This window comes from Procambarus clarkii, chromosome 45 (assembly GCF_040958095.1).
Source record: "Procambarus clarkii isolate CNS0578487 chromosome 45, FALCON_Pclarkii_2.0, whole genome shotgun sequence".
In the NCBI taxonomy this organism is placed as follows: Eukaryota; Metazoa; Arthropoda; class Malacostraca; order Decapoda; family Cambaridae; genus Procambarus; species Procambarus clarkii.
Genome location: NC_091194.1, coordinates 3,681,744 through 3,734,243, shown reverse-complemented (window position 1 = coordinate 3,734,243; position 52,500 = coordinate 3,681,744). Strand labels below are relative to the sequence as shown.

Here is a 52,500-nt window from a genome sequence, read left to right as displayed (position 1 = left end):
CTGGATTACCCAATATGTCCCCATACCCATCCTCGGCCAGACTGCACCACTAGGAGCCAGTAAGTCTACAAAAGGTGTTAATAGTTCCTTACTTCACACAAGGAGAACCAAGAGTTATCTTGCAACAGCTACAAGATAACCATAAGGAGTTTATCATTTATTTACACACAAACAACAAACTACAAACACTCAAAATGGCTCCGTCTAGTGAGAGTTTTTTTGTCGTTTTTGTCTAGTCAAAAACATGGAATTAACAAGCAGTTACTGACCGTGTTAGTTAATGCTAATCTAATTCTAAACTAACAAGAAATTAGACTTTACAATTGTTTAGATATCTAGTACCATAACCATCAATGAATACCCATGAATACCCTGGTTTAAGTACCCCTAGTTTACAGTAATAATGAGTACCCAACAAAATGAATATATAACATAAATCTTGATATTATCCATTAGGCTACAAAATTATCATAAAAATTTAAATACATTTCTAAAAATTACTAAGTACAGGCGTCTCAGTTTACCATATTTCTAACCTGTATGTATTCCATGTGTGTAACCTTCAATGTATACCTTATGTATAACCTGGAATGAGCACCATATGTATGATATCGAAGCCATAAACCAGAAAATAATGGAACGACAATTTTTGGAGAGTTGAAACAGAATGATAAAGATTGATAATATGAGGAAACAGAGTGAATTGGAAGAAAAATGTATGTATAACCTTCAATATGGACATATGTATAACCTTCAATAATACATTATTATGTATAACCGAATAATACACTATTGTGTATAATCGAATTATATATTATAAAGTATAATAGAATGATATATTATGAATAATCAAATATATTATTATGTATAACCGAATAATACACTATTATGTATAACCAAATAATACATTGTTATGTATAACCTAACAATACGTAACTTGTTATCTATAAACAAACTTTATATTTAATCTTAAATGAATAATTTAATACTTAAGAATTAAGTAAACTCAGTATACATTCGGTAAAATAGTATACATCTCAGTGTATGTTCCTGTATACTAGTTTACGAGCCAATGTTTTTAGTCAGGCCTTAGGCTCAATTAGACATGAGGGTAGACAGCTGTACCTGGTTAACCGCTTGACAAGATTATAAAGCTAGTTATTAGATGTTTAACAAGCACTTCAGCTAGTTAACTGTTTAACTACCACTGTAGCTAGTTAACTGTTTAACTACCACTGTAGCTAGTTAACTGTTTAACTACCACTGTAGCTAGTTAACTGTTTAACTACCACTGTAGCTAGTTAACTGTTTAACTACCACTGTAGCTAGTTAACTGTTTAACTACCACAGTAGCTAGTTAACTGTTTAATTGCCACTGTAGCTAGTTAACTGTTTAATTGCCACTGTAGCTAGTTAACTGTTTAACTACCACAACAGTCTACTCGTCTACTGTTTAAGGAACAAGTCTGCAACTACTTTAGGTTTGGTGCTGGGATTAGGCCTATCAACCTCTGGAGGGTTATTAAGGCCTATCAACCTCTGGAGGGTTATTAAGGCCTATCAACCTCTGGAGGGTTATTAAGACCTTTCAACCTCTGGAGGGTTATTAAGGCCTATCAACCTCTGGAGGGTTATTAAGGCCTATCAACCTCTGGAGGGTTATTAAGGCCTATCAACCTCTGGAGGGTTATTAAGACCTTTCAACCTCTGGAGGGTTATTAAGACCTTTCAACCTCTGGAGGGTTATTAAGGCCTATCAACCTCTGGAGGGTTATTAAGGCCTATCAACCTCTGGAGGGTTATTAAGGCCTATCAACCTCTGGAGGGTTATTAAGGCCTATCAACCTCTGGAGGGTTATTAAGGCCTATCAACCTCTGGAGGGTTATTAAGACTGACCAAACAGCAGTATACTTTAGTCTTGAACATTGTCCAGGACTAAAGTATACTCTCAGTATACACCAAGAAGCAGGGTACACCTCTCAGTGTATATACACCAAGAAGCAGGGTACACCTCTCAGTGTATATACACCAAGAAGCTAGGTACACCTCTCAGTGTATATACACCAAGAAGCAGGGTACACCTCTCAGTGTATATACACCAAGAAGTTGGGTACACCTCTCAGTGTATATACACCAAGAAGCAGGGTACATCTCTCAGTGTATATACACCAAGAAGCTGGGTACACCTCTCAGTGTATATACACCAAGAAGCAGGGTACACCTCTCAGTGTATATACACCATGAAGCAGGGTACACCTCTCAGTGTATATACACCAAGAAGCTGGGTACACCTCTCAGTGTATATACACCAAGAAGCAGGGTACACCTCTCAGTGTATATACACCAAGAAGTTGGGTACACCTCTCAGTGTATATACACCAAGAAGCAGGGTACACCTCTCAGTGTATATACACCAAGAAGTGGGGTACACCTCTCAGTGTATATACACCAAGAAGCAGGGTACACCTCTCAGTGTATATACACCAAGAAGCTGGGTACACCTCTCAGTGTATATACACCAAGAAGCTGGGTACACCTCTCAGTGTATATACACCAAGAAGCTGGGTACACCTCTCAGTGTATATACACCAAGAAGCTGGGTACACCTCTCAGTGTATATACACCAAGAAGCTGGGTACACCTCTCAGTGTATATACACCAAGAAGCTGGGTACACCTCTCAGTGTATATACACCAAGAAACTGGGTACACCTCTCAGTGTATATACACCAAGAAGCAGGGTACACCTCTCAGTGTATATACACCAAGAAGCAGGGTACACCTCTCAGTGTATATACACCAAGAAGCTGGGTACACCTCTCAGTGTATATACACCAAGAAGCTGGGTACACCTCTCAGTGTATATACACCAAGAAGCTGGGTACACCTCTCAGTGTATATACACCAAGAAGCAGGGTACACCTCTCAGTGTATATACACCAAGAAGCAGGGTACACCTCTCAGTGTATATACACCATGAAGCAGGGTACACCTCTCAGTGTATATACACCAAGAAGCTGGGTACACCTCTCAGTGTATATACACCAAGAAGCTGGGTACACCTCTCAGTGTATATACACCAAGAACCATGGAGTTTCATGCCCTGTTCCCTAGCCTACATTAAACACAGTAGTTAGGAGTAGTTAGGAGCCTGAGACCCATCCTCTAATCACGTTCCTGAAGTTCGATTCAGTTAAGTTTAGGTTGGAATAAGAAATCAGTTCTTTCTTCACGTATGCCAACAGGAAGCACTGCTTCTCCCTATAGACTCATCAACGTAAGATAAAGCCATAAGGTAATTGATAACAACAGAATCAACGTATTAAATGCCCCAAATTCCACTCAATAATGCCAGAGTTCTCGCCGCCTGTCACGTCCAGTAATAAGGACCTAGGACCAGATTCACGAAAGCACTTACGCAAGCACTTACGAACCTGTACGTCTTTTCTCAATCTTTGGCGACTTTGTTTGCAATTTTTAGACAGTTAATGACCTCCGAAGCACCAGGAGGCTGTTTATAACAATAACAACAGTTGATTGGGAAGTTTTCATGCTTGTAAACTGTTTAATAAATGTAACTAAAGAATATCAAAGATTGAGGAAAGATGTGCACTTTCGTAAGTGCTTGCGTAAGTGCTTTCGTGAATCTGGCCCCTCGTCTGTCCCAAAAAATTCCTGTCTGCCACAACCGTCTCTTAAAGGTAGGCATGTTATCTCTGTTTTCCTATAGTCTTGTCATGGGAAATTGCTCATCGGTACGAAAGATCTTTCTGTCTCCCAACGTGTATGTTCCAAGACCCAAAAACAGATCTTGTGTGGGATCGAACGCCATATTTAGGTGTATAGAGAAGCTGTCTGGCCCAACCCTCTCATTCCTGTAGTCCACTCACACAAAACATACATAAATATGATGTGAATGATCTAGTTTGATAGTTACCCTGGTTGTCTGATGTAATGCTGTTTTACCAATATATTCTATGAATTTAATTTGTATTACTTTTTGTAGTGAGTTAACTTTCCCTCTGAACAATGATTCTTGTCTGTAGCCTAATGCATTATCTCCTTCGTCCTCTTCATAACGTGGGTATATATATATATTCACGTTTGTCTAAATTTCCTGTTAATTGATTTATAGATTTTGTTGTTTATACATTTCCTGTTTGCACAGATGTGTGGGGAAATATTCCGTAGTGAGTTGGTAAATCGACATAATTATTTAGTTGCAAATTGGAAAATATTCTATAGTGGATTACTAAGCTTGTGTTTACATTCCTTTAGTACCCAAGTTCAAACTCTATCTGGTCGTACTGCCATCTTCCTGAGTAAGCTCTGAACTCTTTCTTTGTTTAGGCTTAAGAAACATCTTTGTATAGGATCTAGAAATATCCACATGCTTAAATCTGGTGTGTGAGACCCGTAGAGTTTCATGCCTTGAGAAAACCTCCCAATCCTGAGCACTCCAGGTGCAAACACTGTGAGCAGGAACTGCGGCATGATCTCCCACACTACATCACCGAATGCCCAGTTATCAGACCAGTTGGCATGAGGTACCTGGAGCTTTGCAATTACTTTATTCACTCTCGTGTTCTTGAAGATATCCTCATAGTGCACCCAAAATTTGCCAGTGCAGGCTACTGAACACATGGCCCTGTATGACTAACCATCCTGCGAGATAGGGACGTTCAGTATCACTGCTACCTTATTCACTCTTGTTCATGATATCCTCATAATGCACCCAGAGTCTGTCAGTGCAAACTACTTATCACATGACTGTATAACTAACCATCCTGTGTGATGGGGATTTTTTAGCATCACGTAGCTAGCTTTTTGACACATTGTACTCCCCTACATATAGTCTAGGGCAGCTGCACAAATGCAGATGTACCTAATGTATTAATAAAAAATAAACTCATAAATCTCATAGAGGATTGTTTAGGCTGTTGGTGAAGAGGTTCGCATATTTCCTTCTCCTTGAAACTCTTGTCCCGTTCTTAAACGCTATCACAGGTAATTTTACGTTAATTATTTTAAAGAATAGGCTGTGTTCCTGTTTCAGAATAAAAATAACTGAAACTGCAAAAGGTCTATTGGTCTTAACGAGGCAGCTACTATTTATATCCACCCAAATTCAGTTATATATATGTCTAACCTTCGCTTGAAATTAGCTCGTATGGTCTTATTTATTGATACAAGACCAATTCTGTTTACCAAACCTTCACTCGTTTTAGTATAATTTTTTTTTATGAATTCGTTATAAATTTCATGAAATTTCCCTTATATTTTGTATACATTTTGTAACAAGAAGTTTTTGTTATTTAAAAAACTGTTATAATTCTCTCTATTGTTGTCGAATACCTGTGATACCTGTGTGTGTGTGTGTGTGTGTGTGTGTGTGTGTGTGTGTGTGTGTGTGTGTGTGTGTGTGTGTGTGTGTGTGTATGTGAGTGTGTGTTTGTGTGTGTATGTGTGTATGTGTGTGTGTGTGTGTGTGTGTGTGTGTGTGTGTGTGTGTGTGTGTGTGTGTGTGTGTGTGTGTGTGTGTGTGTGTGTGTGTGTGTGTGTGACTTTCAACTAGCATTGAAAACCTCTCTCTCTCTCTCTCTCTCTCTCTCTATATATATATATATATATATATATATATATATATATATATATATATATATATATATATATTCTCTAATATTCTAATGTGTCAATTTCAATTTACTCTAGGCCTTATTTTTATTTTTAATTAATTCTTTAACTGCAGCGTTACTCATCCTCAAAATAGTATTGAATTTTGATGGTTATATAATGATTTTAATAACGCTGAGTGTATGATAATGAATTTAGATGTTAGTGATAACATATCTTATACTGATAGTGACCTGAGCTCACCAGATAGTGAAACCCATATATTAAAGAGACATTATTATTTGAAAATTTTATGTCAATATTGAAATTATTGCTAATATAATTATAGCTTTAATAATAATAATGAAAAAACCATAGTTGCCGTGATGAGGATTCGAAAAATGCTCTGGGTACTCCAAAGCACATGCCTTAGACCACTACGCCACGATATGGGAAAATGATTTCAATCTTGGATTCTACTGAATCCAGTAGAGTTCCTGAGGCTTCCACTGAAGATCCAGGGCTTGATTCACTCCTTCCCTGCACTCTGGCTCTGACATCCAGGAGTTCCTCCTCAAACACTTCCCTTGTAACACTCACAGACATCACATCAACTTGAATATCAATGATAACAATCTCGTTGATATTTCTCATTGATACATTTAGCTAATGTGATTTCTCTGTGAATAATAAGAATATGAATATCCTGATGTATGTGTACTCTACAGCACTGTATACTTGACCCAATACTGTACACACAGACTCTACAACACAGAAGAGGTGTATCTGTGTACTCTACAGCACTGTATACTTGACCCAATACTGTACACACAGACTCTACAACACAGAAGAGGTGTATCTGTGTACTCTACAGCACTGTATACTTGACCCAATACTGTACACACAGACTCTACAACACAGAAGAGGTGTATCTGTGTACTCTACAAAGTACACAAATCACAAGCCCCCCATTTAGCTTGTGTACAAGTGCTTGCCTCAAGCACAAACTACCCAACAAGAGGCGAGATGTGTAACAACCAGACGGATCTTCCCTTCCCACCAACACAACCATTCCCACCTTTCTACCACCGGAAATTCACCAAATCATGGAAGACATTTTGTCAAGAAGCTGGCGACTGCTGCTTCAACACACGATACACCTTGTTTCTGAGTACTGAGTTGACTATTATGTACCCAGTATATTATGTACTGAGTACATAATAGCTACATATTGGTACACATAACTGTGTACAACATTGAACTTCAATATATATATATATTATATATATATATATATATATATATATATATATATATATATATATATATATATATATATATATATATATATATAAATGCCTGCAATACGGCCATATTTAACCAAACTGTAACAATGCTACATATTTTGTATATAATAATATTGCTGTATTATCTATGTTTAGCACGTATTCATAAATAACATGTATGCATCAGATTAAGCGAGCATGTATTGATTATGCATGCATGTATTGAATTCAATGTTCTTAGGTACTTTGTATGTAGGGATCAGTGCTTCTATGTAATGTTATGATTTCAACGTTAGAAATGTTATGAAGTAGCTTGAACTACATTCACAGTGAACATACATCCTGTAACAGGGGTCTGACTTTGAACATTCAGTTCATGTAACAGGGGTCTGACTTTGAACATTCAGTTCATGTAACAGAGGTCTGACTTTGAACATTCAGTTCATGTAACAGAGGTCTGACTTTGAACATTCAGTTCATGTAACAGAGGTCTGACTTTGAACATTCAGTTCATGTAACAGAGGTCTGACTTTGAACATTCAGTTCATGTAACAGAGGTCTGACTTTGAACATTCAGTTCATGTAACAGAGGTCTGACTTTGAACATTCAGTTCATGTAACAGAGGTCTGACTTTGAACATTCAGTTCATGTAACAGAGGTCTGACTTTGAACATTCAGTTCATGTAACAGAGGTCTGACTTTGAACATTCAGTTCATGTAACAGAGGTCTGACTTTGAACATTCAGTTCATGTAACAGAGGTCTGACTTTGAACATTCAGTTCATGTAACAGAGGTCTGACTTTGAACATTCAGTTCATGTAACAGAGGTCTGACTTTGAACATTCAGTTCATGTAACAGAGGTCTGACTTTGAACATTCAGTTCATGTAACAGAGGTCTGACTTTGAACATTCAGTTCATGTAACAGAGGTCTGACTTTGAACATTCAGTTCATGTAACAGAGGTCTGACTTTGAACATTCAGTTCATGTAACAGAGGTCTGACTTTGAACATTCAGTTCATGTAACAGAGGTCTGACTTTGAACATTCAGTTCATGTAACAGAGGTCTGACTTTGAACATTCAGTTCATGTAACAGAGGTCTGACTTTGAACATTCAGTTCATGTAACAGGGCTCTGACTTTGAACATTTGGTTCATTTAACAGATCACTGACTTTGTATTCTACTAAATTTACTCTCTTAATGCTATTATCTACTTCAAATAGTCTACTATGAAAGTAGGCTATGAATGTAGGCTATGAAAGTAGGCTATTTCTGCTCTCTCTCTCTCCTAGGGCATTCTTCATATTCATCTAGGATCATTGCCTGCCTTAAATAAACATTTAAGGTACGTTTTTGACCATTTCTTCTCTACACAACTGAGCCTTTTTAGTGATCCCAGAATTTACTTCACATACGAGGAGACATTGGCTGCAAAATAACTTTAATTTATTGATGTATTATCTAATTTGTTCTGATTTACAGGTTAAGGCAGGCGCCTCGAACGATTGACAAGAATAAGGATATACATCCATATACTTTTAAGGATATACATCCTGATGTTTATTCCTGGGTATTATACTGAAGTATATCATCAAATTATCCTTGAATATTTCCACCAATCATACAGGGATATCTATTCAAATTATTCAGGAATATCTCTAAACAATTATAAAATAATATCTCTATCAATGATACTACAATATGTCTACCAATTAATCCAGAGAAATCTATCAATTATATTGGCGAGTGGCTTCCAAATTACACTGATATACCTGTGTCAATTATACAGAAACTACTCTAACAATTATAATAGAATATATCTACCAGTTATATTCTAGTAACTTGCATTTAATCGAGAGTAAATCTATCAATTATATTTCAGAATCTCTGCCAATTTCATTGCGATATCTAAACCAGTTATGTAGCAATATCTTTAATAATTTTAATAGAATATCAGTTTTAATTATAGAGGAGTACCTCTATTAATTAAACTAGAATAAATATACCAATTATATTATAGAATCCCAATCAGTTATACTGGAATATGTCTACCAATTTTAGAGGAATATCTGTAACAATTATAATATAATAAAACTACCAATTATAATGGAGTATCTTTACCAGTTAAACTAAAGTAAATATACTAATTATACTGGAGAATCTATACAGTTACACCGGGTCTAAATTTGAAACAATCAACATAGTAAAAAGAATTGTTTTTAATTCCGAACACATTAGCCCTAAATTCCGAACATATTTACCCTAAACTACGAACACATCTGCCCTTTCTAATTGCCCTTAATATTGCTCACAGACAGCTAAGTCTGTTGGTTCTTATTAACAGAGAAATTAGATTAAAAAAAATATGGGAATAAGACAGCTCTTTTTTTTAAATTATATCTTGTAGTGACAAATGCTAATTGAGAGGACATTAATCGGTCTCATAGCTAATTTGCATACCAATTGAGATCTGAAACGTTTTTTTTTTGTTTGTGTTGGGTTTAAGCCTAACCAATCTATAAGGGGATAATAGGGCCTAACAGCCTCTTTAGGCTTACTAAGACCACTCAGCTTCCTGATGGTGAACTTGGTCACCACAACAGTTTACTGAATCTACAGCAAGTATAATTTGGCCTTGAATATAAGCCAGGACTAAGCTAAACTCTCAGTGTATATATATACACCGAGAAACACAATATACCTCCCGGGCTATACAGCCCTTATATAAAAATGTATATTATTGCTAAACTTTTGACAAGAAAGCTAATCCTATGAAATTGTCAAGAGCTTTCATGTAACTACAGAACTGAATGGTTTTCATGGCCTACATAGAATCTACATACAATCTTCTACATAGAATCCACATACAATTTTATACATAGAAACTACACATAATCTTATACATAGAATCTACATATAATTTTATACACAGAAATTCGTTTACCAAGTTTACTAGATATAAATTAACAAAGTTCAAAGTTGATTAGATGTAAAGTTTTTTAAGGTTTTTAATATGTAACTTCGGATTTGATTCTACTCCCATACGTCACCTCTGGCTGTTTGAGTAACTTTTTAATTTTGTTTACCTTATTTTTAAGGGTTTTAATTTTTATTATTTTGTTTTATAAGGAATATGAGTCTATGCCACTGTTAAAGTATTTGGAAATTAGCTCTCAGCCAATCAGCCAGAAATTTCTCAGCCAGAAACTATATACAATCTTCTACATAGAATCTACATACAATTTTATACATAGAATTTACATAGAATTTTATACATAGAATTTACATAGAATTTTATACATAGAATCTAAATACAATCTTCTACATAGAATCTACATACAATCTTCTACATAGGACCTACATACAATCTACACAGAATCTAAATACAATCTTCTACATAGAATCTACATACAATCTTCTACATAGAACCTACATACAATCTTCTACATAGAATCTACTACATAGAATCAACATAGTGTTATGGGGCAGTATATATATATATATTTTGGGGATTTTTGAAACCCAAGACTTGAATTATTATAGACATGAAACAATATTTAGCATACAGCCCCAGGTGTATGACGAATTCCTAGCAGTTGTACGATGTAACTGCTGATGTATGAAGGAGTTGTATGATGTAACTGCTGATGTATGAAGGAGTTGTATGATGTAACTGCTGATGTATGAAGGAGTTGTATGATGTAACTGCTGATGTATGAAGGAGTTGTATGATGTAGGTGTATTTGAAGGAGTGGGGGTTTCCCTTTGCACATTTTGAGTGCAATTATTTATGTGGAGAATTTAGATACAAACTTCCTCACTACTAGAACATAATGCTACCAGTGCTAGCAGTGTTGGGACTTGTGCTAGCAGTGTTGGGACTTGTGCTAGCAGTGTTGGGACTTGTGCTAGCAGTGCTAGTAGTGTTGGGACTTGTGCTAGCAGTGCTAGTAGTGTTGGGACTTGTGCTAGCAGTGTTGGGACTTGTGCTAGCAGTGCTAGTAGTGTTGGGACTTGTGCTAGCAGTGCTAGTAGTGTTGGGACTTGTGCTAGCAGTCCTAGTAGTGTTGGGACTTGTGCTAGCAGTGCTAGTAGTGTTGGGACTTGTGCTAGTAGTGTTGGGACTTGTGCTAGTAGTGTTGGGACTTGTGCTAGCAGTGCTAGTAGTGTTGGGACTTGTGCTAGCAGTGCTAGCAGTGTTGGGACTTATGCTAGCAGTGTTGGGACTTGTGCTAGCAGTGCTAGTAGTGTTGGGACTTGTGCTAGCAGTGCTAGTAGTGTTGGGACTTGTGCTAGCAGTGCTAGTAGTGTTGGGACTTGTGCTAGTAGTGTTGGGACTTGTGCTAGTAGTGTTGGGACTTGTGCTAGCAGTGCTAGTAGTGTTGGGACTTGTGCTAGCAGTGCTAGCAGTGTTGGGACTTGTGCTAGCAGTGTTGGGACTTATGCTAGCAGTGCTAGCAGTGTTGGGACTTATGCTAGCAGTGTTGGGACTTGTGCTAGCAGTGCTAGCAGTGTTGGGACTTATGCTAGCAGTGCTAGTAGTGTTGGGACTTGTGCTAGCAGTGCTAGCAGTGTTGGGACTTGTGCTAGCAGTGCTAGCAGTGTTGGGACTTGTGCTAGCAGTGCTAGCAGTGTTGGGACTTGTGCTAGCAGTGTTGGGACTTATGCTAGCAGTGCTAGCAGTGTTGGGACTTGTGCTAGCAGTGCTAGCAGTGTTGGGACTTATGCTAGCAGTGTTGGGACTTATGCTAGCAGTGCTAGCAGTGTTGGGACTTGTGCTAGCAGTGTTGGGACTTATGCTAGCAGTGCTAGCAGTGTTGGGACTTGTGCTAGCAGTGCTAGCAGTGTTGGGACTTGTGCTAACAGTGCTAGTAGTGTTGGGACTTGTGCTAGCAGTGCTAGCAGTGTTGGGACTTGTGCTAGCAGTGCTAGCAGTGTTGGGACTTGTGCTAGCAGTGCTAGTAGTGTTGGGACTTGTGCTAGCAGTGCTAGTAGTGTTGGGACTTGTGCTAGCAGTGTTGGGACTTGTGCTAGCAGTGCTAGCAGTGTTGGGACTTGTGCTAACAGTGCTAGTAGTGTTGGGACTTGTGCTAGCAGTGCTAGCAGTGTTGGGACTTGTGCTAGCAGTGCTAGCAGTGTTGGGACTTGTGCTAGCAGTGCTAGTAGTGTTGGGACTTGTGCTAGCAGTGCTAGTAGTGTTGGGACTTGTGCTAGCAGTGTTGGGACTTGTGCTAGCAGTGTTGGGACTTGTGCTAGCAGTGCTAGCAGTGTTGGGACTTATGCTAGCAGTGCTAGCAGTGTTGGGACTTATGCTAGCAGTGTTGGGACTTGTGCTAGCAGTGTTGGGACTTATGCTAGCAGTGCTAGCAGTGTTGGGACTTGTGCTAGCAGTGCTAGTAGTGTTGGGACTTGTGCTAGCAGTGCTAGCAGTGTTGGGACTTGTGCTAGCAGTGCTAGCAGTGTTGGGACTTGTGCTAGCAGTGCTAGTAGTGTTGGGACTTGTGCTAGCAGTGTTGGGACTTGTGCTAGCAGTGTTGGGACTTGTGCTAGCAGTGCTAGCAGTGTTGGGAATTGTGCTAGCAGTGCTAGTAGTGTTGGGACTTGTGCTAGCAGTGCTAGCAGTGTTGGGACTTATGCTAGCAGTGCTAGCAGTGTTGGGACTTGTGCTAGCAGTGTTGGAACTTGTGCTAGCAGTGTTGGGACTTGTGCTAGCAGTGCTAGTAGTGTTGGGACTTGTGCTAGCAGTGTTGGGACTTATGCTAGCAGTGCTAGCAGTGTTGGGACTTGTGCTAGCAGTGTTGGGACTTGTGCTAGCAGTGTTGGAACTTGTGCTTGCAGTCTTGGGACTTGTGCTAGCAGTGTTGGAACTTGTGCAAGCAGTGTTGGAACTTGTGCTTGCAGTGTTGGGACTTGTGCTTGCAGTGTTGGGACTTGTGCTAGCAGTGTTAGGAAATATGCTAGCAGTGCTAGCAGTGTTGGAACTTGTGCTTGCAGTGCTAGTAGTGTTGGGATTTGTGCTAGCAGTGTTGGAACTTGTGCTAGCAGTGTTGGAACTTGTGCTTGCAGTGCTAGCAGTGTTGGGACTTGTGCTAGCAGTGTTGGGACTTATGCTAGCAGTGTTGGAACTTGTGCTTGCAGTGCTAGTAGTGTTGGGACTTGTGCTAGTAGTGTTGGGACTTGTGCTAGCAGTGTTGGGACTTGTGCTAGCAGTGTTGGGACTTGTGCTAGCAGTGTTGGGACTTGTGCTAGCAGTGTTGGGACTTGTGCTAGCAGTGTTGGGACTTGTGCTAGCAGTGTTGGGACTTGTGCTAGCAGTGCTAGTAGTATTGGGACTTGTGCTAGCATTTTTAATAGTGTTGCTGTATTGTTTTAGCAAGAATGTTTCTTTTACAAACCAATATTGTTAAAAAATTCGTGAGAATTTACAAGATTTATCCTGGTATGTTTTATGAGATTTCTCCCAAGTTTACTAGATATAAATTAACAAAGTTCAAAGTTGATTAGATGTAAAGTTTTTTAAGGTTTTTAGTATGTAACTTTAGATTTTATTCTACTCCCATACGTCACCTCTGGCTGTTTGAGTAACTTTTTAATTTTGTTTACCATTATTTTTAAGGTTTTTAATTTTTATTATTTTGTTTTATAAGGAATATGAGTCTATGCCACTGTTAAAGTATTTGGAAATTAGCTCTCAGCCAATTAACTATTTTTCGACATGTAATTTGTATTCCTAACAGTCACTATTCTGGCCAACTTTATCTTATTTTGATATTAATTATTTTGTCAGTCAGAAAATGTCAGCAAAGTGAAAATTTCTCCCTAAATCTCGACCTCAACGTAACTTGAGAAATTGATGTACTCATGTATCTGAAAGTGTTGACCCTAATGAGTTTTTTTTTCAATTCAAGTGACATATTTTTGAGGACGAGGCAAAGCATATTTTTTTTAGTTTCGATTTTGACCAACCTATCACTGGGATAAATTACAAATAAATTATATGTATTTGGCAGTGAGTTGGACGCATGTTCCTGGCCCCACCATGAACCCAATATGTATTATAATTACACACACACAAAATCATATATTCTACCCTACATAACAACCTAAGAGTTACTTTCAATAAATATATTATGCAACATACAAACATATGCATAAAATATTGCAAATTAGGTTCGTTGCTAGGCCTGTAAATACGGCATATGTAACAATTGGTGTTCTAAAGGTTTTCATTCAATCTTATCATCAAATTCCTGTTGCTGTTATGGAATCTTTTATACCGACAAGAGTATAGCTTTCATTTTGTTCATTTATTATGCATCCCATACCCATCTTGTGGGTGGAAGTGGACCCCATACCCATCCTGTGGGTGGAAGTGGACCCCATACCCATCTTGTGGGTGGAAGTGGACCCCATACCCATCTTGTGGGTGGAAGTGGACCCCATACCCATCTTGTGGGTGGAAGTGGACCCCATACCCATCCTGTGGGTGGAAGTGGACCCCATACCCATCTTGTGGGTGGAAGTGGACCCCATACCCATCTTGTGGGTGGAAGTGGACCCCATACCCATCCTGTGGGTGGAAGTGGACCCCATACCCATCTTGTGGGTGGAAGTGGACCCCATACCCATCCTGTGGGTGGAAGTGGATCCCATACCCATCTTGTGGGTGGAAGTGGACCCCATACCCATCTTGTGGGTGGAAGTGGACCCCATACCCATCTTGTGGGTGGAAGTGGACCCCATACCCATCTTGTGGGTGGAAGTGGACCCCATACCCATCTTGTGGGTGGAAGTGGACCCCATACCCATTCTGTGGGTGGAAGTGGAACCCATACCCATCCCCCTGGAAGGTAGTGGACCCCATACCAATTTTCTGGGTGGAAGTGGACCCCATACCCATTTTGTGGGTGGAAGTGGACCCTATACCCATCTTGTGGGTGGAAGTGGACCCCATACCCATTTTGTGGGTGGAAGTGGAACCCATACCCATTTTGTGGGTGGAAGTGGACCCCATACCCATTCTGTGGGTGGCAGTGGACCCCATACCCATCTTGTGGGTGGCAGTGGACCCCATACCCATCTTGTGGGTGGAAGTGGAACCCATACCCATCCCCCTGGAAGGTAGTGGACCCCATACCCATTTTGTGGGTGGAAGTGGACCCCATACCCATTTTGTGGGTGGAAGTGGACCCCATACCCATTTTGTGGGTGGAAGTGGACCCCATACCCATCTTGTGGGTGGCAGTGGACCCCATACCCATCTTGTGGGTGGAAGTGGACCCCATACCCATTTTGTGGGTGGAAGTGGACCCCATACCCATTCTGTGGGTGGCAGTGGACCCCATACCCATCTTGTGGGTGGTAGTGGACCCCCATACCCATTTTATGGGTGGTAGTGGACCCCATACCCATCTTGTGGGTGGTAGTGGACCCCATACCCATCTTGTGGGTGGTAGTGGACCCCATACCCATCTTGTGGGTGGAAGTGGAACCCATACCCATCCCCCTGGAAGGTAGTGGACCCCCCTACCCATTGTGTGGGTGGCAGTGGACCCCATACCCATCTTGTGGGTGGTAGTGGACCCCCATACCCATTTTGTGGGTGGAAGTGGACCCCATACCCATCCCCCTGGAAGGTAGTGGACCCCCCTACCCATTGTGTGGGTGGCAGTGGACCCCATACCCATCCCCCTGGAAGGTAGTGGACCCCCCTACCCATTGTGTGGGTGGCAGTGGACCCCATACCCATCTTGTGGGTGGTAGTGGACCCCCATACCCATTTTGTGGGTGGAAGTGGACCCCATACCCATCTTGTGGGTGGTAGTGGACCCCATACCCATTTTGTGGGTGGAAGTGGACCCCATACCCATTCTGTGGGTGGCAGTGGACCCCATACCCATCTTGTGGGTGGTAGTGGACCCCCATACCCATTTTATGGGTGGTAGTGGACCCCATACCCATCTTGTGGGTGGTAGTGGACCCCATACCCATCTTGTGGGTGGTAGTGGACCCCATACCCATCTTGTGGGTGGAAGTGGACCCCATTCCCATCCCCCTGGAAGGTAGTGGACCCCCTACCCATTCTGTGGGTGGCAGTGGACCCCATACCCATTCTGTGGGTGGCAGTGGACTCCATTCCCATCCCCTGGAAGGTAGTGGACCACGTACCCATTCTGTGGGTGGCAGTGGACCCCATACCCATACTGTGGATGGCAGTGGACCCCATACCCATTCTGTGGGTGGCAGTGGACCCCATTCCCATCCCCTGGAAGGTAGTGAAATGCTACAAATGCTCAGACTGGACTCAAGAGCTAAACCCCAACATTCCTTCAGACGAGCAAGTACACTGGAGAATTCTTGAGATTTATGTATTTTGCAAGAATTTAAAGATGATGATTTAATAATAGCCAGAGGAGATAAGAGTGGTTGAGTAGTGCCACTTAAACTACTAGTTTTGTAAAGTTAATACAATCTTGATAGCTATTTCTAAATGTGCAAATTTAGACTTAAATGTGGATATGTCTTCACTTATTTTGGAACTAAAATAAATGATATTGATTCTTTTGTCTTATTAAAAGTCAATTGGAGATGAGATTTATGATCAGATGGCTGTAAGAACTTCTGAAAATCCATAAATAGCCTGTGTCCAAATTAGGCAAATAATTTGTTCTATTGGTAGTTTTAATTATATTTTTGTTAAATATTGTGAACTAATAATAACAACTTTTTACTAAGAATACGATATTATTGATATTAATCACAATTTGTTACAAAAAATCCGCTTGTAAACTTTAATGGTAGTGTAGTTATGACCAATATCAACATTTATAGCCAATTTAGTTTACAAGGTCCACTGAAAATATTCACAGTTGATTTTAAACGCTCCAACTCAAGGAAAATGTTGTCAATTGTACCTGAATAGGAAGCAGCTTGGTAAACTCTTGATCAAAACTATAAAGGTTAGTGTGGAGTCCCTTTGATGGTAAACTGGACTCATAAACAGTACATTTTTGTACTCACAATGTTTCCCTCTGATGCTGATGCCTTGTTTCTTCGTCATTGGCAGGAATTAGGTTAAATTATTTTAAATTTCACAAACTCAGACTTCAAGACAATTTTAGAACATTCTTTTCAGGAATTATTTTAAATTTCCACAAACTCAGACTTCAGGATTATTTTAGATAATCCTTTTCAGAAATTATTTTAAATTTCCACAAACTCAGACTTCAGGATTATTTTAGATAATCCTTTTCAGGAATTATTTTAAATTTCCACAAACTCAGACTTCAGGATTATTTTAGATAATCCTTTTCAGGAATTATTTTATATTTCCACAAACTCAGACTTCAGGATTATTTTAGATAATTCTTTTCAGGAATTATGTTAAATTATTTCAAATTTCCACAAACTCAGGACTATTTTAGATAATTTTTTTCGGGAATTATGTTAAATTATTTTAAATTTTCACCAACTCAGGATTATTTTAGATAATTCTTTTCACATTTGAATTGATCGATCATATGTGGAAATGTGTTTCCTTTTTATTTCTAATTATTTAAATTTGACATTTCCATATGAAATTATTTCCCTATTCCAAAACAGTGTTTTTTTAATTCATTAATTACAAATATCTGTGGTTAATTCACTTCATCTTCTTATTGTAAATGAACAGTTACGAGACTCTGGTTGCTTGGATTGTCTCCTAAATTATTAAAGATGAATATAATTACAATCTTAATAGATTTTACTCTGACAACTCCTTATTTAATAAGGAAATTATTTTTAGAGATTTTTATGTAGCCTAAAGTTTTCCTAGCAATTTTTTGTTTAAGAATTTTGAGCAAATTTGTAGATGCAAAATGTTCACCAATTGTTATAATTTATTCAGAGCCTAATACATTGGATATATATAATGACATTGGTCGGGTGTTGTGTTGACAGGTGAGTGACGAGCATCATAACTACTCCAAGCTGAACAAGCCACAGTGACTGAGAACAGGAGGTCCGTGTTCACCCCTCAGTGTTATAAACCCATGGAACCGCCTACCCGCTCAACCCCTCAATGCCAAAACGGTTGACATTCAAAATCCAGCCGGATAAAATCATCAGGATAAATAGAGGGACGTTTAACAAGCCGGCGGCTTTCTGTCCTAGCCGAGGCCACTCGCGAGATAATGGCCCCCCCTCAGGTAAATTCAGGTAATATTCTCAGACACATTTACCGCCAACCTAATTGCCTTTCCGTAAAAAATGCAACTGTCAGTTTACATTTATCAAGACTCACTCTATGGGAGTTTATTGAAAACATGGACAGCCTTTATCCTTGAAATTCAGATCTGGTGTTGTGGATGTAATGTTCGAAACGTGGGAGATACCTCACTATATAAATTAACCCCGTGGCTCTGTACATGTCTCATTCCCTACATGTTCACCCCTCAGAGACGTCCTCTGCTCCTACAGATATATTATATATATATATATATATATATATATATATATATATATATATATATATATATATATATATATATATATATATATATATATAAATATATATATATATATATATATATATATATATATATACATATATATATATTACTATCATTTATAAATCCTGGACGTTATAATTTATATTAGACAAATTTTGTACAAAGCAATTTTATTCTATTTATTCTATTATATATTTTAGCAGTGATGAAGGAGTATGGAGAATGTATTTAATATACACTATACACACCAAGTCAGTATTATTTTAGTAATTGTATGACCAAACTTTCTTTCTTTCTTCAATCAATAGTTTTTCTTAATTTTGTAACAGAGTTGGTGCTGTTATAGGTAAGTAGTTTAGGTAAGTAGTTTTGGTAAGTGGCTTAGGTAAGTGGTGTAGGTAAGTAATGTTCTCATGGTGGATTACTTTGGGTACTTTCTCGCAGGTGAGTACTGTTCTTACAAGTGGATACTGTCTTGAAGGAAAGTACTGTTGATGGAAAGTACTTTTTTGCAAGTGAGTACTTTCATCCAGGTCAGTACTGTTCTTACGTTCATGTACTATACAACACAGACTTCACTGTAGCTGTTTGTATACTAAATTGCACAACGAATACAGTTATCTAAATATATTTATGCAAATACAGGGAGTCATGTGTACAACTGTATGTACTCAAGTCATGTGTTTACAACTGTATGTACTCTAGCCATGTGTGTACAACTGTATGTACTCTAGCCATGTGTGTACAACTGTATGTACTCTAGCCATGTGTTTACAACTGTATGTACTCTAGCCATGTGTGTACAACTGTATGTACTCTAGCCATGTGTTTACAACTGTATGTACTCTAGCCATGTGTGTACAACTGTATGTACTCAAGTCATGTGTTTACAACTGTATGTACTCTAGCCATGTGTGTACAACTGTATGTACTCTAGCCATGTGTTTACAACTGTATGTACTCAACCCATGTGTACAACTGTATTTACTCGAGCCATACGTACGGATATATTTAATTGCAAAATAATTATATTAATTTCAATTCTCCATGAACTGTGTATAATATTTCATTATCATACTGGTCTAATGCACAAAAGTACATACGTATTTCTTTGACACTCATTCAATAAAAATCAATAAAAATCAATAATTGATTGATTTGAATTTTGAATTAATTTTCAGCAATGATTCTTCCAATAAAATTATTTTTCCTAATATAGGCCTATTTAGGTCTATTCAATCTTGGTCATACATTATCATTTATAATAACCCGCTTGAATCAACAAATATAATTCACTTTTATGGGTTACCATTATTATTATATATTATAAAAATTCACTATATTAATTATCCTTGATAATTTATATTTAATATTATCGAATATATATGTGCATATGTTGCATAAATATGATTATATATTCAAAGTTCTTTAGATAATAAATCTCGTAATAAATTTATATATCGTAAATTTATATTACAAAAAAATTGCAAATGTAAATAAAAAAAATCGTAAATAAAATTTGTACTGAATCTATTTTATTGATAATTCATAAAATATATTCAATAAAATTATATATATATATATATATATATATATATATATATATATATATATATATATATATATATATATATATATACATATATATATATATATATATATATACCTGCCTCCTCCCCCCCCCCTAGTATTATTTAATATGGCCCAGCCTATAAATATTCTCTAATGTTTCTTGACCTTCCCCAATAATATTATATATATATATATATCCTGGCAGTTCCCACTGGTATATTATATTACTTACCCTCCTAGCTCCTTCCCCCCCCCTGATATTTAGTAATATTACCTGGCCCCCTAGTTACTTCCCCCCCCCCCTCTCCCCTTAGTATTATATGCCCTGGACTCCTGGCTGCTCCCTATAGTGTTATATAATCTTCCAGCTTCCCTCCACAAGTATTATATAGCTAGCGTCCACTGGTATTACCTCCCACTAGTATTACCTCATAATATTACCCTACGATCATTTGAGTTAATAATCTGGCTGAAGATAATTTCTTTATTTTATTTTCTCTTTATTTTGTCCATTAATTTGTTTCGTTTACGTAATATTTTCTTCTTTTTATTATTGTTTATTTCTCGTTATTCCTTAATTATTTTTATTTCTCATTGTTCCGTTGTAATTATCGGTTGTTTCTTGTTGTTCCTTCGTAATTATTGTATATTTCTTATATTCCTTTATTATTGTCGTTTACTTCTCCTATATTCTTATTCCTGTTTATTTCTCACATTTCTCTCATAAAATTTCATATTTTCCTTTTCAGAATTTACGAAATTCTTTGTTAATAAAAAATATATATAACACGAGCAAAATTATTGTAACGTTATATGATCTGGAATATAATTGTTAAGTATTTTATCATGATGATAGATCTATAAAAATGAAATATCTATATTATTCTCTAGTTCCAAAAATATTTTTTTGGGAACTAGTGCATCTATTGGAATTTTGGGGGGTAATTAGAGCAAAATATAGCAACTATTGGCACAACGTTAAAAATTGTACTGTTGGGCCTCTCAAAAAAATTCAGGATTTTTGGGTTCAGGAAAATTCCAGGTGACAGTCGGGATATTGGTGTAGGCTGAGACCTGTCCCTAGGGGTATATATTTTTCTAGGGATTATATACGCTATTCTAGGCCTAATTTAGTACATAAATGTGCTGTACTTAGGTCTAGGAAAGGTCAGACCTAACATGCCTGCTACAATAATACAATAAATCTATTGTATTATTGCTACAATAAATCAATACTTTTCTTGGGCACAACAGGGCATTTTCTTCCTATAAAAATTCTTATTTTTTAAGGGTAGGTTGAAAAATATGTTTGACACTACATAATAATATAGATATTTCCTTGTTATAGTTCTATCGTCATGAACAAAAAATTTACCAATTATTTCCCAGATTATATCACATTTTAATACTTTTGCCAATGTTAAACATTTTTATTTTTAAGGCAGGTTAATATTTTCATATAACTTGCAGGAGATTCGAAGCTATTATGATTTATTTTTTGTATTGGAGAGAGTAATTATATAATAATGATTAGTAAAAAATAAATGTTAATTAATATATTGATTAGTGATCTTGATTTGCCTAGCTGCTTATGTGTTTTATATTATATATATAATAAATATATAATTATTTACTAGATATCTACTTAATTCATCTTGTTTTATTTGTTAAAGCAAATAATAATAATAATAATAATAATAATAATAATAATAATAATAATAATAATGAGGACAAGAGTGTTGCAAATAATATTATATTAATAAAATAATACTTTATACATATCAATACATATTTCCCGGTATATATAGCCTGGCTTCGAAAAATTATATAACACTATTTCTAAAAATAATATATTTCAATTTCTAAAAAAAAAAAACATTATTATATTGGTACTGTCAAGTGATGAGTCGGCTTAAAATGAATATGTATGCATGTGTATGTTCCATGTATAGATCTCGTTAAAATAAAGTATACACGAGTTATTAAATCATACAAGGACACACACACACATATATATATATATATATATATATATATATATATATATATATATATATATATATATATATATATATATATATATATATATATGAGAAGGAAGTAGAAGAAAAACAAGGAAAATTGTAAGAAATTCAACCACCAAACAAACTGTATGAGGGAGCACAGAGAGAGGGAGGGAGGGAGAGGGGTGAGGGAGAGGGGGGATGGAGAGAGAGAGGGAGAGGGAGGGAGGGAAGGGAAAGCATGACCAGGCCAAAGAGCTGCATGACAAGATCAGTGTACATGTGTGTGTGTGTGTGTGTGTGGAGGGAAGATCTTGCGGGCCAGTTGTGTGCGCATGATACATACACACACATGTATACACACACACACACTCTCCCTCTCCTTCTCTCACACACCACCGGTGGCTGTATCCTGCCTCCCTGGCGGCGTCTACCGAGACATCACCAAGTATTATGACATAATATTTTTTCCGATTTTTTTTTTTTGTATTTTTTTGTTGGAAAGTACCTTTTTTCTGGGGTGCTCAGGCCCCTCAGTATGTGGCGGGGCCGGCGTGAGCACTGTAGGGGGTGCTGAGCACTGTGTGTGGGGGGCTCTAATATGTTGCATTATTTGCACTTCCGGTAGTTAGAGCCATTGGTTTGGTGGTGGTTTGCATGAAGGGTCCCTGCCGCCAGGTACCTCCTCTTGCAACAGCTTGCAAGCACACCCGCTAGATGGCAGCACTGTCTGGGGCTCCACCCCCCCCTCCTCCCCATCAGTCACCCCCACCACATGATTCACCCCCTCCCTGTAGGCCCCATACACCCCCCTCTCCACCCCCCCACCCCATAATCTTAGAGTATCTAGACGCATTGCTCTTATCACCCCCCACCCCCCCACACAGACGTCTGGGTCCCCCCCCACCTTTGACCCCCTCCGAGGGGGGGGGGGCGTCACAACACCCCAGGTCAAGGTGCCTCCTCCACCCCCCCTGGTCATGTGGGGGGGGGGGGAAGAGGGGGTTCAGACACCACAGAAGGACACCGGCTGCCCCCCCCTCCCCCCCCCCACACTTCCGGTTGGGTCACCTCTAGTGGGGGGGAGGGGGTGTTTCGTAGCCTCCCCCTCTCTCTACCCCCTCCCCTAGTACCCCTCCCCTGTCACCTCCAGAGGAGGTGGATGACCCGATGTCGTGGGGGGAGGGGGAGGGGGGAGTGGGGGGATGGATGATGGAGTGGAGAGGCGTGGCACTCCCCCCCACCCTACACTGGCACTGCACACACCCCCACACACACATACACTGACACTAGGAGGGGGGGCGGGGAGGGGGGGAGAGGGGGGTGTAGAGGTCAACGTTTGGCACCCGGCCAGGGGGGGGAGGGGGGGAGGGGGTGATGATGCTTCGGTGAAAGTTCACATCTTGCTAGGTAGCTGCGGCGGCCACGGCGGGATAGCGGCGGGAGGAGGATAGCAGCGGCGGGATAGCGGCGGCGGGCGGCGGCGGGCGGGGAGGGACGGCGGGTTGGAGCAGCGGCCGCGTCAAGCAGAGCTCATGCACTGGTGACTGTTGGTGGTGTGAGCCTGTGTCTGCTGCTGCTGCTGCTGCTGCTGCTGCTGCTGCCTTGTTGATCAATACTGCCTCTACCCTCTCCCTTGCTACCCTTGGTCATGTGCCCTGCCTGCTGTACCCTCTCCCTTGCTACCCTTGGTCATGTACCCTGCCTGCTGTACCCTCTGCTGTACCCTCTCTCACTACCCTTGGTCATGTACCCTGCCTCCTGTACCCTCTGCTGTACCCTCTCTCACTACCCTTGGTCATGTACCCTGCCTGCTGTACCCTCTGCTGTACCCTCTCTCACTACCCTTGGTCATGTACCCTGCCTGCTGTACCCTCTGCTGTACCCTCTCTCACTACCCTTGGTCATGTGCCCTGCCTGCTGTACCCTCTGCTGTAGCCTCTCTCACTACCCTTGGTCATGTACCCTGCCTGCTGTACCCTCTGTTGTACCCTCTCTCACTACCCTTGGTCATGTGCCCTGCCTGCTGTACCCTCTGCTGTAGCCTCTCTCACTACCCTTGGTCATGTGCCCTGCCTGCTGTACCCTCTGCTGTAGCCTCTCACTACCCTTGGTCATGTGCCCTGCCTGCTGTACCCTCTGCTGTAGCCTCTCACTACCCTTGGTCATGTACCCTGCCTGCTGTACCCTCTGCTGTAGCCTCTCACTACCCTTGGTCATGTACCCTGCCTGCTATACCCCCTGCTATACCCTCTGCTGTACCCTCTGCTGTACCCTCTACTGTACCCCCTGTTGTACCCCTGCTGTACCTTTCTTCAGTACACTCTGCCTTTATTATATATTATATTATTACCCCTATTATATAATTGTTATATAATAGATACAGGAATAACACCGCTATTATATAAGAGAGACAGGAATAACATCTCTATTATATAATAGATAGAGACATAGCACCCCTATTATATAATATATAGAGAAAAACTCCTATTATATAATATATAGAGACATAACACCCCTATTATATAATATATAGAGAAATAACACCCCTATTATATAATATATAGACAAATACCACCCCTATTATATAATATATAGACAAATACCACCCCTATTATATAATATATAGAGAAATAACACCCCTATTATATAATATATAGAGACATAACACCCCCATTATATAATATATAGAGAAATAACACCCCTATTATATAATATATAGAGAAATAACACCCCTATTATATAATATATAGAGAAATAACACCCCTATTATATAATATATAGAGAAATAACACCCCTATTATATAATATATAGAGACATAACACCCCCATTATATAATATATAGAGAAATAACACCCCTATTATATAATATATAGAGAAATAACACCCCTATTATATAATATATAGAGAAATAACACCCCTATTATATAATATATAGAGAAATAACACCCCTATTATATAATATATAGAGAAATAACACCCCTATTATATAATATATAGAGACATAACACCCCCATTATATAATATATAGAGAAATAACACCCCTATTATATAATATATAGAGAAATAACACCCCTATTATATAATATATAGAGAAATAACACCCCTATTATATAATATATAGAGAAATAACACCCCTATTATATAATATATAGAGAAATAACACCCCTATTATATAATATATAGAGAAATAACACCCCTATTATATAATATATAGAGAAATAACACCCCTATTATATAATATATAGAGAAATAACACCCCTATTATATAATATATAGAGAAATAACACCCCTATTATATAATATATAGAGAAATAACACCCCTATTATATAATATATAGAGAAATAACACCCCTATTATATAATATATAGAGAAATAACACCCCTATTATATAAGATATTCAGGAATACCCCCTCCCCCCTACCATTATATAATGGGGGGAGCAACTAACAGTCCTTATTCTTAGTCCCCCAACCCCCCCTATATCCCCCCCCTCCCTCCATTATGAGTCGAGCAGTCATGCAGGTGTGTAACAGCCTGGTAGTTGTGTCATGCAGGTGTGTAACAGCCTGGTAGTTGTGTCATGCAGGTGTGTAAGAGCCAGGTAGTTGTGTCATGCAGGTGTGTAAGAGCCAGGTAGTTGTGGCATGCAGGTGTGTAAGAGCCTGGTAGTTGTGTCATGCAGGTGTGTAAGAGCCAGGTAGTTGTGGCATGCAGGTGTGTAAGAGCCTGGTAGTTGTGTCATGCAGGTGTGTAAGAGCCAGATAGTTGTGTCATGCAGGTGTGTAAGAGCCTGGTAGTTGTGTCATGCAGGTGTGTAAGAGCCTGGTAGTTGTGTCATGCAGGTGTGTAACAGCCAGGTAGTTGTGTCATGCAGGTGTGTAACAGCCTGGTAGGTGTGTCATGCAGGTGTGTAACAGCCAGGTAGTTGTGTCATGCAGGTGTGTAACAACCAGGCAGTTGTGTCATGCAGGTGTGTAAGCGCCTGGTAGTTGTGTCATGCAGGTGTGTAACAGCCTGGTAGTTGTGTCATGCAGGTGTGTAACAGCCAGGTAGTTGTGTCATGCAGGTGTGTAACAGCCAGGCAGTTGTGTTATGCAGGTGTGTAAGAGCCTGGTAGTTGTGTCATGCAGGTGTGTAACAGCCAGATAGTTGTGTCATGCAGGTGTGTAACAGCCTGGTAGTTGTGTCATGCAGGTGTGTAACAGCCAGGCAGTTGTCATGCAGGTGTGTAAGAGCCTGGTAGTTGTGTCATGCAGGTGTGTAACAGCCAGATAGTTGTGTCATGCAGGTGTGTAACAGCCTGGTAGTTGTGTCATGCAGGTGTGTAACAGCCAGGCAGTTGTGTCATGCAGGTGTGTAACAGCCAGATAGTTGTGTCATGCAGGTGTGTAACAGCCTGGTAGTTGTGTCATGCAGGTGTGTAACAGCCAGGCAGTTGTGTCATGCAGGTGTGTAAGAGCCAGGTAGTTGTGTCATGCAGGTGTGTAAGAGCCTGGTAGTTGTGTCATGCAGGTGTGTAAGAGCCTGGTAGTTGTGTCATGCAGGTGTGTAGGAGCCAGGTAGTTGTGTCATGCAGGTGTGTAAGAGCCAGGTAGTTGTGTCATGCAGGTGTGTAAGAGCCTGGTAGTTGTGTCATGCAGGTGTGTAAGAGCCTGGTAGTTGTGTCATGCAGGTGTGTAGGAGCCAGGAAGTTGTGTCATGCAGGTGTGTAACAGCCAGGTAGGTGAGGAGAGCGCATGAGAGAGAGGAGTGGAGAGAACAGGAGGGGGGAGGGGGGGGTGTGAGGACCGGTCCATGCATGACAGCCAACTTCTCTACCCCAGCACCCGCCCCCCAGCACCCCCCCCCCAGCAACCCCACCCCCACCCCTACCCCAGCACCCCCCCCCCAGCAACCCCACCCCCACCCCAGCACCCCCCCCCCTCCTCACCTCTCACCCGTCCTCATGTCTTGGGGCCCTCCTGTTGAAATGTTTCAGGCTAATGTCTCTCTCTCTCTCTCTGTCTCTCTGTCTCTCTCTCTGTCTCTCTCTCTGTCTCTCTCTCTGTCTCTCTCTCTCTGTCTCTCTCTCTCTGTCTCTCTCTCTCTGTCTCTCTCTCTGTCTCTCTCTCTCTCTCTCTCTCTCTCTCTCTCTCTCTCTCTCTCTCTCTCTCTCTCTCTCTCTCTCTGAGACGTATGGAGTAACATGAGGGTACAGAGACTGGTCACCTCAACTCTCACTCACAGCCGAAACATAAACTGGTTTTAAACTTAGAATTGGACAGTTATAGATCGAAGAGGAGTGAGGGAGTGAGGGAGTGAGTGAGGGCATGAGAGAGAGAGCAAGCAACATGAAGGAGACAAAGAAGCGTCAAAGACACAAACATATACCCATGTAGTAAGCCTAAACACTAGGGCACCTGTGACAGGTATAAATGGGGCAGTAATACCCACAGGTGAGGGTTACCACCACCCCGGAGTAGTTCTGCTGTTACTGTACCAGCCATAACTGCCAGTAATCACTCTATACAAACTACTCTACAATGCCACAACAATTAAAACAATTGATAAGTTCTAAAAGTTCTAAAATTTAAAAAATCTAATTCTAAATTAATAATATTCTAATCGAGAAGCATTTTGCTGTAACACAACCGGAGTTCGATTCCCAGAGTTCGATTCCCCAGTAGAAGAGAGATGTTTTGCCATCATTTTCTATCACCTGATGCCTCTCTTCACCCCAGCAGTAGCCAGGTACCTGGGGGTTAGGGGGTGGATCATGGGGAGGAGGGTCAGCACTTCACCTTTGACATTAGTAACAGGCTTCCTGTCACAACAGGAGCCCAGGAGCTAAGTGTGTGAGGGAGGGTGTGCAGGCCCCTCAGGCAGCACCCACTCTGCTACACAAACGTACACAAATCAACTGTTTTGCCTAACTAGAAACATGAAGATGGTGTACCTAATGAGGAAGTTAGGTAGTGGGTAGTGAGGGAGAGTCACTCTACAAGGGGGTCAGCTGCACTAGTTCACACAGATACCTCAAGAACCTGCTCTCACCCCCCCCCCTCCCTAGCCCCATAGTCTCTCTCTCTCTCTCTCTCTCTCTCTCTCTCTCTCTCTCTCTCTCTCTCTCTCTCTCTCTCTCTCTCTCTCTCTCTCTCTCTCTCTCTCTCTCTCTCTCTTTCTCTCTCTCTCTCTCTCTCTCTCTGTTTCATAACTGAGGAGTTCTTCATTACATTACAAGATGAACTAGACAATCTCCAGTGATGGTGTGAGAAATGGCTACCAGACTTTAACCCTGACAAATGCAAGGTTATGAGGGCAGGAGTTGGAGCAAGAAGACACCAAATACGGTACAGGATGAAGGGAAGACAACTTCCAACTTGTCAAAAAGAGAAAGACTTAGGAGTGGACATAACTGGAGATGTATCACCAGTGGCACACATCAGCACAATAACAAAGGCGGCATATGCAACACTGGCAAACCTCCCGTTATCCTTCACCAAGTTGTTCCCTTCCCAGCGCTGTATACAACCTTTGTCAGACCCATTGTTGAGTATGCTGACCCAGCATGGAACCCCTCCCTCAACAACCACCAAACATTACTAGCAAAGGTCCAAAAATATGCAACAAGCCTCGTTCCTGAGCTAAGGGGACTGAGCTATGAAGAAACACTGAGGGCACTGGACCTCACTACACTGGAGGAAAGAAGGAGTAGGGCAGACATGATAACAACGTACAAGATACTATGGGGACTGATAAAGTTGATATAGAAGCAAAGAGTCACTGTACTAATGAAGGTAGAAAGGCGGGGTTCAAGAGCAGATGCTCAACCCTACAAGCACAGCTAAGTGAGCACACACACACACACACACACACACACACACACACACACACACACACACACACGTCACAGCCAGCTGGGAGACACAGTTGTTTGGGAACTCATCGTACATCGTCACCCCGAGTGACGTCTGGGTCAGTCATGCAGGCGGTACGACAACCTCCGCCTGGCTACCCTAGCACGCTGCCAGACACCCCGCTGCCATGCCAACAAACAATGATTGTGATAGCAACAGTGATTGTGATAGCAACAGTGATTGTGATAGCAAGTGATTGTGATAGCAACAATGTGATAGCAACAGTGATTGTGATAGCAACAGTGATTGTGATAGCAACAGTGATTGTGATAGCAACAGTAATTGTGATAGCAACAGTGACTGTGATAGCAACAGTGACTGTGATAGCAACAGTGACTGTGATAGCAACAGTGATTGTGATAGCAACAGTGACTGTGATAGCAACAGTGATTGTGATAGCAACAGTAATTGTGATAGCAACAGTGATTGTGATAGCAACAGTGACTGTGATAGCAACAGTGACTGTGATAGCAACAGTGACTGTGATAGCAACAGTGATTGTGATAGCAACAGTGATTGTGATAGCAACAGTGACTGTGATAGCAACAGTGACTGTGATAGCAACAGTGATTGTGATAGCAACAGTGACTGTGATAGCAACAGTGACTGTGATAGCAACAGTGACTGTGATAGCAACAGTGACTGTGATAGCAACAACGGTGATAGTGAAACAGTGACTGGAATAATGATACAAACTTGTACATTATCAATTCTCTGAAAAACATAAAATATTGTTCTATTGTGAAAAATAACTTCCATAATATATATTTTTGGCAACTGGCCAGAGTGTGAGTAGTTTGTAGCCAGTAATATATATATATATATATATATATATATATATATATATATATATATATGTCGTACCTAATAGCCAGAACGCACTTCTCAGCCTACTATGCATGGCCCAATTTGCCTAATAAGCCAAGTTTTCATGAATTAATTGTTTTTCGTCTACCTAACCTACCTAACCTAACCTAACCTAACTTTTTCGGCTACCTAACCTAACCTAACCTATAAAGATAGGTTAGGTTAGGTAGGGTTGGTTAGGTTCGGTCATATATCTACGTTAATTTTAACTCCAATAAAAAAAAATTGACCTCATACATAATGAAATGGGTAGCTTTATCATTTCATAAGAAAAAAACGAGAAAAAATATATTAATTCAGGAAAACTTGGCTTATTAGGCAAATCGGGCCTTGCATAGTAGGCTGAGAAGTGCGTTCTGGCTATTAGGTACGACATATATATATATATATATATATATATATATATATATATATATATATATATATATACATACATACGTTCTTGCCAGTCCACACCTGCTGTGAGCCGGTCCACACCTGCTGTAACACACACTTACTGGTCCAGCTCCACACCTACCCACCTGGGCGGCAGCTTCACAGTCACATATATGCTCCACATATAGTAACCTGACTTTGGATGCTTGGCCACGCTTACTACACGTCGTATATGACGTAATTACACATCTCAAGACTAAATTATATGTAATGTAATTACATATATTTAATATATGTAATAATTAATATATGTAATGATTAATATATGTAATGATTAATATATGTAATGATTAATATATGTAATGATTAATATATGTAATGATTAATATATGTAATAATTAATATATGTAATAATTAATATATGTAATGATTAACATATGTAATGATTAATATATGTAATGATTAATATATGTAATGATTAATATATGTAATGATTAACATATGTAATGATTAATATATGTAATGTTTTCAAGAAAAGTATTCCACCAGTGGGAGATACAGAAGAGATGAGACTGGAACTGACCTAACTACAGGTGTATGCCACACCTGTAAACACCTGCCCCTGATGTTACACACCTGTAATGGTTGAGAAAGCTGCAAGTTATCAAATGGTAGTTATGATAGCCTGGTAGTTCTCATCTAGTGCTCAGCACAAGGTAGTTCTCATCTCTTTGTTTCTTAGTAACAACATGTAACTTGGTCCACCAGGCTGTTGCTTGGAGCAGCCCGCAGGCCCACATATCCACCACAGCCTGGTTGTTATTTGGTGATTGTTTTTAGGTAAATAATTCACTGTAAATTAGTGTAAACTGACCCAGGTACAACACAGGTGTTGATAATGCTATTGGTTGATTGAGTGATAAATCTATACATGGAAATGTCTGTCTGTCTGAGGTTAAAAGATATGGGAAGGGAAAGCTCTCAGCCTGCTAACAGGAGTCAACAGTCGTCTGCTCCTGTACCCTCCTGTGTGTCAAACTAGTAGGGTAAGGCTTACCATGAGCTATGGGAAGGGAAAGCTCTCAGCCTGCTAACAGGAGTCAACAGTCGTCTGCTCCTGTACCCTCCTGTGTAAAACTAGTAGGGTAAGGCTTACCATGAGCTATGGGAAGGGAAAGCTCTCAGCCAGCTAACAGGAGTCAGCAGTCGTCTGCTCCTGTACCCTCCTGTGTGTAAAACTAGTAGGGTAAGGCTTACCATGAGCTATGGGAAGGGAAAGCTCTCAGCCAGCTAACAGGAGTCAGCAGTCGTCTGCTCCTGTACCCACCTGTGTGCAAAACTAGTAGGGTAAGGCTTACCATGAGCTATGGGAAGGGAAAGCTCTCAGCCAGCTAACAGGAGTCAGCAGTCGTCTGCTCCTGTACCCACCTGTGTGCAAAACTAGTAGGGTAAGGCTTACCATGAGCTATGGGAAGGGAAAGCTCTCAGCCAGCTAACAGGAGTCAGCAGTCGTCTGCTCCTGTACCCTCCTGAGTGTCAAACTAGTAGGGTAAGGCTTACCATGAGCTATGGGAAGGGAAAGCTCTCAGCCAGCTAACAGGAGTCAGCAGTCGTCTGCTCCTGTACCCTCCTGAGTGTCAAACTAGTAGGGTAAGGCTTACCATGAGCTATGGGAAGGGAAAGCTCTCAGCCTGCTAACAGGAGTCAGCAGTCGTCTGCTCCTGTACCCTCCTGTGTGTAAAACTAGTAGGGTAAGGCTTACCATGAGCTATGGGAAGGGAAAGCTCTCAGCCAGCTAACAGGAGTCAGCAGTCGTCTGCTCCTGTACCCACCTGTGTGTCAAACTAGTAGGGTAAGGCTTACCATGAGCTATGGGAAGGGAAAGCTCTCAGCCTGCTAACAGGAGTCAGCAGTCGTCTGCTCCTGTACCCACCTGTGTGTCAAACTAGTAGGGTAAGGCTTACCATGAGCTATGGGAAGGGAAAGCTCTCAGCCTGCTAACAGGAGTCAGCAGTCGTCTGCTCCTGTACCCACCTGTGTGTCAAACTAGTAGGGTAAGGCTTACCATGAGCTATGGGAAGGGAAAGCTCTCAGCCAGCTAACAGGAGTCAGCAGTCGTCTGCTCCTGTACCCTCCTGTGTGTCAAACTAGTAGGGTAAGGCTTACCATGAGCTATGGGAAGGGAAAGCTCTCAGCCAGCTAACAGGAGTCAGCAGTCGTCTGCTCCTGTACCCTCCTGTGTGTCAAACTAGTAGGGTAAGGCTTACCATGAGCTATGGGAAGGGAAAGCTCTCAGCCTGCTAACAGGAGTCAGCAGTCGGTCGTCTGCTCCTGTACCCACCTGTGTGTCAAACTAGTAGGGTAAGGCTTACCATGAGCTATGGGAAGGGAAAGCTCTCAGCCAGCTAACAGGAGTCAGCAGTCGTCTGCTCCTGTACCCTCCTGTGTGTCAAACTAGTAGGGTAAGGCTTACCATGAGCTATGGGAAGGGAAAGCTCTCAGCCTGCTAACAGGAGTCAGCAGTCGTCTGCTCCTGTACCCACCTGTGTGTCAAACTAGTAGGGTAAGGCTTACCATGAGCTATGGGTAGGGAAAGCTCTCAGCCAGCTAACAGGAGTCAGCAGTCGTCTGCTCCTGTACCCTCCTGTGTGTAAAACTAGTAGGGTAAGGCTTACCATGAGCTATGGGTAGGGAAAGCTCTCAGCCAGCTAACAGGAGTCAACAGTCGTCTGCTCCTGTACCCTCCTGTGTGTAAAACTAGTAGGGTAAGGCTTACCATGAGCTATGGGTAGGGAAAGCTCTCAGCCAGCTAACAGGAGTCAGCAGTCGTCTGCTCCTGTACCCTCCTGAGTGTCAAACTAGTAGGGTAAGGCTTACCATGAGTGAATGTACCTTCTTGCAAATATAAATTATTATTATTCTTATAAATGTGAATACCAACTTATTTAAGTAATAATTAAGGTAAAGATAATTGTTCGGTTGTTCATGCTTGACTGAGGGAGTTCTGAGAGTAATTTGTTGCACTTCTTACTTGGTGGATTGGGTGATTCAAGGTAGTTTATGGTTGTTTGGTGGTCAATGTGATAGTAGACATTTGTTGAGAACCTGTTGGTGTGTGTGTGTGTGTGTGTGTGTGTGTGTGTGTGTGTACTTACCTAATTGTACTTACCTAATTGTGCTTGCGGGGGTTGAGCTCTGGCTCTTTGGTCCCGCCTCTCAACCGTCAATCAACTGGTGTACAGATTCCTGAGCCTATTGGGCTCTATCATATCTACATTTGAAACTGTGAATGGAGTCAGCCTCCACCACATCACTTCCTAATGCATTCCATTTGCTAACTACTCTGACACTGAAAAAGTTCTTTCTAACGTCTCTGTGGCTCATTTGGGTACTCAGCTTCCACCTGTGTCCCCTTGTTCGCGTCCCACCAGTGTTGAAAAGTTCGTCCTTGTTTACCCGGTCGATTCCCCTGAGGATTTTGTAGGTTGTGATCATGTCCCCCCTTACTCTTCTGTCTTCCAGTTTCGTGAGGTGCATTTCCCGCAGCCTTTCCTCATAACTCATGCCTCTTAGTTCTGGGACTAGTCTAGTAGCATACCTTTGGACTTTTTCCAGCTTCGTCTTGTGCTTGACAAGGTACGGGCTCCATGCTGGGGCCGCATACTCCAGGATTGGTCTTACATATGTGGTGTACAAGATTCTGAATGATTCCTTACACAGGTTCCTGAACGCCGTTCTGATGTTAGCCAGCCTCGCATATGCCGCAGACGTTATTCTCTTTATGTGGGCTTCAGGAGACAGGTTTGGTGTGATATCAACTCCTAGATCTTTCTCTCTGTCTGTTTCATTAAGTACTTCATCTCCTATTCTGTATCCTGTGCCTGGCCTCCTGTTTCCACTGCCTAGTTTCATTACTTTGCATTTACTCGGGTTGAACTTCAACAGCCATTTGTTGGACCATTCACTCAGTCTATCCAGGTCATCTTGTAGCCTCCTACTATCATCCTCTGTTTCAATCCTCCTCATAATTTTTGCATCGTCGGCAAACATTGAGAGGAACGAATCTATACCCTCTGGGAGATCATTTACATATACCAGAAACAGTATAGGTCCAAGGACTGACCCCTGCGGGACTCCACTTGTGACGTCTCGCCAATCTGAGCCCTCACCCCTCACACAGACTCGTTGTCTCCTGTTGCTTAGGTATTCCTCTATCCACCGGAGTACCTTCCCTCTCACTCCAGCCTGCATCTCCAACTTTCGCACTAGCCTCTTGTGTGGCACTGTATCAAAGGCTTTCTGACAATCCAAAAATATGCAGTCTGCCCACCCTTCTCTTTCTTGCCTTATTTTTGTTGCCTGGTCGTAGAATTCAAGTAACCCTGTGAGGCAGGACCTGCCATCCCTGAACCCATGTTGATGCTGTGTTACAAAGTTCCTTCGCTCCAGATGCTCCACTAGTTTTTTTCGCACAATCTTCTCCATCAGCTTGCATGGTATGCAGGTTAGGGACACTGGCCTGTAGTTCAGTGCCTCCTGTCTATCCCCTTTCTTGTATATCGGGACTACGTTAGCTGCTTTCCAAGTATCTGGCAGTTCCCCTGTTGCCAGTGATTTGTTATACACTATGGAGAGTGGTAGGCTCAGTTCTCTTGCTCCTTCCTTTAGAACCCAAGGGGAGATTCCATCTGGGCCTATAGCCTTCGTCACGTCCAACTCTAGTAAACACTTCCTTACTTCCCCACTGGTAATCTCAAACTCTTCCAGTGGTTCCTGGTTAGCTATTCCCTCACTTACCTCTGGAATTTCTCCTTGTTCTAAGGTGAAGACCTCCTGGAATTTCTTATTCAATTCCTCACACACTTCCTTGTCATTTGTAGTGAATCCTTCCGCCCCTATCCTTAATCTCATAACCTGTTCCTTTACTGTTGTTTTTCTCCTAATGTGGCTATGCAACAATTTAGGCCGAGTCTTTGCCTTGCTTGCGATGTCATTTTCGTATTGTCTTTCTGCCTCTCTTCTCATCCTGACATATTCATTCCTGGCATTCTGGTATCTTTCTCTGCTCTCCAGTGTCCTGTTATTCCTATAGTTTCTCCATGCCCTTTTACTTTGCTGCTTAGCTAGCCTACATCTTTGATTAAACCATGGGTTTCTCATCTTCATTTCTCTGTTTTCCTTTTGGACTGGGACAAACTTGTTTGCTGCGTCCTTGCACTTCTGCGTGATGTAATCCATCATATCTTGGGCCGTCTTTCCCCTGAGCTCTGTTTCCCATGCTATATCTGTTAGGAATTTTCTTATCCCCTCATAGTTTCCCTTTCGGTATGCTAACCTTTTGGTTTCGGTATCCCTCCTCGAGTTCAATAACCCTTCTTCAATCAAGTACTCAAACACCAGTACACTGTGGTCGCTCATTCCTACTGGGTCCTCAAAACCGATTTCTCTTATGTCGGAGTCGTTCAGAGTGAAGACTAGGTCGAGTCTCGCTGGTTCGTCATTGCCTCTCATCCTTGTGGGTTCTCCGACATGCTGCGTTAAAAAGTTGCTTGTCACCACCTCCAATAGTTTGGCTCTCCACGTATCCTCGCCTCCATGCGGTTCCTTGTTCTCCCAGTCAATCTTTCCGTGATTGAAGTCGCCCATGATGAGCAGGTGGGATCTATTTCTACAGGCAGCAGAGGCTGCCCTCTCAATTATAGTGTTAACTGCCTTGTTGTTGTTTTCATACTCTTGACTGGGTCTCCTGTCATTTGGTGGAGGGTTGTATATTACTGCTACTACTATTCTTGGTCCTCCCATTGTTATGGTGCCTGCTATGTAGTCTCTGAACTCCTCACAGCCCGGGATGGCCATCTCCTTAAAACTCCATTCCCTTCTCATGAGTAGGGCCACTCCGCCTCCTCCTCTACCTTCCCTCTCTTTCCTTATTACTGTATACTCCTGGGGAAACACGGCATTCGTTATGATTCCAGAGAGTTTTGTTTCAGTGAGTCCGATTACATCTGGGTTAACTTCTTGTGCTCTTTCCCTTAGTTCACTGTGTGTGTGTGTGTGTGTGTGTCTTTACGCTTACGAAACCAGTACATCTTTCCTCTAATCACTGCAGGTTTCTTTACATACAATAAACAGTTTACAATGATATTAACTACACAACCCATGGTTCTGATTGTTATAACTACCCTCCTGGTGCTTAGGACCTCATACACTGTTTACTACACCTAAGGACTGTCGCCAAGAATAAGGAAAGATGTAAAGGTTTCGTAAGAAGATATGTAAATGATTTATGACGTGTTAAAACACCCCTTTGGCGCCGCAGTTACTTACTCGAGTCACACTCCAGGAGACCCGGGTTCCATCCCCGGACAGGACAAAAACGGTTGGGCACGCTTCCTTTCATCTAATGCTTCTGTTCACCTAGCAGCAAACAGGTACAAAACAGTTAGGGGAAGTGTTGTGGGTGATAGATATAATTAATTATACTAGTGAAGGTCAGTTGACCTACAGGGAGGGATCTTGACCCTTATGCTTCTGTTCACCCTAGATGTACGGTCTCATCACTCAGCCTCTCTAACTAGTGCCAAACACTTAAGGCTCTATAAAGACTTACGCGTTTGTGTAAATAAGATATAATTACGAGCCTAATAAGTGTAGTTAAGCAGTGATTATCATGATAATTAGCTTGAAGTGATTATTGATCTTTTGAGGGGAATATGAAGTGATTATTGACCTTTTGAGGGGAATATGAAGTGATTATTGACCTTTTGAGAGGTATATGAAGTGATTATTGACCTTTTGAGGGGTATATGAAGTGATTATTGACCTTTTGAGGGGAATATGAAGTGATTATTGACCTTTTGAGGGGTATATGAAGTGATTATTGATCTTTTGAGAGAAATATGAAGTGATTATTGATCTTTTGAGAGGAATATGAAGTGATTATTGACCTTTTGAGAGGAATATGAAGTGATTATTGACCTTTTGAGAGGAATATGAAGTGATTATTGACCTTTTGAGAGGTATATGAAGTGATTATTGACCTTTTGAGTGGAATATGAAGTGATTATTGATCTTTTGAGAGAAATATGAAGTGATTATTGATCTTTTGAGAGGAATATGAAGTGATTATTGACCTTTTGAGAGGAATATGAAGTGATTATTGACCTTTTGAGAGGAATATGAAGTGATTATTGACCTTTTGAGAGGTATATGAAGTGATTATTGACCTTTTGAGTGGAATATGAAGTGATTATTGATCTTTTGAGAGAAATATGAAGTGATTATTGATCTTTTGAGAGGAATATGAAGTGATTATTGACCTTTTGAGAGGAATATGAAGTGATTATTGACCTTTTGAGTGGACTTTAAGGTCACTATAAAAATGTTATAGGATGATTACAATTATAGAGGGAGATGATTACAATCATGATGAATTACATTGTAATATGATGAATATAGAGTTCTTATGAAGGGAACCAGATGAATATATAATTTCTAAGTGATTACAGAGCTCTCTATAGATCGTTATAGATCAGTGAGAATGTGAGGAGGTAATTAATGGTATATAAAATTATTATGAGGCTAATGAGCGAATAATAAACGTATTATGAGTATAATTACTGGAATATATAATGCTTATGAGTATAATTACTGGAATATCTAATGCTTATGAGTATAATTATTGGAATATATAATGCTTATGAGTATAATTACTGGAATATATAATATTATGAGTATAATTACTGGAATATCTAATGCTTATGAGTATAATTACTGGAATATCTAATGCTTATGAGTATAATTATTGGAATATATAATGCTTATGAGTATAATTACTGGAATATATAATATTATGAGTATAATTACTGGAATATATAATATTATGAGTATAATTACTGGAATATCTAATGCTTATGAGTATAATTACTGGAATATCTAATGCTTATGAGTATAATTTGATATATATAATACCAGTATAAGCCTAATCACTCCAATATATAATGATTATAAGTTTAATTTGCTATATTATACTACTTTGAACTTAATTATTTCCTTAAAATGCCAAAATTAATTCATATTTATATTTTCTACCCTTGTCGTTTCTTGAATTGTTATAGGTGGTTGTGGTGTGGTGGTGATTGTGGTTGTGGTGTTGTGGTGATTGTGGTTGTGGTGTGGTGGTGATTGTGGTGTTGTGGTTGTGGTGTTGTGGTGATTGTGGTTGTGGTGTTGTGGTTGTGGTGTGGTGGTGATTGTGGTGTTGTGGTGATTGTGGTTGTGGTGTGGTGATTGTGGTTGTGGTGTGGTGGTTGTGGTGTGGTGGTGATTGTGGTTGTGGTGTTGTGGTGATTGTGGTTGTGGTGTTGTGGTGATTGTGGTTGTGGTGTGGTGGTGATTGTGGTGTTGTGGTGTTGTGGTGATTGTGGTTGTGGTGTGGTGGTGATTGTGGTGTTGTGGTGATTGTGGTTGTGGTGTGGTGGTTGTGGTGTGGTGGTGATTGTGGTTGTGGTGTGGTGGTGATTGTGGTTGTGGTGTTGTGGTGATTGTGGTTGTGGTGTTGTGGTTGTGGTGTGGTGGTGATTGTGGTTGTGGTGTTGTGGTTGTGGTGTGGTGGTGATTGTGGTTGTGGTGTTGTGGTTGTGGTGTGGTGGTGATTGTGGTGGTGGTAATGGTGGTTGTGGTGATAATGATAGCGAAAGTGAACAGCGTATTGATAGCTGAAAGTAGCAACAGCTGTTGAAGAAAGGGAGAGAGGGGGGTGAGTGGGGATCGAACTAAAGAACAGAGAGTAGAGGAAATGATCTCTATTCCACGCCCCCCACAAGCTGGCGGGAACTTACTAACGGTTGACCAACAGCGATCAATATCTAAGTAGCGATTTATCAATATATAAACACCCCCTCTCTCTCATTAATACTGCCATAAATGCTATTCTCGTAGTTCGCGTTCATGTGCTAATTGTTCGCTAATGTGATGTGTTATCTAGTGTAGTTAGTGTGTTATCTAATGTTATTGTGTTATCTAATGTTGTTATTGTGTTATCTAATGTTGTTATTGTGTTATCTAATGTTGTTATTGTGTTATCTAATGTTATTGTGTTATCTAATGTTGTTATTGTGTCATCTAATGTTGTTACTGAATTATCTACTGTAGTTATTGAATTATCTAATGTAGTTACTGAATTATCTATTGTAGTTATTGAATTATATATTGTAGTTATTGAATTATCTAATGTTTATTGCATTTTCTAATATTTTATTGCCTTTAATGAGTTTTCTAATAATATTATTTTTAGTTATTGGTAATTAAGTGTAATTTTATTAAAATAAATTATCTATATGAAAAGTTAATTGTGGCTAATAATTATAGATAGTTATATCTAAGTAGATATAATGTCGACGAAGTATGCTAAATTTAGTCAAGTATAATTAAGATATCTCTAAGTGTAATTAAATATATCTAATTATTATCAAAACAAGTTAATTTTATAAACTTAATTAACTTAAAATATATTGATGAGTATAACTGAACTTTATTAAGTTAAATAAAGAATAATTTAGCACCATTAAAGATAATATTATAATTATAGTATAGATGTATGATAGATATAGATATAATTAATTATAGGTTGTGTTATGGCACAGATTTTGCTTAGTGATAGATATGATATGATAGATGTATCGATAGATATGATAGATGTATCGATAGATATGATAGATGTATCGATAGATATGATAGATGTATCGATAGATATGATATGAAAGATGTATCGATAGATATGATAGATGTATCGATAGATATGATAGATGTATCGATAGATATGATAGAAGTATCGATAGATATAATATGATAGATGTAACGATAGATTTGTGATGTTATAAATTAAAATATAATTTTAGGGTCATTAGATGATGTTTAAATTTGAAATGTACATATTTTTTGGTTTATATATTTTTGGTAACTTTAAATACCTACGATAGATATCTGTTGGTAATGGTGATGGGTATCTATAGATATCTACCATGGGTTTCTGTAGATATCTGCAAGGGATATCTGTAAATATTTACCAAGGGTACCTGAACATATTTGCCAATGGTTAGAGAAGATATCTACTTAGGGTATCTGAACAACATGAATAGATATCAACTTAGGGTATCTGAACAACATGAATAGATATCAACTTAGGGTATCTGAACAACATGAATAGATATCAACTTAGGGTACCTGAACAACATGAATAGATATCTACTTAGGGTACCTGAACAACATGAATAGATATCTACTTAGGGTACCTGAACAACATAAATAGATATCAACTTAGGGTATCTGAACAACATGAATAGATATCTACTTAGGGTACCTGAACAACATGAATAGATATCTACTTAGGGTACCTGAACAACATAAATAGATATCAACTTAGGGTATCTGAACAACATGAATAGATATCTACTTAGGGTATCTGAACAACATGAAAAAACATTAAAAAACACACTGTTAATAACCTCTCCTATGATAACTATCATTAATGAACATCCTGAACATCCTCAACTAATATATTTCAAGACACATTTGATTTTATTACCTCAAGATCAATAACATATTGTTCAACAAATGTTCAATAAGACCCCACACTAAGAACTATATTGTTCCACGGAGGAAATGTTCAGTTAGACATTTCAATGATGACTGATAATATATTGTTCAACATATTAAAGGTACACAACCAAAGGTACACAACCAAAGGTACACATCCAAAGGTACACAACCAAAGGTACACGTCCAAATGTACACAACCAAAGGTACACGTCCAAAGGTACACATCCAAAGGTACGCGTCCAAAGGTACACAACCAAAGGTACACATCCAAAGGTACGCATCCAAAGGTACACAACCAAAGGTACACATCCAAAGGTACACATCCAAAGGTACACAACCAAAGGTACACGTCCAAATGTACACAACCAAAGGTACACGTCCAAAGGTACACATCCAAAGGTACACAACCAAAGGTACACAACCAAAGGTGCACATCCAAAAGTACACAACCAAAGGTGCACATCCAAAAGTACACAACCAAAGGTACACATCCAAAGATACATAACCAAAGGTACACATCCAAAGGTACACAACCAAAGGTGCACATCCAAAAGTACACAACCAAAGGTACACATCCAAAGGTACATAACCAAAGATACACAACCAAAGGTACATTACCAAAGGTACACAACCAAAGGTACACATCCAAAGGTACACATCCAAAGGTACACAACCAAAGGTACACATCCAAAGGTACACAACCAAAGGTACACATCCAAAGGTACACATCCAAAGGTACACAACCAAAGGTACACATCCAAAGGTACACAACCAAAGGTACACGGTTTACACTTATCAATCAGGTGAAAAGGGATATTTACCATATGGACTTGTCTCTAGGTCATTGTAACAATAGATATCTATTTTTACTTGGGTTCTTATTTCACGATAACAACATATCTTTATTTTATTTTTACATCAGACTTGTTCACTCATGATGGTAGGAGGAAGTATCTGTCAAGTTTAAGTTTAAGTATGTTTACTGAGACAAAAAAATTACCTCTCAAATGGATAGTGTAGTTTAGGTCATTTCTACCCTCTTATCCAGGTGTCTGTCAGTCACGTTAAGACTAATTCAATCGTTCCAAGATGCTATAACTGGTATAATTTAGCTACGAACAGACTTAAACAATTTGCTTGACCAAAGCAAGTTTATTAGATCTTATCTATTGCTGAAAATAACTTTAAGTGTTAGTTTTAAGTGCTAGCTTTAAGTGTTAGCTGTAAGTGCTAGCTTAAAGTGCCAGAGTTTGTGGATGACAAGTATATATATATATATATATATATATATATATATATATATATATATATATATATATATATATATATATATGTGTGTGTGTGTGTGTGTGTGTGTGTAGTTTTTCTTGAATTTATAAATTTTTATTGTATTTATGTATTTGAAAATAAATGCTAACAGATAGAGGAGATTTTGCTAAAGCTGTCCCATGTTGGTACATTTAATACCCTATCAATATTCCCTATGTTATGTCATTCATACACTTGTTCTTCACCACCTCACCCAAAGATAATATACGCTAGTGCTAAATATGGTTAAGATGTCATAGAGAATGTAAGGAGTGACCTTGCGAAACGCATTCCTACGCGTCAGACCGAAATAAAAAATGTGAAAATGAACTTTGGAGAGTTAATTCTTCAACTGCACTCGACAGTGAAGAAACACATAAGAAATATTGAGAAGATTCGTGTTAGAATTGTATCCTAGTTGTGTTGGCCATTGGTGATGCATGTTAGTCTGTTTGTCTCATGTCACCACCTGTCACCTCAGCCTCCTGTCTGTCACCTTCTAAGCCTTCTATATGTCGACCTTCGACACTCCCTCACCTACTCCTCCTCCTCCCCCCCCCCCCCTCCTCTTCCTGTAATTATCGTGGTTGTAGCAACATCGATTTGAAGCTAGATTATTATTAGTTTTTTTCCATTGATACCCCCATGCTTTCAGACCTTACTTCCGTCTGTTAGGTTAGGTTCCTGCTCTCTCTCTCTGTCTCTCTGTCTCTCTCTCTCTCTGTCTCTCTGTCTCTCTCTCTCTCTGTCTCTCTCTCTCTGTCTCTCTGTCTCTCTCTCTCTGTCTCTCTCTCTCTGTCTCTCTCTCTCTCTCTCTCTCTCTCTCTCTCTCTCTCTCTCTCTCTCTCTCTCTCTCTCTCTCTCTCTCTCTCTCTCTCTCTCTCTCTACTTCAACTGTCTACTTCACCTGTCTACTTCACCCGTCTACTTCAACTGTCTACTTCACTTAATACAGTGTGATGAATTGATACAGTGTAACTACTCTTAGCTGGCAGTTTACTGGGCAGCCTCAGCACTATTTCTGATGAACCATTGTCTCTCTTAATTGCCACAAATTGACGAAGGCAGATTAGGAAGAACGGAGGGAGTGAGAGAGGAAGAAGAGAGAGAGGGAGAGAGAGGGAGAGAAAGTGGATGGAGTTTAGAGGTAAGTCGAACTTATTTCTAAATTATATGTTATTCAATAAATTAGGATCTTCTGTCTGTCTGTCTGTCTCTCTCTCTCTCTCTCTCTCTCTCTCTCTCTCTCTCTCTCTCTCTCTCTCTCTCTCTCTCTCTCTCTCTCTCTCTCTCTCTCCCTACCGGATATACAGTACTAACCCACTAAAACATATGCAGTCAGCCATATCCAACTGGATGTAAGTAGGGGGGGTGGGGGTGAGAGGGGAGAGAGGAGGGGAATTGAGAGGGAGGAATGCTTCTACGTTACAGTATATTGACCTTTGACCCGTCCCTACTGTCCACTCCAAACTGTCCCAAACAGTAGTTAATATTTTCTTCTCTACTCCTGTCTCGCTATTCCGTCTTTACTCCTGTGTTCTCCACTACATACAATGTTGTAAAGCAGTAAGACAGGTAAAGATGAGTTATACAGTTACCTGTCACCGTTGGATAGACAGAATAGATCCCGTCCATTGAAGATGAATAACGTTTAGGCCGTGATTGGCAGGAAGGTTAGGTTAGGTTAAGTTAGGGCTGGGCTGGATTAGGTTAGGTTAGGAGCTGGGTTGAGTTAGGTTAGGTTAAGTTAGAGTTGGGCTGGATTAGGTTAGGTTAGGTTAGGTTAGGTTAAGTTAGAGTTGGGCTGGATTAGGTTAGGTTAGGGCTGGGTTGAGTTAGGTTAGGTTAGGTTAGGTTAGGTTAAGTTAGAGTTGGGCTGGATTAGGTTAGGTTAGGTTAGGTTAGGTTAGGTTAGGTTAAGTTAGAATTGGGCTGGATTAGGTTAGGTTAGGGCTGGGTCGAGTTAGGTTAGGTTATGCTGGGTTAGGTTTTGTAAGATTGGGTAAAATATTTTGGGTTGTGTTAGGTAACGACGATGAACTTACCTTTCCATAGGTAGGATTCCCTACACCTTCAGCGACCTGTTACATTAGAACTTAGAACGAGAATTTTAGACCATTAATTTGTCAACTTCATTCCGAAGTGGAGAAAAAAAAATTAATGGGAAACATTGCTTCCTTAAGAACATGTATAACAAAGCAAGTATACACGAAAGAATACTTCAGAAATACACAAGGAATACGAAACATTCTTCACATGTATATAGTGACAATGTCAGTAATTGAGCATCATCTAGACAGCTTCTTTCACACGAGAAGCTGTTCTGTGAAGCTGTTCTGTGAAGCTGTTCTGTGAAGCTGTTCTGTGAAGCTGTTCTGTGAAGCTGTTCTGTGAAGCTGTTCTGTGAAGCTGCTCTGTGAAGCTGCTCTGTGAAGCTGCTCTGTGAAGCTGTTCTGTGAAGCTGTTCTGTGAAGCTGCTCTGTGAAGCTGATCGCTTCTCTCACACCAGAAGGGAAACTGCTTTAATCTTCTTGCTTCCAACTCCTATTTTTCTCTATCCAAACTCATTCACGTGTCTAACCTTCGCTTGAAACTGCACAAAGGCTATTGGTCCTTAAGGAGCCGCTCCTATCCAAACTCATGGGCTGTTTCAGGGATGAGGATAGTCTTACGGGTCAACTCATTCCCTAACTACACTTTAGGAAGGAGATCGTCTCAGCCTCATTCTCAACTCACGCATTCCACAGTGTTTACACACAGAAATCACAATAGCCTGATGCATCAAATGAACAAATCCTGTGTGTTTAGTGTGGGTCATTTGGACTGAATGCAAATTACGAAATCCTAGCAACAAGGAAATCCTAGCAACAAGGAAATCCTAGCAACAAGGAAATCCTAGCAACAAGAAAATCCTAGCAACAAGGAAATCCTAGCAACAAGGAAATCCTAGCAACAAGGAAATCCTAGCAACAAGGAAATCCTAGCAACAAAAATCAATACTAAAGACACACATAAATTGCTAGGTAGTGTGTGCTTGTGGGTGCTAGGATGTGTGTGTACTCATCTAGTTGTGCTTGCGGGGGTTGAGCTTTGGCTCTTTGGTCCCGCCTCTCTTCACAAGTCTGGGACGAGCCTCGTCGCAAACTTTTAGAGACCTTTTCAGGTTTCGTGAAGTGTTTCTTCAGGTGGGGGCTCCATGATGGGGCGGCATACTTTAAGATTGGTCTCACGTAGGTGGTGTACAGCGATCTAAATGTTTTCTTATTTAGATTCCCGAAGAATGCGCTAACTTTTTCTAGCATTGCGTACGCTGCTGATGTTATCTTATTTATATATGTCTCAGGAGACATCGAAATGTGAAATAGTATGGATCTGAGAAGTTATCATTGAGGTACTCTGCTTGTTACCCTGCGCCTCGACGCCTCGTCCCTCACTGTTACTATCTGACACCTGTCTGTCAGGTAATTCCTTACTCATGTTAGTGCTTTACCGCTTACACTCCTTTCTGTGCTACTGTATCAAAGTATTTTGGGCAGTACAGAAATATGCAATGTGCCTAACCTTCTTTCTCTGTCCTGCCCTATTTTTCTTATCTTGTCTTTGAACTCTATAAGGTTTGTTAGGCATGATATCCCTTCTGTTAGGGATATCATGCCTAACTCATGATATCATGTTAGGGATATCCACGTTGGTGTTTGTTTACATATGTGATTCTCTCAGGTGTGTAGTTGGTCTCATGCTCATTATTCTCAAGAGCATTTTAAGGAGCATACTTGTCTATGGTAATAACTATACTTAATTAAGTGCCTCTTTTTTAGCTCCTTTCTTGAAATTTGCCTTCTTCCAGCAACTGGGCAATTCTCTCAGTGTAAGTGACTCATTATAGATCATTGTTAGAGGTACACTGAGGCCTCTGTACTGCCTCTTTAAGTATCTACAATGATATACTGTCTGTTGGAACTGCTTCAGTTCCGTGCAATGATGCTCCATGTTCCTTTTCTTCCAGTGATGTTATCTCGGTATTTGAGAGTGTGTCATCTCTTGTAGCACTGGGAGATGCTACTGAGGCTGTGAACACTCCGTGGAGACTGTGTTCTGTCTCTCACACAGGACCTTGTCACTCTCTGTGTCTACCCTCAAGGTGTTCTGTGTCTCACAACACCTTGTCACTCTCTGTGTCTACCCTCAAGGTGTTCTGTCTCTCACACAGTTCCTTGTCACTCTCTGTGTTACCCTCTAGGTGTTCTGTCTCTCACACAGTTCCTTGTCACTCTCTGTGTTACCCTCAAGGTGTTCTGTCTCTCACACAGTTCCTTGTCACTCTCTGTGTTACCCTCAAGGTGTTCTGTGTCTCACACAGGACCTTGTCACTCTCTGTGTTACCCTCAAGTCTGTTTTAATCTTCTCACTTGATCGTCCAATGTCCTTTTCTCTTCTTATACGACTATGCAATAGTCCTTCTTGCAGACAAGGAGTCACAATAACGTGGTTGAACTATGTTGACCAGACCACACACTAGAAGGTGAAGGGACGACGACGTTTCGGTCCGTCCTGGACCATTCTCAAGTAGATTATCAAGGCATACTTTATACATAATTGGTGTGTGAGTCTTGGAGTGCTTCCTGGAGGGTGGTTGAGTACCAGCTTAACTGTCGTCGTCTCACCTGGTGTCAGAGTGACAGTGACGGAGACAGTGCATCCCTTTGTACTCACACTTCCCCACACTTCCTCACACTTCCCCACACTTCCCCACACTTCCTCACACTTCCCCACACTTCCCCACACTTCCTCACACTTCCCCACACTTCCCCACACTTCCCCACACTTCCTCACACTTCCCCACACTTCCCCACACTTCCTCACACTTCCCCACACTTCCCCACACTTCCCCACACTTCCCCACACTTCCTCACACTTCCCCACACTTCCCCACACTTCCCCACACTTCCCCACACTTCCTCACACTTCCCCACACTTCCCCACACTTCCCCACACTTCCTCACACTTCCCCACACTTCCCCACACTTCCCCACACTTCCCCACACTTCCTCACACTTCCTCTCTTACTGACAGTTCCTCTCCTCCTCCTCCTCCTCTCTGGGGTTGCTTCCTTGCTCTCCTTATTACTTGGTTATCTTCAGGGATAGCAGAGGCATCTGGTTATGTAATGGGTGGTGGGGGTTGGAGTGGTGGGGTTGGAGGGGGATGGTGGGGGTTGGGGTGGTGGGGTTGGAGGGGGATGGTGGGGGTTGGTGGGGGGGTGGTGGAGGTTGGTAAGGGGGTGGTGGGGGTTAGTGGGGGGGTGGTGGGGGTTGGGGGGGGTGGGGGTTGGTGGGGGGTTGGTGGGGGGGGTGGTGCGGGTTGGAGGGGGTGGCGGGGGTTGAGATGGTGGGGAGTTGGAGGGGGTGGTGGGGGTTGAGATGATGGGGTTGGAGGGGGAGGGGTGGTGGGGGTTGAGATGGTGGGGTTGGAGGGAGGGGGTGGTGGGGGTTGAGATGGTGGGGGTTGCATGGGTGGTGGTGGGGTTTGGAGGGGGGGTGGTGGTGGGGGTTGAGATGGTGGGGGTTGCAGGGGAGGTGGTGGGGTTGGAGGGTGGTGGTGGTGGGGGTTGAGATGATGGGGTTGGAGGGGGAGGGGTGGTGTGGGTTGTGATGGTGGAGTTGGAGGGGGGGGGGTTGAGATGGTGGGGGTTGCAGGGGTGGTGGTGGGGGTTGGAGGGGGGGGTGGTGGTGGGGGTTGAGATGGTGGGGGTTGCAGGGGTGGTGGTGGGGTTGGAGGGGCGGGGTGGTGGGGGTTGAGATGGTGGGGGTTGCAGGGTTGGTGGTGGGGGTTGGAGGGGGGTGGTGGTGGGGGTTGGTGGGGTGGTGGTGGTGGTGGGGGTTGAGATGGTGGGGTTGGGGGGGGGGTGGAGGGGGTGGTTAACGAGTGTACGTTGTGGGGGTGTGGAGGGGGGGTATCTGACGTGGCGAAAATTAACGGTAGGGCCAGACTCAAGCGCTAGTCAGACTGTAGCCTACTCAACCACGACAACCCCCCCACCAACACACCATCTATTCATCATCACTCATCATTCCTTCATTGTCCTTAAATCTGAATAATGAAAAACATTATTAATAGAATGCGGAAATAATAGACCAAATTCTGAATATATTCAGCGAGTATTTTTGCTTTCGGACGAAGCCTTACCAAGCAATAGCGGTGGTGCCACGTGTTTGCTTGCGGTGGTGTCACGTGTGTTGCTGGGCGCTTAGGCCTGCTGTCTGGAGCAAGCAGTGTGGGCGTGGGGTGGAGCAGTGTGGGCGTGGGTGGTTGATCCCACTGTGGGTGTGGTGAGGGTGGGTGGTGGGGGTGGGGGAGGGGGTTGATGTTGGAGATAGTGCAACACTGCTCTTTCTGCAAGCATCCTCCCAGACACAGCACTCTTCTTCCTCTGCCCCCCCCCTCTCTCTCACTCTCACTCTCTCTCTCTCACTCTTACTCTCTCACTCTCACTCTCTCACTCTTACTCTCTCTCTCTCTCTCTCTCTCTCTCTCTCTCTCTCTCTCTCTCTCTCTCTCTCACTCTCTCTCTCTCTCTCTCTCTCTCTCTCTCTCTCTCTCTCTCTCTCTCTCTCTCTCTCTCTCTCTGTTTCTCTCTCTCTCTCTCTCTCTGGACGCGTGATCCTGTGGTCCCGGGTTCGATTCCGGGCGCCGGCGAGAAACAATGGGCAAAGTTTCTTTCACCCTGAATGCCCCTGTTACCTAGCAGTAAATAGGTACCTGGGAGTTAGTCAGCTGTCACGGGCTGCTTCCTAGGGGGTGTGTGTCGTGTGAAAAAAATAGTAGTTAGTAACAGTTAATTGACAGTTGAGAGGCGGGCCGAAAGAGCAGAGCTCAACCCCCGCAAGCACAACTAGGTGAATACACACACACACACACACACACACACACACACACACACACACACACACACACACACACACACACACACACACACACACAAGAGAGGAAAGACTGTAGAGGAATAGAGCCATGAGACTGTAGAGGACTAGAGTCATGCTATGATTGTTCTTAGAGAAGGAAGGAACCAGACAGGATTCAAACAGGAAGCTGTGAAGAGCATTTCCAGGTCTGGGTTCGAAGCATAACTCATATGTGCCTGAGATCTGCAAGAAGAAAGCAGTTAGAGCCTTGTTAAGTAGAGGCAATGTAGAGTGCTCTACACGGTATCAATTGATCTCGAAATCAAATCCACGAAGGAATTGTTTTGGAACAATGGTTAGCTTGTTATCTGGTACAACTGTAACAAGGCTGTTACAGGAGAAATGATGGTCAGATCTCCTCTCTTAAGTGACAGAGCTGAGGTGTCTAAACTTGTCTCTTTTATAATTTCGTTAGTTTTATATTATAAATCAGCTGAGGAGAGTGCTTCAACAGTGCTGAGGAGAGTGCTTCAACAGTACTGAGGGAGAGTGCTTCAACAGTACTGAGGGAGAGTGCTTCAACAGTACTGAGGGAGAGTGCTTCAACAGTACTGAGGGAGAGTGCTTCAACAGTGCTGAGGAGAGTGCTTCAACAGTACTGAGGGAGAGTGCTTCAACAGTACTGAGGGAGAGTGCTTCAACAGTGCTGAGGAGAGTGCTTCAACAGTACTGAGGGAGAGTGCTTCAACAGTACTGAGGGAGAGTGCTTCAACAGTAGTGAGGGAGAGTGCTTCAACAGTACTGAGGAGAGTGCTTCAACAGTACTGAGGAGAGTGCTTCAACAGTAGTGAGGAGAGTGCTTCAACAGTACTGAGGAGAGTGCTTCAACAGTACTGAGGGAGAGTGCTTCAACAGTACTGGGGAGAGTGCTTCAACAGTACTGAGGGAGAGTGCTTCAACAGTAGTGAGGGAGAGTGCTTCAACAGTACTGAGGAGAGTGCTTCAACAGTACTGAGGAGAGTGCTTCAACAGTATTATGCTCACATTAACTTGACGTGTCCTCTGAGGAATATGAGAAGCAAAGGTTTTCACCACAAGTATGAGGACAAACTATCTACTCACTCATGCTCCAGGTGTGTCAGCCCACACCTGACTGCTCCAACCGTGACGCCAGGTATATAGGTACTTCCACCACCAACTAGAAGATTAAGTGCTGAGGGCAGTCATTATGTGACTGATGTTGAAACAATTTTCCTGAAGTTAGAGAATGCTTTCACTGGGTCTGGGTTTACATCTTTTAAGCTGGTAATGGTTTTGAGATCAAACTTTATGTAGAGTTGTATATGAAAGTAACTTAGACCTTTGTTGAGTAATATTGCCTCGTCGGAACAACTTTCTGGAGTTTAGGGTCAATCTAAAGTCGAAACTCAAGAAATTAGATCAATCTAAAGTCGAAACTCAAGAAATTAGATCAATCTAAAGTCAAAACTCAAAAAATTGGATCAATCTAAAGTCGAAACTCAAGAAATTAGATTAATCTAATTTTTTAGATTAATTAATTTAGATTTAGTTTTTGTAGCAATCATTTTATGTTTATTGTTTACTGAGGGAATGTTGTTTGAAATTTTTCTTTTGTCTGTTAATTATTGTATTAGTTTATTTTGAGTCATTTAGTTTGAATTATAATTGTTCTGTATTTTTTTTAGTTTGATTTTCGTATAGATTTCTATTTTCGCTGTAGTTTCTATTTTGAAATAAGTAATTACAGTGTTTATATAAGTTGATGAGTCTGTACCTTACAGTGACTAATGTATGTCTTCTGTATTGTGGTGTAGGTTAGGCTTAACTCTCTACTTCTCATACAGCTGTATTTTATTTTCTTCAAACTTTACCAGTTTTTGGTTGATTAAATTTCTATGGAGTTTTAATTTCTTTAGCAACACTTGTTTAATTTATTTGATTGTTGTAGAGATATAAGGAAGGAAGGCGAGGGTTTAGCTCACAAGTCTGGCAATGTTCCAAACCTTACCGGACTTTTGCAATAAAAGTATTGAAGAGGATGTTTTCCTTTGCAATGGTCAGTCGTTGCATCATGGTAACGACTGCGGTCAGTAGTACTCTTGTTAATATGACGTCTTGCATACACTATATACACCCCGGGAGCACCTACATACACCTATATACACCGGGGGAGCCGGTCGGTCGAGCGGACAGCACGCTGGACTTGTGATCCTGTGGTCCTGGGTTCGATCCCAGGCGCCGGAGAGAAACAATGGGCAGAGTTTCTTTCACCCTATGCCCCTGTTACCTAGCAGTAAATAGGTACCTGGGTGTTAGTCAGCTGTCACGGGCTGCTTCCTGGGGGTGGAGGCCTGGTCAAGGACCGGGCCGCGGGGACACTAAAGCCCCGAAATCATCTCAAGATAACCTCAAGAACCCCCCCCCCCCCACACCTCAGCAACACTGAAGAGTTGACAGTACCTGGAGGTCTCATTCTTAACGTACTCAAGGGTAAAATAGACTCTAACTCACCCATTACTAGGTAAGAGAGGTCCTCTTAGATATCCACATAATTGCACCAGTGAACAGAAACTCCTGCGAGTCACCCATTGCTTTGCTTGCACTCGCGAGGATCCCGACTAACAAACTCCCCGACCTGAGAAGCATTCAGAGAGCAGCGACAAAGTTGTGCTTTCTCTCTCCTCAGAAGGTGGCCGTCTCTACCATTGTTAACTTTCTCTCTCCTCAGAAGGTGGCCGTCTCTACCAATGTTAACTTTCTCTCTCCTCAGAAGGTGGCCGTCTCTACCATTGTTAACTTTCTCTCTCCTCAGAAGGTGGCCGTCTCTACCATTGTTAACTTTCTCTCTCCTCAGAAGGTGGCCGTCTCTACCATTGTTAACTTTCTCTCTCCTCAGAAGGTGGCCGTCTCTACCATTGTTAACTTTCTCTCTCCTCAGAAGGTGGCCGTCTCTACCAATGTTAACTTTCTCTCTCCTCAGAAGGTGGCCGTCTCTACCATTGTTAACTTTCTCTCTCCTCAGAAGGTGGCCGTCTCTACCATTGTTAACTTACTTTCTGAGATGTTCTTTGTCTCACAGTGTCATCAAGCTAAGTGTGTCACTCTTTTCAAGTCCATGTTAAAGTTCATCCTCAAGCTTCACGTGGATGACACTGAAGAAACAAGCAACTCTTCCCTCACATTTGGTGGCCTTGGTGCCCACACAGCCTCCCTGGCCTTGGTGCCCACACAGCCTCCCTGAATACTTTGCTAGTTTACCTTTAGTCTTCACTGAACAACCTTATAAAATAAATACTAGGAGAAGCCTTTGGTTATCGTGCAGGGATACACAACCCTTCCCCTTACTCTTGCAACCACAGTGCACAGTCTACCTGGCACAGCTCTGAGCTGGAGCATGGAACAACTCCTCTAAACCTGAGGCATTGCTCCACACTGCACCGTCACAAGTGTAGATACCTCGCATTACAACAGTGAGTGCTCCCCATGCAGGGGACTTTCTTTTAGTAATATCTATGTCTGCAACAGGTACATGATTAGATCCAGAGACCTTCCATGTT

The 52,500-nt window shown here is 41.2% G+C and overlaps 2 protein-coding genes across 2 annotated transcripts; one reads left to right on the top strand and one right to left on the bottom strand.

Annotated features, from left to right (window-relative positions):
- Window positions 1-10,726: 10,726 nt before the first annotated feature.
- LOC138350399 (mucin-2-like) lies at window positions 10,727-24,190 on the bottom strand. Its single transcript, XM_069301025.1, has 3 exons — window positions 24,003-24,190; window positions 19,548-19,616; window positions 10,727-13,262 (listed from the first exon to the last, which is right to left on the bottom strand). Exons 1-3 carry the CDS (start codon window positions 24,188-24,190, stop codon window positions 10,727-10,729), a joined length of 2,793 nt encoding a protein of 930 aa, XP_069157126.1.
- A 3,115-nt stretch (window positions 24,191-27,305) lies between these two features.
- Window positions 27,306-29,589, top strand: LOC138350398 (fibrinogen-binding protein-like). Its single transcript, XM_069301024.1, has 2 exons — window positions 27,306-27,352; window positions 29,091-29,589. Exons 1-2 carry the CDS (start codon window positions 27,306-27,308, stop codon window positions 29,587-29,589), a joined length of 546 nt encoding a protein of 181 aa, XP_069157125.1.
- The last annotated feature ends 22,911 nt before the right edge of the window (window positions 29,590-52,500 follow it).

Excerpts from the sequence above, each read along its gene's own strand:
- LOC138350399 (XM_069301025.1), bottom strand. The coding sequence starts at position 24,190 with ATGACCAAGGGTAGTGAGAGGCTACAGCAGAGGGTACAGCAGGCAGGG. Across the intron at positions 19,617-24,002 it reads GAGAGAGGCTACAGCAGAGG|GCCTATATTAGGAAAAATAA; the intron begins GTACAGCAGGCA and ends AGACCTAAATAG. Across the intron at positions 13,263-19,547 it reads AATTCAAAATTCAAATCAAT|CAACACTATTAAAAATGCTA; the intron begins CAATTATTGATT and ends AAAACAATACAG.
- LOC138350398 (XM_069301024.1), top strand. The coding sequence starts at position 27,306 with ATGAAGGAGACAAAGAAGCGTCAAAGACACAAACATATACCCATGTA. Across the intron at positions 27,353-29,090 it reads CACAAACATATACCCATGTA|CAACAGTGATTGTGATAGCA; the intron begins GTAAGCCTAAAC and ends ACAATGTGATAG.